We start from the raw sequence: 51,697 nt of genomic DNA on the forward strand, positions 1-51,697 counted from the left end.
TTGCTTATGCCCTAAAGGCCTCAAAGGCTTATGCAATTTCTGGTCATGCACATACTCTCCATGAGCATTTCAAAGAACACAACAAACATGGTGATGAGGTTCCACCCTTAGAATCCTTCTGACTGCATTCAATTGTCCGTCTGGACATTATGAATGACTTGTTATGTCCTTAGGGTTAAAGCAAGCTCCAATCATTTTCCAACAAAGAATAGATGATATCTTGAAACCATTCTTTAAAATTTGTATTGTTTATGTTGATGACATCTTGGTTTTCTCTGAAACAAGTCAACAACATACAAAACAATTAATACAGGTTAAAATGTTGGGATTGTACTCAACAAAAAAAAAACCGAAATGTTTTGTACTAAGATTGACTTCTTAGGATTAAACATTTCCTTTGGAGAAATAATTCTCCAAAACCATATTTTAGAAAAAATATCTTCATTTCCAAATGATCTCGGAGATATAAAACAACTTCGAAGGTTTTTAGGATGCCTTACATATGTTGAACAATTTATTGAAAATTTAGCAGAGATTAGAAAATGTTTTGCAACAAAAGTTAAAAAAGATTGTTAAATGGGAATGGAGTCCTATGATAGTACAAGAGTCATTAGGATCAAACGAATGTTAACTAAACTTCCAACTTTAACATTACCTGATCTAGATGCCGCCCTAATTTTTGAAACAAATGCTTCAGATCATACTTGGGCAATTGTACTAAAATGTAAAGACAATGATTTTGAAAAAGTATGTAAATACACTCCTGGAACATTCAAATTAGCAGAAATAAATTATCATTCTTATGAAAAAGAAAATTTAGCTGTAAAAAATGGTATCAATTTTTATTTATTTATCTTGCACCTAAGGAATTTTTAGTTTGTACCGATTGCAAAACCTTTGTAGGTTTTATGAAAAGAAACCTCGAAGATTCACTTTGCCACAAGAGTTTATTTTGCTAGCAACAATGGTTTTTTCAATTCTCTTTTATTGTTGAACATATTAAAGGAGAAAATAATTATTTGCTTGATACTTTGACGCGAGAATTTGCTTGTGCTATAGACAGGAAAAAAAGAAAATGGATCCACTCAGCAACTGCCTGAACGATCTCGTAGCAGCAATAACAACTCTCATGGCATTGCTCTCTACACTCCAACCTCTTAGTTATTTCCGAATGAGGAGAAATCAATGAGAATTGCACCCGCTTAAGGTTTAATGATGAGGACTTACAACTCAAAGTTAAGCAATTAACTAACGAGCTTCAAGAACTCCACAAACGGTGTGTTACGCCAAGTTCTTTCGGGTCTTCTACCGGATCTCCTCAGCAAGAGAAGGAAGCCAGAACATTTGCACTTGTTCAGACGGTTGACTGTACTACTCATTTGAGTAAAGGTCAAACTAGGATTTCTACCTGTCATGCTCAGCATGAAAAGGAAATCAAAACTCAGTCTACTCAGAAGACAGAGGAATTAGGGATTTCTATCTATCGATCTCGAGCTTTAAAAGGAGGTAGTGATAACAAATCCTTTACAAAAGGAAACGGATGTGCCAACGAAAGATAAATCTTTCAAAGCATGGTTAGTTACCCCTTTTGAGTTCATTAGGTTGAAAAGCTTGGGTAAACTAGAAAGCCAAGTCCAGAGTGAGTTTGACTTTCTTAAAAAAATACGACCACTCATACTCACTGACATTATGTCAGAAGAACTATCGCTAAGACCTCAACAGTCTGCCAGTGAAAGTTCCAAAGAAACAGTCAATCACCAGACTCAGTTCCGGAGTTGGAATGAAAAAATCGGTGTAGGGATTCACACTCCCTTTATGACTATTGATTCTAGTGAAGGCTGGAACAAGATAGTCATTTATCCAGAAATGGATTCAAAATACATCCGGATGTTGTTTGACTACGGATTAATTGGTCAAATTCTCCTACATGTAACGGATTTAACCCCACTGGAGAAATTACCAAGAGAAATTATTGAGGCTTGCTAGGATTTTACTTAGTAATAAAAAGCAAGACGATACGACTTAAATTCGTATATGCAATTGCTGAAATAACTGGGCCCGATAAACTGTTACCAAGCATGTCAGTAATAACCATCGAACCCTGACGGAGAAACTACCTCAATTCAACCCTAAAGTAAAGCCCAAGGCAAAGGTATGCCCATAAGCTATGTGGATGGATCGACGCGTCATCGACATTCGAAATATAGTACAATATATGCAAAAGCTAATACTTCTTCGTCTACAAAGCATCAGTACCAATGACACTAGTGTCTCAGAGCTTCAAGGAGACTTCGACTCCCGTTCAAAAGGCCCTTGAAGGAGTCGAACGCAAATTTCAGCTTGGAAATTTCCCAGGCAGTAAAAGCACCAAGGAGAGATTCTGCAAGATAGCTCAAGAAGCCTTGAGCAGTTGCCACTCCTGCAAATAGTCAAAAAGAAGATTTTCGTAGAAGACATGTTGATGCAATGAACATGTTTGCAAATGGCGTTAGTTAACGTGAAAAATCAGCGTCAGCAAAGTGATCGGAAGAAAGATTCTTCAACGTCAACAATTGTGACGTCAGAGAATGAAAAGATCAAATTACCCTTACTTTTGGCGCCGAAAGCCAATAATGCAAGGGTAAAAAAGGAATTGAAGAAAAGGTTAAAAATACCTTCTACCTTTTACTCGGGACCATTCCTTTTAAGAGTACAATCAGAAAGTTTTCTAAAACCAAAACTATAAATTTGATGCTTTGACTTAGAATAGATCATCAAATTGAAAACCGAAGAAGAAGGCGATATCTTACCATCGCATGGTATGTGCCTCTTAAGCCTCTATGGCTTAGTAAAACAGGGAACAGACCGATGACCGATTAGTAACCTTAGAGAGTAATGTAGTAATTTTTGTATGTATTGTTGTATTTATATTTTCTTTTAGTATATATGAAAAGTGGTATTTATGAATAGTGTGTATGAACAATGTTATCATGTTTGAATAATAATTTGTGAACAGTAATTGTTTGAATTGTATATTTTAAATAGTGCTATATGCATAATAGTTTGGATGTTAGGAACTTAATAGTGTCGGTTACGCTCTGAGGTAGAAAGCGAAACAGAGCTATGCTCTACCTTGCTGAAAAGCTATGGAGCCGCATTGATTAACACGTACAGTTTATGAACCTCTGAAAACCCCGAGGTTGCTAAATACAATTTATCCAACATAGTGTTAAGCCGACAAGTATAGGGTCAAAGCCCGAATACTATTAGGTGATAGCAGAAGACGTGTTGGGCATATATAGGTAAAAGTGAGAATAGGAACGTAATATTATTGATAATATGATTTCGAAAGAAATCAACCGCATCTAAGAGGTCTCTGAACTTGTACATTTGTATCATATAGTCTCCACACACTAAACATATTTTCTCAGTGGAGAAACAAAATCAACAATATGAATAAACAACTAGGAGAACAAAAGATAAGATTAAGGATAGGGGTGTGATAGAACAGGAGGATTTTAGTTTTTGGTTGATGATTTGGCATGATAGATGTTCCTTATCTAACTAATAAAAGAGCATGTTTATTTTGGGTTAACTTGTACCAATTCCTTTGTTCTTCCACTCATTAATTCTCTCACTAAATATCGATTAAAAAAACCCTCAAATCTCCACTACTAGAATATCAACATTCATAAGTGGCTAGTCATTTTAAAATAGATCCAAACTCAATTTTTACAATTGATCGATTTTTACCTACACCCAAAACCGTCAAACCTCGATAAATAAAGTTTACTTACTTTGATTTTCAGTTCAATAAATCAATATTATTTTTCGTTACATTAATGACATTCTCATGCCCCTAGTTGTTGTGGGGGCAGAGTGTTTGTGCGTTAAAAAAATAGTGATGAAGCTTGGTGAGTATAATTAGATTAATAAATTAAAAGCATGCAATAAGTATTAACGAAGGTGTTTGACTTGTATAATTAAAGTAAGTGTTTGACTTCACGCTTTAGATTCCAATCAAGACCGGTCATTATCGTGATTGAATCGATGGTTCGGATTTCCCGTGGACTGTATCAGTGTCCTTTTGCTACTCAAATTGCGAATGATTACAGGGACAAAATTACTTATTTAACCCCTTTAAATTAAGCAAGTAAGGGCAAAAGTGGCATGGAGAAAATTTCCAACTTGCGTGCAACGCGGGTGCTTCAACCACGTCGGCACCCTCTTATCTTCTCCTTCCTGAAATCAGTCCTCCGAAACTTGTATCTGTATATAAAGAGAGAGTCATCTCCATAGAGAAGAAAGAAACGGCGCTTCCTGAATCTTCGTACGGAAGAGACGAGCTTTAGTTTAGTTTGGTTTGGTTTCTGTGGAAATGGGTTGCTTCCCTTGGAGGTCGTCTTCTTCCTTCGACTGGGTTCGAGTTGTCCACGTGAGCGGCTACATCCAGGACTTCGACTATCCTATCACCGTCCGGGAGGTAGTTGGCAACGCCAAGCCTCCGACTTACTTCCTCTGCTCCACTGCCCACCTTCTCTCCTTCGGAACTCAACCGCTCTGTCCCCATGCCGTCCTCGAGCGTGGCCGTATCTACTTCCTTATTCCCCACTCCATCTTCCATACCGACTCCTCCTCCCCTACCGACCTCGTTTCCCTCGCAACTCGCCTCACCGCCATTGCCAAGCGCTGCGGCCGCTACTCCTCCGCCAAATCCAAGCGAATTCAACCAGTAGCAGCGTCGGGAAGTACCAGTTTCGGGTTTCGGAACCGCGGCCGGACGTCGTGCAGTGTCCGCTCCTGGAAGCCCATATTGGAGACGATCGAGGAGAAGTCGTTTGAACGACGGGAGGGGTCGGCTGTTTGATCATCGTCGTCCATCAAGCCGTTTGGCATTGTTTGTAACGTCTCGCTATTGCCTGCACATAATGATTTCCCCGATTTATACTCAATTGAAAGAGATGTTTTGCACATGAAGTCATGAATTAGGTGAAAGTTGATTTTTTTTTCTTAAAATTGTATTTAAGGAGAATATTATAAAAAAGAAAGGGGATGGCCCTAAGATTGTCAACCTTATAAGAAGAGGGTTACAAGATTGCCACCAATATGTTGCAATAACCCGAAGTTGATTTCGTATCATCAAGAGAACCAACACAATCTACATCTACAAAACCTTCAATGTTAATAAGTTCGTGACATTTACAAAAAGTCTTATCACAAATATTTCTTTAGATATCACAATATTCTTCCAATGCTTGCTAATGAGAGAGTTGAGGTTGTTGTATAAACTAACTAATGACACTTACTACAAAAGATATATCAGGTCGGTCTTCCAATTGGGTGCTAAAATTTTCCCATGTTTACCTCATTATCTGACTCAACACAATTTCTCGCTTAGGTCCATATGGGGGTCAAAGACGCATTGCAATCCCTCTTTGTCACTATTTGTAAGCATTATATCATTAACATAAATTGTCATAAGGATCAAACCATAAATGATCGACTTCAGAGCTCTTGAGACAAAGATTAAATGATTTACTTCAGAGCTCCTAAACCAAAAACCAATAATTACCTTCTCCCTCTCAACCACAAATCCCAATGGTTGTGTGATATAAGCTTCCTCGTGTAGATCACCATTTACAAAAAAACATTAGAATACATATTGAATTAGGTAGAGCCATTGCTGAGAAATCTTCTTAATAGTCAATGTATAGGTAGAGCCATCGGTGAGAAATCTTCTTAATAGTCAATGTCATAAGACCGACTATAGCCTATAGTCAATGTCATAAGACCGACTATAGCCTTTTGCAAATTACCTTAATTTGAGATGAGTAGTGCTTCGATTAAGTTTAGCTATGTTTGTGAACACCCAACAACATCTCGTGGGTTACTTACCAATCGACAATATAGTATGCTCCCATGTGTAATTGTCATACATTGTAGGTATCCCGGGTCCTATAAGGCCTTCTGATAACTTTTGGGAATAAATACTGAGGTTAGGTTGTCGAAAATAAACAACTCGAAGATAATAAATGAATAGGTTTTTAAATTGCAATGGATCTATCATTATGAAGAAGACCAAAAACAACTAGAAGTGGAGTATTAACCGCAAAAATCAACCAACAAGAGAGGTGATTGGTCCTCTAAATATAGGGATATTTTTAATTTGAAGCGAATTTAATATAGTGTTGATATAAGTTTAATTATTTATTTAATTTTTGGTTATCATATTAATCCAAAAATATTTAAAATAAAAAAAATTGAATGTAACACTTCAGCTAAAATCCGATACGTATCGGGTATATGGGCCACTATGGCTACAAACCTACGACTAGTGTTTGCATTGTAAGTCAGTCCGCCGACTCTGCTCAATAAAGCAAAAAGAAAACCAGGTTCAGTCACTGGCAAAAGTCTATTCCAACTCAACTCAACCCAACCCGGTTTCATACTCGGATAGAGAGCATTTTACATTGCTTTCGCGGAGATTAAATTGAACAGGATAACGGCAAAGGGAAGACTAGTGGTGGCGGTTCCCGGACCAGTGGCGCTAGGTCCTTTTTTCTTCGCCACTCTCTTGTGAGCCAAGTCTCGTTGCGCCTCACAGGTAATCTTTCCACAACCTTTTCGTGTTTTCTGTTTTCTTCTTTTATGTTTATGAAAGTTTCTTTTTCCTCAGCAATTTGCTTTTTCTTTTTACAAATGCGCAGTCTAGTCCGTAATTTTTTTTCGGGTATTTCAGTTCTGGGGCTTTCTGTTTCTGTTGGGAGCTTATCTTATTTGTGTTTTCCGGAACACTTCAGTTGCTAGGTTTATCAGTTTATTTTTCGAAATACGCTATGTCGTTAAGAACTTAGTTATGAGATTCAGTTTTTCTCTTCTCAGTTCTATTTTATCAACTGTAGTAATTTCCGGTTGATGGTGAATATATTTTGCTTAAAATATGTCCTCACGTTTTTTTGTCAGAAACACGTACACTATGTTGATTTTACTTCTCGATATTTGTTTTTGGAAAATATTATGGGTTTTTTTCTTGTTTCTGATGTTGCTGCTGTTCTACCTAAATACTTTAGAACGCGAAGACCTTGAATTTTAAAGTCTTTTTTTTTTTATAAAAATTACAAAGTTAGTTTGAATGCTCTCTTAGTTATTGGAAAAATATGGAAATTGGATTGTTTTCATGTATTTTGGTTACTTATAAATTGGAATAACTGAAACTTATTATATATTTAAGATGGCAACTGAACCTCATCTATCTCTATTGCAATTGGTATTTTCATTATAACCAGAAATCATTCGGAGAGGAGTCACTTGGACAACTCAAGAGTTACGAGGCAACTATGGCATCCTGGTGCCTCTCAGTCTCAACTCCTGTTTCATCACACTTGGGGGATCTCTATTCTGGCGGTTCTAACAGAAGGACGGCTGGAGGGTTCTGTGCTCCTTTATTGAGCACCTCACCAATGCGTGTGGTCTGCATGGCTCCAGAAGAGGAGAAGATGACTCGCCGTTCTCCTCTTGATTTTCCTATCGTGAGTTCCTTATAATATCCCCTTCTCTTCCTAGTTTATCTTGGAGATTTCCTTATTGTGAAATGCAGGTTAGAAAAGATCTTAATGTTTTTCCATATTTATCCTGCTCTAGGATATTTAATGTACGCTCCACCTATCAATTGTTATTTAATCTGCCACCCTTGTTTTTCAGATGACAATACCTTTTGTATTAAGTGAGAGAACAACATGTTTAATTCCAACAGTTCAATGATTTCTATCTTTGCTTCTAATGATGATGTTACAAGGTGGGACCCACCATGATCACACGAGCTGGTGGGACCTACCATGATAGTGTGAGGTGGCATGATGAGTCATCACACGAGCTGACATCCTTATCACATGAATTGGAAGATTTGGCAATCTTCCTTGATTAATGTAATCGATTTATCTTCCTTTGATTTATGTGGATTTGGATAATCATGATTGATGTAATTAGGGATATTAGGGATCCTATCTTATCTCTAAATTTGTAATGAAAATATTATAAATAAGGGTCTTGGTTGAAGGGTTCAATCAAGCTCGCTACTTCTCAACTCGTGAAGAATCTCTCTCTAGCTTAAGCTCTTTTTCTCTCCTTTCTCTTCTCTCCTCTCTTCCTGAGCTCTCTCTCTCTCTCTCTTTGCTCTTTTTTCTCCCTCTCTCATCTTGCTCGAGGTTTCAATCATGGGGTCCTAAATTCAACATGGCATCACAGCATCAAATTTAGGATCCTCACGTCAAAAGAATGTTTTAGGAAGTTATGATCAAAGCTACTCATAGAAGGCTCTTTGTGAAGCAAGATTTAAGTTTGTGAAACAAATTTTTCATTTTTGTTATTATTACTTCATGCTCTTGGTTTTCAGATCTTTAGAAGATGGTTCAGAGATGATTTTATTGATGTCTTCATCTTATAAAATTATTGAGATTTATGCATCTCGAATTAGAAAAAGTTTACCATGGCAGTTTTGTCGGTTTGCAAGTTCTTAGCTGAACATCGGTTTATGTTGAGATTTTCTGCATAAAAGGTTATAATCTTGTGGGAACAAGATTTTCCTGATGAAGAAAATTGTTCTTGAGCCTATTATGAGTGGTTTTTTATCCATTGGATTTCAGAAATCTAATTACTTAGCTTCTATGTTAAACTTCTCCATTAACCGAGTTGTTTGAAGAACTCTACTCGGTTTTGTGATTTTTTGGAGAATTTTTTGACAGGTGGTTGATTGTTCTTGGAAAATCAAGCATCGAATATTATGTTTTACATAAAAGGAATCAAGCACAAAATAAGAAAGGAAGTCGCTAGTTGATGCCAATCCATTTGAAGAAAGATTGTTGTTTTTGAAAAACTTACAATATCTTCTTGATTAAGCCTAATTTTGTTTATTTTCGATCAATTATATCTTGCCTAATTCATGAGGAACTGAATATATACTGGTTTATCCCAAACTGGAGTCAAATAATTTTTTGGAATGATCTTGGAAAGATTTAATTTGGAATTGCTACCTTACCTTACTTGATCTCATGTTTATTGATTGATTTTTGCTATAATTTTTTCCCAGCAAGTTGATTGGCCTAAGAGGGTTCCCTCTTTGCCTAAAGACTTGATAAAGTCGGGTTCTCCTCCCATCTACTTGAGTTAGCCTTGGGTGGTCTTGAATATTCAAGCAGCTTGCTTAGGCTACTTCAAATTTGAGTACATTATTATCCTTGATTTGCCTCTTATGGCTGAAGAATACATGGGTAACAAAAATGATATTTTCAAGATTACTACCATACCTTCGCAATGGATATCAAATTTCTTGAGCTGGTACACATCGGTTTGACGGTTCCTTATAACAAGGGATTTACTTGGTCAGCTCACTAAACTTGGGCCACCCGTTGATGAAGAAAATATTGCTTATGCTAAGTGATTAAAAAATGACACTTAGGTAATTAGTTGGCTCGTTAACAACATAGAAGAACTTGTCTCCAACAATGTTATTCTTCTCGACATCGCCAAAAAAAATTGGGAGACATGTGCTAAGTTGTATTCTAGCTCTAACAACTTACACATGCCATATGATATTCTCCAAAGAATGTTCAAAGAATGGTTGGCTCGTTTTAGAATCTGTATTCAAGAATGGAAGCTAGCTCAGCCTACCTCCACCAATGTCTCTGTCTAAGACAAGCATAAGGAAGCCTTAACCACTGTCATTTGCCTAGCAAACATTAAGCCATATCTCGAAGTTGCTAAAAGTCAGTTTCTTAGCGCCTCTACTATTCCCACCTTTGATGATGTATGTGCCACATTACTCCACATGCCAGACTCTTCTTCTTCTTTTCCTACTGAAGTGTTATCCGCTATGTATTCCAGGCATAGGGGAACATCAACCGACCATGGCCGAGGCTGTGGAAGAAATTATAGAGGAGGACGAGGAAAAGGTGGAAGGAATGGTTTTGTTAGAACAAACGGCAAGGAATGCACCATTGTGGGAAATATGGCCACACTATAGAGCAGTGTTTTAAAATCCATGGCATACCAGAATGGGTTAAGGCTAATCAAACCTTAGTAAGTGATACAAAGGAGGACCAGTCTACCCCATCAACAGAAAAGACAATCCTTATCGATGATGAGTATGACTTATTCCAGAAAATGAAAACACTGATGGTCTCTCCTCTAAGTTCCTCCTCAACTGTTGTTGCCACCACCGCTTTAGGTATGCTCTCTGCCACTTCCTCATCTTGGATAATCGACTTAGGGACCTCCGAGCATCTCACAGATAACAAAAATTTACTCCACTTAGTTTCTCCTTGTCTCTCGAATAAACTTGTTACCATAGTTGATGACTCCCAAAGTAAAGTTCTCGGGAAAGGATCCACCTCTATTACACCATCACTTTTGCTCACAGATTTTCTTTTTGTTCCTTACCTTTCCCTTGAATCTTTTATTTGTTAGTCAAATAACACAACATTTTAATTGCTCAATTACCTTCTCACCCACTTCTTGTGTGTTTCAAGATCTTATAATGAAGCAGGCGATTGGTGGAGGCCGTGAATAATGGGGGCTCTACTACCTGGACGTGTCTCAAATAAATGCCTGCTCAACCAAGGAAACTAAGACAAGTTTATGGCATAATCGGTTAGGACATCCATCTGCACAATTTCTTCATCTTCTTTTCCCTACCTTTAAGGATAGGTCAAATTTAAATTGTGAAGTTTGTCAACTGAGCAAACACCAAAGGACCACATACTCACCTCATCTAGAACTTAAAAGTGTTGTTCCTTTTTCCATCGATCCACACAGATGTATGGGGACCGTTGACCGTCTCAAACATTTCCCGAGTCAAGTACTTTATTACCTTTATTGATGATTTTACTCGTACCACATGGCTATTTCTTTTTAAAGAGCAATATGAAATACCATCCATATTTAAATCCTTTCATGCTATGGTTGTCACTCAATTTTGTCAGAAAATCAAAGTATTTCGGTTCGATAATGCCTAAGAATATACTTCCAGAGATCTTGACTATTTTTGTCAAGAAAATGGCATTATCCATCAAACATCTTATGCCTATACCACCCAACATAATGGTTTAGTAGAACGGAAGAACTGTCACCTTCTTGAGGTAGCTCACAGCTTATTGTATGTCATTAAAGTACGGAAGAACTGTCACCTTCTTGAGGTAGCTCACAGCTTATTGTATGTCATTAAAGTCCCATACTTTTATTGGCCGCATGTTATCTTTACTGCATGCTTTCTTATAAATAGGCCACCCTCTTTCGTTCTCGGTCATAAATCCCCATATTCCTTATTATTTCCACATGTTGATCCCTTTTCGCATCCTTTGAAAGTCTTCGATTGTACATGCTTTATTCATATTACCTCCCCACAACATAGTAAACTTGATCCAAAATTTTTCAAGTGTATCTTCTTAGGATACTCTCGCACGCAGAAGGGTTATATTTGCTACAATCCCACTCTCCAAAGGCTACTTGTGTCCAGGGATGTAACTTTTTTTTGAAGATTCTTCATACTACTCTAACAATGCTCCTCCAGCTCTCTCTTCTGTAGCAGCCTCTCCTCGATCGGTTGTGTCCTGTGCTACGGAAAGTTTTCGACACCCTGAAGCATTGGCTGACACCACTCCTATGGACTTTGTGGATCCCATCGAGGTAAGTCAATCTTCTCATGTTCCCTTTGGACCACAATATGATACTTGACCCATAGCCTTACCAAAAGAACCCAGAACTTGCACTACGCCCTCTACTTCTCACCCTATATCCAATTTTGTGTCTCACCATCATTTATCCTCTTCATGTTGTCATTTTTTTGCATCCATCTCCTCCATCTCAATCCCACAGTCCTATCAGGAGGCTCTAAAACATCCAGTGTGGAAGGCAGCAATGGACGAAGAAATGTAGGCACTTTATGAGAATCAAACATGGGCTCAAGTTCCTCTTCCATCAAATAAAAATGTTGTCGGTTGTAAGTAGTTTTATACTGTTAAACAAAATTCGGATGAGTCAGTTGCTTGCCTTAAGGCCCACCTCTTTGCTAAAGTCTATACACAGTGTTATGGGATCGATTATGTGAAAACATTCTCTCCGGTGGCCAAAATGAACTTGGTACGTATTTTATTATATTTTACTGCTAATTCTTCCTGGCCGGTCTATCAGCTTGATGTGAAAAATGTTTTTCTCAATAGGGATATAAAGGAAGAAATTTATATGCAACAATCACCTGGATTTGTGGTTGAGGGGGGTCGGTATGTCGATTGAAGAAATCCCTTTATGGTCTAAAACAGTCCCCTCGTGCATGGTTTGATAAATTTAGCCAAACACTCATACGGGCCGGATTTCACAGATGTTTTGTAGATTACTTAGTATTTCTTAAAGACACGCCTAAAGGCAAAGTGATTTTGGTCGTATATGTTGATGATATTGTCTTAACTGGTAGTGATCCTAAGGGCATTCTGGAAACCAAGGAAAAGATACGTGAAGAATTCAATATTAAAGATCTTGGACTGCTTAAATACTTTATTGGTATTGAAGTACTACCGTCCAAACATGGGATCATACTATCTCAAGGGAAGAATGTCTTTAATCTATTGGAGGAGACATGAATGATGGGGTATAGACCAGCAGAAACCCCTATGGATTCCAATACAAAATTATTTGCAGGCACTGGAGAAGATGTGGATATCGGAAAATATCAAAGACTTGTGGGAAAACTCATTTATCTTTGTGTAACAAGGCTAAATATATCATATGCAGTAAATGTGGTGAGTCAATACATGCACATACTACAATTTACTCACTAGCAAGCACTAGAAAGAATATTGCGATATTTGAAAGGAGCTCCAGGAAGATGGCTTCTCTATAAGAACCATGGTCACTTCAACATAGAAGGGTTCTTAGATGCAGACTGGGCCGGATCCCTGGATGACAGAAAATCTACTTTGGGATATTGTACAATGGTTGGAGGGAACTTGGTTACATGGAGAAGCAAGAAGCAAAATATAATTGTAAGGTCTAGTGCAAAAGCAAAATATAGGGTCATGGCACACACAATTAGTGAGTTTCTATGGATCAGATCCTTTCTCATTGAACTAGGATTCTATAAAGAAGCCCCTATGGATCTACATTGCGATAATCAGGTGGCAATACATATCACCTCAAATCCAGTCTTTCATGAGAGAACAAAGCATATTGAAGTAGACTGCCATTTCATACGAGAGAAATTCCAAGCCGGCATATTATCTTTCAAACATATCTCCTCGCAAGGGCAAGTTGCAAACATTCTCACCAAACCAATCACTCATAAGATCTTGCCACCATTTGCAGCAAGCTGGGCATTTACAATATTTTCTCACCCCCAACTTGAGGAAGAGTGTTACAAAGGTAGGACCCACCATGATCACACGAGCTGGTGGGACACACCTTGATCACGTGAGGTGGCATAATGAGTCATCACACTAGCTAGCATCCTTATCACATGAGTTGGAAGATTTAGCAATCTTCCTTGATTTTTTTTTTAGAGGGGCGTGGTGTGATTCGAACTCACAACCTGACGCACCTGATGTAAAGAGAATACCACTAGACCTAACGGCCTTAGGTAGCAATTTTCCTTGATTAATGTAATCTATTTATCTTCCCTTGATTTATGTAGATTTGGATAATCATGATTGATATAATTAGGGATATTAGGGATCCTATCTTATCTCTAAATATATAATGAAAATAGTATAGATAGGAGTCTTAGTTGAAGGGTTTAATCAAGCTCGCCACTTATCAACTCGTGAAGAATCTTTTTCTAACCTAAACTCTTTTTCTCTCCTTTCTCTTCTCCCCTCTCTACCCCGAGCTCTCTCTCTCTCTTTGCTTTTTTTTTCTCCCTTTCTCATCTTGCTCGAAGTTTCAATCATGGGGTCCTAAATTCAACAGATGAAAATGCTTATCAACTCCCAAAATAAATAAATAAATAAATGCTTTCGTTATCTTTGATGAAACCAAACTCAGCATATGTACACTATCTGTTCTCCTCAAACTGTTTCCATCAATATGTTGGTTTCAACAAACTTCTGCTGAAAGTTTGAAAGTGTCTATACTCTAGTTGGACAAAAACAGTATGTTTGGCTTAATAGTAAAATTTGAATAAAACATGTAACTATTGTTCCTCTGTTGGTCTTGTTTCTGGTTTTGATTATGTCTACAATGGGATGGCATTTAATTAAAATAAGAGAAAGTGCAAGGAGGATTATGTAGAAATGTGAAGAGGAGAGAAATATAAGTCGGAAAGACTGAGAAGCACAATGGACAATCGAAGGAATATATCTTCTGTGGCACATTGAAGTCTGTGGGTGCCTCTTTTGGATAGGTTTAGGTTGATATACAAAAAGAGATTCATCATCCACAGAAGAGCGGCGCCATCTGCTTGGCAGCAAGACTTTGACTGGACCCTAAGTCAAACCAAATAAAAACCTTCTCATTGTGGATAGTGTTATTTTGACTAAAGACAAATGGAAAAAAAAAGGTTCTGAGATATTTTTCAAAAAAAAAAAAAAAAGAGAAATGTTTTGAGTCATTACGATTCTCAGATTGGCTGAGAAAATCATTAAAAATGGAAGAATTAAAATTTAATTTTCAAAAACTGGGGTTTCCGGTATTGCTCTCTCTCTCTCTCTCTCTGGATTTCTAGCGAAAGTCAGATGTAAACGGTCATTTTCGTTGTTCCCATCCCTATGAATACGTCTTGTAGCCCACTCTGAGGACCAGAACAAATCTGAAGTCTTTGAAAACCCACCTAATCATCTTCTACTTTATGTTTCAAAGCAAGCAACCAGCCTTGGAAATGATGGAGATAATACGTAAAAGATATGAAATGTATCTTCTTCTTCATACTTCAACTTAGTTTTCTTCTGTTATTGATTTCTGGTGGAAGTAATAGCCAGTATATCTTTTGATAGATTGAAGCACATTTCTTGTTTCAAGCGAGAGGAATATTAAGGAGCCTTTTATTTGCATTTTGCTTGTAGGGCACTGTACTTGTTATTAAAATCATTTCCAGTAAAAAATGATTTTTGAAGCATATTCTATTTAGATCTAAAATTACATCTGTAAGGTATTGGCCTGAAAAACTTTAGCGTCCAGATTTGGAAGTGGTTGTTGTTGAGTCTGCCTTTTTGTTTTTTTTGACAAATATATGTTGCTGTTCATATTGGGCCGGCAAGACACTTTGTATATTGTTAATTCTCTTTTTTCATACTATTAGTGATTCAAAGAATGACTTCAGCAACTTTACTGCATCTAATGTTTAAGCTTGTGTAATTGGTGAATTTCTTTGCTCTCTAATATTTTCTTCTTTCTCTTTTATTGTTACTACTATTATAATTTATAGGTCTATCAGGATAAGTAGTTGCATGTGTCTGGTGGTCATAAAAACATTGACCCATATCAGTTAAAAATGACAACTAAATAAAATATATGATCGAATACAGGAGTCAATTCTCAGAGATGGTTTATTTCAGTTGTCTTAGCTTTTAAGCTACAAGTGGCCCCATCTCTTTGAAATGGAGCATTAAGTGGTCCCTCATTTTTTTTAACGCAGAATTAAATCCTTCACTTTTACGAAGTAGCATATAGAACCACCTATACCAGTTTTTCTAAAGGTTATTGTGTAGTATAGTTCTTGTCTATGTTTGTATATTTTCATTTCTCATGGTTTGAGGAACAATAACTGAGCTGATTTAGCCTACTGGTGTGAGTTCATATATGACAATCTAGGATTTTCACTGCAAAGAATAATGTCAGACATTGGCCGATTCACATAAGGTGATAAACTCCACTTTCCCTTTCCTGTAATGTCTTGGGTCTTTTTTTGTCCAGCAAAGTTTGTGCTTCTTTAGCTTGACTCTGAAACCGTGTTTTTAAAATAAATCCCATCTCTTGTTCATAGTGCACGGTCTTCGCAATTCCACACTGACAGTGTAAACACTAAAGAATCTTGCCTCCTTATGTGAAGAAAAGTTTTCTGAAGAAGAGACATATCTTTGCAATTCCACCCTGACAGAGTCAACACTAAAGAATCTTGCCTCCTTATGTGAAGAAAAGTTGTCTGAAGAAGAGACGTTACTGTGGAATGTTACAAGATAAAAGATAAAAGAATGTTGAATGTGTTGCTAGATAAAGGAACGATGAATGGTATTGCAAGGTAAGGAATTGATGATATGATGAGAATGTTTGCATTTTCTTACGAGCTCCCTTTGCCTTCTAGAATGAATGGCTCCTACCCATAAATCTCAGATGATCTAAATAGTTGTTTCTGGTATTTTCCTTAATTATGTGTTTTAACGCTATCTCTCTTTTGGATTTCATTCTCACAACACACAATGCATACTCTTTTTTGTTTCTAAAATGGAACATCTCTTGTTTTTGTACATGACAGGAGTGGGAAAGACCCAAGCCCGGCAGGAGACCTGACATATTCCCTCAATTCAGTCCAATGAAAACACCATTACCCCCTCCTTTGCCAGCAGATCCCCCTGAAGAAGACGAGGAAGAGGAAGAAAAAAAAGAGGAGGAAGAGGAGGATCCTGAGAAGGAAGAGAACCCAGATAATCCAGAGCAGCAGTGATCTTTAAGGGTCTCTATCTGTCACATGAATCCCTCGTTAGCCACCATTAGCATGTGGCGAGGGGGGGTTGCATTTTTATACTGCCAGGGAAGCACCACCTGCTTTGGTATGGCTATTCTTTAGGGTGTTTGGTAAGATAAGTGGGAGGGTATCGTCGTTTTATGAGGGCAGGGCCAACCATCTTATCACCCGCGACTGAAGTGCAGTCTTGTGAAAGAAAAGTGTTCAGTTTTTGTAGGTTTAGCGTAGCTGAGAGTTGTAGAAACACATGTCAAGAGAAGATTTGAGTATATCAATGTAAAATTTGAAGTTCGAATTGCTTTATTATGATCTTTTCCTTCAGTACTAAAAACAATCTTGGTTGCATCCATTTTTTTTAAAAGTTACATTATTCATTTGTATGATCCTCTGCATTGGTGTTGAATAGAAAGTGTAATGGAGGATATTTGAGAAGCTCTACAAATTCCCGTGATTGTTTCAGTCACGCAGATCTCTATTGGCGTGTGCAAAGTTCAAATTTCAAGGAATTCCATTGACTCGATAAGGCTACTGGTATATACTTGATGTTGGTTCCTTGCCTACGGCCCTACAGAGCAATCAAGGGTGTAACAATATCCTTCAAAATGTCATTTCCTATGAAACAATAAAGGAAAGGCTTCGTATCATATTTGCTTGGTGTTCCACCTTCAACCGACAACAACAAACAATGAATTGTCAAAATTGAAAGAATAAAGAATCATTCATGACTAAGAATCTGAAACGCATTTGCAACTACTAAAATAGATCCTAACAACCACACATCCGTTCCAACTCCAACTCGCCCTCTATTTATTTTGTATAATTACCTAAAATAAAAAATAAAACATAAAGCTGTGTTCAAGTGTCACACATACTCTACACCCAGGAAAAGATTCCCTGCAACAGGTATTGATGGGCGAATGGATGAGCTTGATGAGCATTATACCTTGCCACCATCATAAGGAAGCTTAATGGTGAATTTTATCACAATAAACACCAGAAAAGAACAGGCTACTAACAATCTGGTTAAAAATCTTCTAGTCAGAAACAGGTGTTTCTGTCTTCATGGTACTGTGTCGTGTGGGTCGTGGCAAATGAAACTGCTTTCTCTCTTCAGTATCACTTCATTGTACCTGAACTGATGAAACAATTCTTGTCCATCTCGACATGTCTGTGTGCCCGAACAGTCTTTCTGGCATGAATAGATGACAATGTAACAAATATATGGGCAGCTCTATCTATATTCATCTGCAAAACATCAATCTAGTAGTATCGAGCTTTGTCTCAGAAACTTCCGTTGATGAATGCAAATGTCATCGGCAAACTTCATAATCAACTAAATCTGCCTACTCATAGGAAGTCCCAGTCCCCTCCCTGCTAAATTGCCCCTTATATTCTCATTTGCAAATATTCATATCGTCTACTTCCGGCAGTATGATCTACAGTGCAAACCACAACTGGCAGAAAATTCATGAACTTTGTGTCATGACACACAACCAGGAGTCCCCAGCTCTCACCCTCATAACCCACTTCATTCCTGCAAAATCATCCCATCTCTTAGAAATGGCACGGATTCTTATGATATCATATAGTTCCTTGGGTGCAGATGCCCCCGATTCCAAAAGCTGTCTTTACTCGATATCAATCTTTGGAATATAACCATGAAGCTTCATGTCCTCATACAAAAGACCTATAACTTCAGAAATTTCTCTTGATCCATTCTGTAGATCATCTCCAGCACGAAATTCATGAACTTGATGGTCCATTTCAATCCAGCTACAACCAGGCGTTTTCGTCACTCCCCTCGCTCTCATCAAGCCCCTCATCCTTGCCGAATCATCCCATCTCTTTGAACTTGCATATAACTTTGATGATATCACATAGTTTCCAGAATTTGAAGGCTCAAGCTCCAAAAGCTTGTTCATAACACGTTCACCAACTTCAACATTTTTATGATTTCGACAGGCACAAAGTAATGCACCAAATGTGACTGCATCGGGCTTTTCTGGCATTGTCTCAATGAATTCATAAGCCTCATTCAAGTATCCTGCTCGAGCCAGAAGATCAACCATACACGAGTAGTGTTCCATTTTAGGAACTATTCCAAAAGTGGACACCATGGCATTGAACCAACGATGGCCCTCTTCGACCAATCCAACATGCACACAAGCAGAAAGTACTCCTACAAATGTGACATCATTTGGAGAGATGAGATGGTTCTCCTCTATCAATCGTGTAAACAGAGATATGGCCTCATAGGCTCGCCCATGAACAGCCAAGGCCATGATCATAGCATTCCAACAAACAACATTCCTTGTTGGCATTTCTTCGAAAAGTGATAAGGCTCGTTCAAGATTTCCACACTTGGCGTACATATCAATTAGGGCAGTTCCAACATATATGTCATATCGAAGGCCTTTTTGTGATGCAAACTCATCTACCCATATGCCTAAATCAAGTGCTGCCAGGGCTGCACATGCTGAGAGGACCCCCACCATTGTAATCTTGTCTGGTGTAGCACCTTCCTCTTTCATTAGATGAAACAACTTCACTGCTTCTTCTGACATGCCATTCTGCGCATACCTGCTCATTGATAGAGGAGCAAGTGATTAACTGAAGTTCAATAAAGGAAAAAAAGAAGTGTTCAAAAACAGTGTAGATAAAAAATTTGGGGAACTATATGGCAGATATCATAAGGTTAGACAGACCAATGCAAAATAAGCTATTCTACTCAGGCATTGATTCCGTTGCTTTACTGTTCCTACCCACCCAACCATTAACCATGTTCGTTTTGACCACAAATTGGACATTTAGAACCAACAAAGCATTTACAATATTTTCCCACATTAACATCAATATGGCCAAGCATATCTTGTAATGGCAAGGTAATGAACTCCCAAAACATTATTGACATCATTACAGTAGCTTACCCAGTGATCATGGCATTCCAGGTGATTACTTCTCTCTTTGACATTCTATCAAAAACCCGCCTTGCTGACTCCAAATCACCACATTTTCCATACATATTCAACAAAGAGGACCCGATGTATGAATTCATCTTCATCCCATTTTCCTCCATGAACCGTTCTATCCATTTCCCCAGCTCTAAATCCCCCAGATCCCCACATGAACCTAAAACGCTCACTAGCGTCATCTCATTTGGCTCAAAACCGGCCATCCTCATCTTACGAAATGACCCCACAGACTCCCTCGCGAGTCCCAGTCTCGAATATCCCGAAATTAAGGAATTCCACGAGACTACATCTCTCTCACCAATTTCATCAAACACACTCTTTGCAAAATCCATTTGATCACACTTGGCATAGAAAGTAATCAATGAATGACAAACGTGCAAATCTGTGTCCAACCCAGTTTTAAAGATGGACGAATGCGCAACTTTACCGCAAGTCGTTGAATTTGTATTCCCGCACGCTATGAGAAGAAAAGGATACGTAAAATTGTTGGGCCGTATGCTCGAGAACTTCATTTGGTAATACAGTTCAATGGCAGCATCAAACTGCTGCCAGGTGTTGGTCAGGGCCCTAATCATGATATTGTAGGAAAAATCACCATGACGAGGTATATGGGTGAATAGAAGAGCGGCGTAAGGGAGGTTTTGGAGCTCGACGAGTTTGCAGAGAAGATGGTTGTGTATCTGAACGGAAAAGGTAATCATCTGTGAGTGGATTTGTTTGAAACTTTGGAGGGAAGAACATCCTTTCAGAAGGGTAAGCAGCTTGTTCGCGAGGTTGGTGTAAATGACGGGACATGAATAGGATCCTAAGGATGAGTAGGGACGATAATGAACAGAAGACAAAACCTTGCATTTTTTGAGAGGTCTTCTTTTGAGCATTGTTGCGTCCTCGCCTCGAACGCATTCGAAGAGAGATGGCGCGGAACCACGTACCAGTTTTGTTGGACATTTGAATTTGAAATTACATCTCAATTGAATAGACGAGAAATTTTTTTTCCCCGCAGGCTAATCAGATATCCCAAATTGATGCGAAGCCTCTAACTCCGAACAATACTATTAAATTGGATAAAATAATCATAAAAAAAACTTTTACCTGACTGAAACTTTTAAGAAAAAAGACCCTTGCATTGTTAAAACTTTCTTTTGGGATGGATCAAGGATGAGGAGGCTCATTCCCATCTTATCAGCCTCTAACTTACAGAAGATCATATTTCCCTGTTAAATCCTAAATAACCAAATGATTTTTTATATTAGATCAGCCCTAGTATCAGATAAAAACTGTTTAGTATCTAATTTATAATAACCATTTCTTCTACATTTCCCTTGAAAATCGATACTGATTGATTAAAGAGATGAATGAAATGATGTAATACCAAACAATGATAAAACAACAAATATTTGGATAAGCCATTAAGATTTAACTTTATAAAGAAGATTAAGATTTATGGAAAATTTATACGTGAGAATTATGACCAAAAGGTTGTAAGAAAATTTTCTAAAAGAATTGATTGGCTACATTAAATATATTTACATAGTGACCAGTGGGTCGTAGAGAGGCATCAAATGCAGCGATGGAAAGGACTACGTGGTTTCATAAGAAAATGGCATCAGCCTCCTGGTCTTCCAAAACGATGGAGGCAAGAGCCAGTCTATAAGCACTAGATCTCAGATTTCTAACTAGTACGAAAATCTCTGGCCTCCCATTTTCCTGCATCTCACCCCACTGCTCTTGCCTCAGCCGCGCAAGCAAGGTTGCTTCACATAAAGCTAATGCCACGGGCTTGGTGCTGGACAAAATCACAGAAGAGTTGATAAAAACCGGGTTATAACTGATCATTACCAGAGTTCAGAAAAATAATAAAATGGGTAAATGTAAAGGTGTCTAAAGTGAAAATTCTAACCTGCCCCGTACAAATCCAGAGGTGACAAACCCAATAGGCCACCTATTCGATTGCCTGGCCACAGGGTCTTCAGGTATCTGCAACTCCCACTTACCAGAAGGCTTTTGCATGAAATATGTTCTTACTGAAGACGGAGGAATTTGAAGTACTTTCTCCTCGTCCCACCTGCATTTTCATAGTTTGGAGCATACTGAATTAAATGGACAGCAAGTAGTAAAGAAATTAGTTTGGAATAAGAGGTAGGAATTTCAGGCAGGAAAAATGTTATTGAGAAAAGAAGATAAGCATTGATCTCTTCCTAAGATCTTTTCATCACAGCAGCAAACTAACGAGAAGTTAAAATGCCTTTCCATAATACAGACAATATGATAGCTTCCCAGATGATATCAAGCAAAGCACTAACCGGGATGTTGATTGCGATAAATCAGTGAGAACTGGAGCACAAACAACAGCGCCATCTTCAAAAACACCTTTCTTGTAGGCATGAAGAAGAATTCTCAGGAAGCACAGTTTCCTATCTGTTGGGAGTTCTCTAGTCTCTATCGGCACCGGGCTAATTCTGCCTTTATTCAAGAAGACTGAGCAAATACTTCGTTCATTGGGTATGTGAGGGAATAGTACTAAATGATTCCCACAAATTTCATTCAGAAAACTGATCAATTCTGTGGATCTCCTTGCCACAAATCCTTGAAAAGAGACTCCAACATCTTCCTGCTCCAATAAGCTACCATTAGCTGTCTCAGAGTTACATGTTAGTTCACCTTGTATTCGAGGCCATTCAAGTGCAGCTAGCTTGATACAATGCCATGGAGGTGGTATGGGAACTCTTAAAGGTCTCACAGCAAGGGGACAGAGTTCAGCCTTTTGATCATGGGCTGCTGCTTGAGCAGCCATTAAATCCAAATATGCCCTGGAATCTGGAAAATCATAAGGAAAAGAAGGAATTCCAGCCTGCAGATACCAGTAGGGTACAACACTGTCATGATATTTGAAAAAACACAGAAAACAGCTACAACAACAACACACAATGTCCAATGAAAAGGTTCACCAGAATGCACTTACACTACTTGCAATCCAGTGCCTCTCCCTCTGGCCAATTGCATGGGCTCCTTTGGTAATGAGTGGAATCCAAAAAGCCTTTACCCAACTTACAGGCAAAATGATAGACCATCTGCAACGTATTAAGGGACAAGGTAGATCCTGTTAGTCACCAAAGTAATGACAAAAGTTGTATTTACACTGCATCCACACAGAAATAAAAAAATTCTTAACATACCGCGAGAGAGAGCTCCCCTCGATATTACTTTTCAAAAGCAATATGGGGCAAGATTGAGCAGAATGTTTTTCACATTCAGTTGTCGATTTCCCTGTCGTAGCATCATCGAGGTGAAAAAAAGCTAAACGCTTTTTATGCTTTTCCTGACAAAGGAGACTCTCTTCCAATGGAAGATTAACTTGACCATGAAGAGTCCACAAATCCTTGCTATCAGAGAGCTGAACTGGATCTATGTCAGGTTTTAACCACAGTGATTTAAAGGATTCTGCCCTAATACTCGAGGGTCCTGAGGTTGGAGTAGCATGTTCCATTAAATTGTCCTCCTCTAAATCACGAGGATCTTGGACAGCGAGGGATAGAATTGAATTGGAGAGAAATTCAGCAGAATGCAATAGGAAAAATGTGCTTTTAAGGGGACCTGTTATCTCATTTTTAATAACTGAACATCTCTTCAATCCAAGGTCAGCAGAAGCACTTGATACCCTGTCAATGAAAAATTTTAAAACCTCATGAGAAAAGGAAAGATAGAAGTTGCAAATATGCATCTTATTTTGATAATAAGTCAGAAACACTGAACTCACTCTGAAAGTGGGTGTAATATCTTTAGAAGAATTTCAGATGCCTTTGATCCCATAACTTCTAATTTTGCAAGCTCTCCACCACGTGAAAAGCAACTGACTGACACATTTTCCTCATTCATCTGAACATGAAGTAAAATTTGCCAATTAATATCAGAGTCATCTGCGACGTTCCTGCTCATGTCTCTAAAAATTGCTGTAGATCAATCCTAAATGAACTCACAACACCAAATGAATCATTTTCTTTCTTTGTTTTAGTGTTGATTACACATATAGAGAAATAACACCTTCAGCACTAGTCAGTCTTGATCCCAAGATCTCAAACTACCAAATCTCCTATGTGACAATTGAGTCATAGGTCTAATCTACCATAAGATCATCAACAGAACACATATATTTGAGAATCTAGCAACCATTCGGACAATTGCATCATCCTCAAGAAGTTTCAAAACAATTAGAAGTACTTTGGTCTCACTTATCGACTCCAAAGGGCATTTTCATAGTTACGGTAAACTACATACAAGAGTGTACATTGATTTCTCTCTCCTAGACTATACTTCCATCTCTCTCCACTGCATTTTTTCTTGTCCTCTTTTTCCTTTGTTCCCTGCCTCTGTCATTGCATTCTTTTCCACTCTTTTCCTATTTCAACATTTAATCATATGGTATCAAAGCTCTAAAAGCTAATTAGGGATTCTTTCCAGTCCCAATTTACTCTTACTATTGGGTTCAAAATAACTAACAGAGTGAATCATTTTTTTTTCAATCCCGGTCTTCACCTCTATGATCTCTCTGAAACCTTTTTATATTTAATGGCTCAATGATCAACAGCTGCACCGATAGACAAGTTGATATGGTTCCTAGGTCGCAAGGGAATTTCATCTTTGTTGAGATAGGTTTCTAAGTTTTATTTGTTAAATCTGGACCGAAGGGGGAAACCATAGGTGCCTGTCCCCAATCTGGAAGACTCTCCTCCCTATGCTTCCTCTATTCAAAAGCGCCACATCCTTTTTTGCCGGCAATGGTCAGAAACTTCTTCTCTTCTGGCGTGATATCTGGTGTGGAAGTCGCCCCTTCAAGGATGCTTTCAGCTCTCTATTCGCAATCTCACTGCATCAGGATGCCCTTGTGGCTGAAGTATGGAGCAACCCATCCTGGAACTACCATTTTAGACATGGCCTGAGTGAAGAGGGGACTAGAGCGCTCTGCACTCTCTTATCTAACAACTGTGATAAGAGCGCATATTCCTGATAAGATGATTTGGAAAAAAAATGCAAGTAGTCTCTTCTCGGTTGCATCTGCCTATTCTCACATCAGAGGATGGACTCCCAACACATCTGAGCCTGACGCTCCTGCTGCTTGGAGACTATACTCAATCAAATTCTTCATCTGGACTGCCATCCGGGAACAAATTCTTACTACCGACAATCTTCATAGGTGTGGCCACACCAATCCTGACATCACATGTCCTCTTTGCAGCACTTGTAACGAGTCTGTTCAGCATGTGCTCCTCCACTGCAGCTGCTCTTGGAGGGTCTGGATGGCCATGTTTCAGCGGTCTCTCCATCTTAGCCTATAGTGTGACCTCATTGGGACCATACGCCTTGTCATGGGGACCCCCTTTCCAAAGCTTGGTAAATTGCTCCTATCCGCTTGCCTTGCGCACGTGCCCTGGAGCATTTGGCTAGAGTGTAATAACCGGAGATTCAACCACAAATTCAGCAGCGTTGAAAGCACAGGTTACATTCCAGAAAGGACTTCTCCAGCCTCGTTGGCATGCTCCTTTAGATGAATTGGCGCATTCTTGCGCTCATGTTAGGCCCTTCCAAACCTCCAACAATTTTGACGGCAGTGCCATTAGCTGCCCGGGGCCTACTGGCTTCAGGGGCATCTTTTGGAACTCTTCGAGAGATGTTATCCTTTCCTACTCGGGTCCTTTGGGTGTTGTTGACTCAAACACTATTGACGTCTTCACCCTCCTTCAAGGCCTGATCTCTTTCAAGGATCGTCTCTCTGGCCATCGGCTCATTGAAGGGAACTCTAGAGCCGTCATAGGATGGTGTTATGGATCAGCATCTCTTCCCTGGCATCACTAGCCTGTTTTGCTTTCCATTTCCAATCTTGTCTCTGTAATTTCATTTCCCTTAATGTAAATATTTTTTCTCTCTAATAAAACTCAGCACCATTTCAAGAAAAAAAAAGTTTTAATTGTTCAAATGGCAGGTAGTTTCTATGTCTGATCTCCGTTGGACATGAGATCGATTGATTAAGATCCTCTTTCTTTATTTTTACATAAAATCTTTCTGATGGCCATCTTATGGCTTGGTTTATTTCATTGACACCACCATTAGTGTATTCTAATCTCATACTTGAAATCCCCCTTATGAAGTTGGGTCCAAGGTTCCCAACTAATAAACCCAAGAATTTTCTACTTACTAATCTATGTGAGACTTATTCTTTAACACTCCTCATGTGTAAGCCCTCATTTGTGACTTTACACAAGGACAATTTGGGTGGAGGCCCATGTATGAGCACATGCTGTGATATCATATGAAGTTGGGTCCAAGGCCCATCACAAAATTACTAGCCAAGTTAGAAAGTCTATTTCTGAACTAATAAACTCAAGATCTTTGTACTCACTAATCTATGTGGGACTTAATTCTTTAACACCCTTCATTTGCAACTTCTACCAATTTAGAAAGATTCCTTTTGGTACACCTAAAGAGATGTCCAGTACTACTAGTTTTGTTGTCTCCTCAAAAATTAATTTGGAAACTTGTTGAATTATATCTATGAGTATTTTGGTCCTTTACTTCACTCGTTGTATTCCACAAGACCATGGAAGTGTCATATTTCATGTAGTGTGTATAAGTTTCAATTTTCAGCTTTTCTGTTAGGTAATTAAGGAGATATAAGGAGTTAAGTGTAGAGGGATATTTCTGTCCATGTACATTATTATCCACTTAAGTGATATTTAACAGAGACAAGGACAATTTCTGACATCTTAATAAGTGTTGGAAACTGCCACACTCTTCATCCCTCCCTTTTCTCTCTCATTTTCTCTTTCTTTGTTCTCAATTTTCCACTTTTACATGGTATCAAAGCGTTAGCATCCGGTTGCAAAAAGTTTCCAGCAAGGTTCTCTCTACTTTCTAAGCCTGCAACTTCTCCTGGAAAAGGGATTTTCTAATTTCTTTACTGATTAAAGTTTAACATTAGATCTTTTCTTTTCTTCTATACCATACCCTTAGGTTTGATGGCTTGTGCTGCCAATTGATCAAATTTATGAAGATTTCGTGCCTCTAGAGGGTTGTTTGTTTGGCCTTCGCACTTGTGAATTTTGCATTCAATAACTGCTGTTGAGTAAATTGAGTAGTGGGTTAGATTTGAACTTCAGGTGCCCTAATTCTATCCTGTGTGGACATCACCTTATCTAGGCATGCAAATTACTGTGTGATCATGAGTTGGGTTTGTGGACTTATTCCAAGTCGATTTGTGTGTGGATTGGTTATTTTTTGTGGTAAGTCATGGCTGAGTCAAGTGAAGTTATTAATCCAGTAAAGAATTTATGGAAATTCTAAAGTCAAGGATACTATTCAAATCACTACAAAACAAATTGAATGGACAGATTTATCTGAGCTGGTCCAAATTGGTCTGAATGTATCTTTAAGCCAAAAGAAAAGTCAAGTATCTTAAGGATTACCCTCCTACACCCATGACTAATGACTAGGAGGCAGAAAATAACCAAGTCAAGACAAGCTTGTAAACAACATGGGATCCAGGTTACAAAGTCAAGTTATGAACTGTGAGACGGCAAAGGAGATTTGGATTTCGCTAGAGTCTCTACGATCAGAAAATTAATCTGTCAAAGATTATGAACTCTACGCGAGGTTTTTGAGTTTGAAAAGAGGGGATAGAATTGTGACTGATTATTTTAGTTAATTCCAATGTATACTACATGAGATTAGTGTATATCATCCTTTTACTACAGATGAGAAGGAGCTTCGAAGCATTTTGGCAGATTCATGTGGCCAAGTTTATTGATGGGTTAGGTCTCAAATTTTATACAATTCAAGCCCAATAACTCGTTGCTAACAATGTGTCCACATTGTGGTGGGGACACCAATGTGCCACCAGTCACATGGGTCTACACTCGAAGACATCGGGCCCCATTAGGACCCACCACTCCCATATTTTTTTTAATTTATTTATTTTATTTTTGTTTTTAATTCTCCTAATTTTACAAGATTTCTCAGTTAGTGATTTATCTCTTTTTTTTTTAATTTTTAATTTCAGTTTTGTTTCCTTATTAAGAGAATGTAATCGGATTAGTGAGACAGATTATTGATGAATTAAACTTATCCTCCATTCTCCCCTTCCCGATCATTCTCTTCTTCCTCTCTACTCTTCTCTTTCTTCTTCTTCTCAATTCCTCTTCTCTTTCTTTGATTCCCCTATTTTCCTCCCCAAATTCACCGTCAGGATCGTTAAGATCACGCCGTTCCGCATCACATTGAAAAAGGCTTTTAACAAAATTGTTCAAGCCGAAACAGTTATGGTTCTATATGGCAGCATGGATAATAGGGGGGCAGAGGCTGCTGCCCTCAATATTCAGTCCTCACCGGGTCATTTAAAGGCACCCCGTGGACATGGAAGGGTTAGTATAGGACGCAGTCGAGATAGTTCTAATCATGGTAGAGGTTGTGGTTGTGGTTATGGTAGAAGTGATAAGAGACGTGTCTATTGTGGGCACAATAATCACTTCTTAGATAAGTGCTAGGACATGTTTGGAAAACCTACTTGGGCCAATTCTAGTGATCCAGAAGGTGATGAAACTTCAACAAGCCTTATATTAGGGTATTATTCCTGGTGCTCCAGATGAACTTCAGCAATTGGCACAGAGGATGGCACATTTGACCTCTTCCACCACACATCCACAACCACCATGGCTAGTTCAGGTATGTCTACCTCCCACACATAATTTCAAAGTATCTTCGCACATGTCAAGTATGTCTTCTATATTTACTTCTCTTAGTTGGCCATCTCTTGTTAAGTATTGTTACCCTTGTCGATGGTTCTTCCTTACCTATTTGTGGAGAGGGGAAAGTTCAGTTACTTCATCCTTAATTGTACAATCTGTTTTGCTTGTTCCTAAATTCACTGTTGATAATTATTTGAAGTGGGCAACAAATCTTGAGGTGTTAATGTTAAGTTGGGTCCAAGGCTCATCCCAAAATGACAAACTAACTTAGGAAACCTCTTTACAACTAATAAACTCAAGATCTTTGTACTCACTAATCTATGTAGGACTATTCCTTAACACTCCCCCTCACGTGTAGACCCTCTTTTGTGGCTCTACAAGTGGATAATTTAGGAGAAGGCAGTTTAGGTGTAGGCCCTCTTTTTTGTGACTCTACAAGTGGATAGTTTTAGGTGTAGGCCATCTTTTGTGGCTGTACAAGTAGATAGTTTAGGTGCAGGCCCACATATGAGTACCCGCTCTGATACCATGTTAAGTTGGGCCCAAGGCCCATCCCAAAATGACTAGCCAACTTAAGAAACCTCTTTACCAACTAATAAACTCAAGATTTTTGTACTCCCTAATCTATGTGGGACTATTCCTTAACAGTTAACAATTATTTACCACTTCAGGCAAATCCTATAAAGAACATTCTATTGCACAGAGGTTTGACAAAAAAATAAAACCAAGCATAGTTTGGAATCTAAAATAGTGACAGCCCATAATCTAAAATATATCTTCTTGTTGGCAATATCTTTCCCATTTGATTTTGATTTTGGTTATGCTCTTTGTATTGCATTTGTTATCAACATGTTTTCTCCTCCTCTGATGTAATTTATCCTTTCATAGAGCTTCCGTAAAGAAACCTCTTTTTCTCATTACTATCAAAAAATTTATTAAAAAAGTACCGGTTCCTAATAGAAAATGATCCAAGAGCATGCTCAAATTATTAACTAGATATTTGAAAATGACATAAGAAATGCATGACACTAAATAAGTGCAAAAATATCAAATACTAAAAAGATTAGAAGGGCTCACCACTAAATACTAGCAAGGTTCAGCCAAAAAAAAAAAAAAAAATCAGTGAAAGCATGCTTCCATGCTGATTTATAAAGTTAGTAGAGACAAATGCAAGTTCATCAACAAAGCAAGTAAGAAGATTCTTTTTATTTTCAAGGATCAAGCATTTGACTCAATGACGACATGGAGAGTTTCTCAATGCACAGGCTGGGCTTTAATTCCTATGCTGTCTAGGTATCCTCGTGTGTGCATGTCTTAGCAATATTTACCATACATAAATTGTAGATAAAACAGAAACAAGATATTGCAAGGCTATACCAGCTTTTCACAAGCATATCTCAGAGCATTAAACCCTTCATGAAAAGCAGCTGCATGTAACCACACCCACAGTTGGCGAACTGAATTACATCGAGTAGGGACTATGCCAACTTCACTATCAGTTGTTTCCTGATATGATGGCCGCCACATGTAAATAACTGGAGCAATTAAATGAGAATGAGGTGCTCCAACATGATGAAGCTGCCAAAGAAGATGATGTTATCAATCCATCTATGCACTTGATCCTTTACACAGAATTACAAGTTTCATGACCTTAACAAAAGATATAACTTACCATGGCATTTCCATAACAAACCCCACGGAGTACTGCTTGGCTATACTCTTCAGAAAGCGGAAATGGAACTAGAACCATTCTTAAAATTGACAAAAGTGAATCCTGAAAGTAAATGTATTAATTAGACTCCAGATAGATCATCAGATTATATAATACTATGATGAAAACACCCATTTGGTCACGACAGAGAACTCAAGAACAAGTTTACTTCATAGGAGGAAGTACATCAACATCCAGGAGGGTGAAAGAAAGAAAAGCCCAAAAGAGAAAAAGAAAAGAAGTCTATTTACATGCACCTAAATAAATTCATTTTTTGGACCACTAACCCTGGTGAGACTCAAATGCAAGGCCTCAAAATAGGAACCCTCACATGTGGTCATTGAGCCAAAGGCCCAATCAGCCACATATCACAAAATAGCCTCCAAAATACAACATCTTCGTCCCTCCCCCCGCCCACACCCCCCCTTAAAAAAAAAAAAAAAAAAAAAACAGTTACAGTGACTTATTGCTGATATTCTTGTCATTAAATAAGACCAGGATGTGAAAAAAGATGCAATCGCCCTGCCAAAAGCTGTCATGCATCTTATAAGGACTCATGAGCCTAAAATAAAACAGTACACCCATAGATTTGAGATGGGATTCTGTAACTAGTACCCATAATAAAGCAGGAAGGCTATAACGTAGGACAGTCTAATGTATGATGAAAGATCAAATACTAAAATAGCTGACTAATAAGTCCATGAATAGATGAGAAATATAGCTCTTCTCTGAGATATGTCTACCTTCTGTTTCCTAGTTTAACTAACAAAAATAGACAGCAAAAATGTGCTTGTAATTTACATGATTTTTGGCAGACAGGTATGGAAAATAAGTTACTTTAACATAATAATGATAATAACAGCAATAAAATGATAGTGATAGAAAAAATAATAAGGTTAAGGAGCATAAATAATATTTAGAAGTGCAAATGAAGGGAGATGCCTGCCTCTAGACCTTCCAGCTGAACAGCGCAACTGTAGCTTTCATCATGTATGACAGCTCCAGATTTGAGCCACTTCAGGACAGCCCTAGAACCTCTTCCGCTGTATCACAAGTTAAAAAGTTATGACAGAGAAATGCTTGTTAGAATTTTCAGGGGTATGCATGTCTCTTTAGGGGGACCATAACACAACAATTAGGCAGTTAATCATGTTGCAAATTTTGACCCTACAAAGTGCAGAATTTTGGTAAGATCAAGGAAAACGTAACTTTTTGTAATTGTTTAGAACAATTAACAAGCATGACAGCTCAAAGGAGAAAACGAAATCAAATTCCAATCCTTCAGCAGGCTTTAGTGGAAGCTCATGCCACAGAACAGATGGATATAGAGAATATTGTGAACAAAGTGCCCTTGTGCTTCCTCACTGAAAAAAACTTAATCATAAACAATCTTCTTACCTCCCATGTAACCCCATAGGTAGATAAAAACTCCATTGCTTTACCATCTTAAACCGCTTAGTATGCCATAGATGAGTTCTTAACCTCTTGGTGCCATCCAAGGAAGTAGAGAATCCTGTTTCAGCATTCCTCATAAATTCCCTTTTCCTGCGATTTCGACGAGAGACCTGCCTCTCATGATTGTTTAAAATGGAAGATTTGCATCTTTCTACTTGTCCAGATTTCTGTTTTTTCTTTGCATTCTTTCTTGAAATGCGATCATCATACCCTGTAGTTCTTCTTCTCTTGTTTTTATGTGATTGGAAGTCATTGTGTACACGATCTGCAATGATTGAGTAAAGTGCTTTGAGCTCTGAAGCCCTGGATTCTGTGAATTTCTGCACATCTAGGACTCGAGGAGGAGGAGGAACCGAAGCAGTAGAGTTTTTACAGCTTTCCACAACCATCATAGAACGGAAAGAAAAAATACCAATCTTAAATAATGCAGATGAACTCTGGAAATGAAGAAGAAGAAGGAATTATTACAACAACATTGAGCAGTTCATTAATCTTCAAAAAAGGGTTGACTCAGAAAAGTTAGCAACATAGATCAGGTTCAAGTCAACAAAAGATGCCAAAACCAACATAAATCTCTAATTGACACATAAACGTAAAGGCAAACACCGTCAAAAAAGAGTTATGCCAAAAAGTGTATTTTGTTTTGTCTGTTGTTTGCATTTTATCAACCAACAAGGAACTTGCAAAGGCCGAGTAAATAGCTTGTGCATATAGAGAGAAGAGTCACAAGAAAGAAATTGTGAGAGAACAGAAAAGTTACAAAAGTAACTAGCAAGGGTAGGGCATGGGATCAGGTTAAGCGGGAACCCGACCTGACCTAACCTGAAAAACCGGGTTCAGGTTTCCTTCCTCACCCCACGGGGCTGGGAAAAAAAACCATACGGTTCAGGGCAGGGACAGGTCTTTCAAACCCTACCCAACCCCAATCCTAACCCTAACCCAACTTAATTAACTTAGATAACCTCTTTCAAAATTATAATTATAATATTTACAAGTAAAAAGAGGGAAATTTTAAATTTTTGGGAGATTTTTTATTGTTCTTTCTTTATACAGTATAATAACTTTTCATGTAGATTAATTTCATTATAATTTTTATAACATTAAATGAATGGCAGATTGGGCCATGCATCAAAACAGGAATGGGTCGGGGATACGGGGACGAGGCAGGGACTGGGATGTGGGACAGCGATGTGGTTGAGGTCAGGGTTGCGAGAATAACTGGTTTTTCTGGGTTTTTCAGGATCAAGATTTTTTCAGGGTTGGGTTCAGACTTTCAGAGAAAAACAGAATAGAAACAGGGAATAGTGCTCCTCTTGATTACTCTGTCCCTATTTGTATCTTCCTTTTTCCTTTTTATCACGACATGTGTGGGACTAATTGTTTCTTTATATTCATTCTCTCCAGTCTCCACTACAAGGGCTTCTTTGAAGTTGCCTGCTTGAATGCCTTCCGTTAGTCAAAGTAGGCTTTCCATCTGTGGTTTGTTAAATCTGAATTCCACGAAAGTGAATGCTATTAAAAAAAGGATCTGAACTACTTTGAATCATGTTTGTCATTCTACCTACACCACTTCCTACCGAAAATTATGAGATTATTATTACTACATTAAGCAACTGATTTTATATTTGTAGAACATTAAGAATGATAGAACCTTTTAGGTCGATGGCAATAAGAGTTCTACAAACAGGCAGCCATTTATAAGTACGATAAATCCCACTGATTTTTATTTTTTGTGTGAAATAAATAGAGGATTCTGAGTAGCACACTATCACATTAGACGACCATTATCACACTGCCGCACTTGCCCATGACATACTTTCAAGTTCTAACCCATAATACGAGAGAAAAAAAGAAGTTCTTCTACGAGCTTCATGATCTATCATCACCCAGGTCATCTCATTCTGGAAAATCCAGTGACAGACTCAATCTTCCAGGTCCGCGGCCAAGGGCCATGAGAACCACAAAGAAAGAAAACATAATCTGATACTTTCTTATTTAGTAAATCGATTTAATGTGAATATGATGAGAGAAAACGAGAATCTTATGCCAGAGGAAAGACGAGAAAAAAAGAGCGGGAGAGAGCAAATTGGGAGACGAACCATACCAGCAACGTAGCAATGCAAGGCAGACGTCTGTCCAAATCACAGCACGTACCCGACTAGCTTAAACCTACAGAGAGAAATTTTATGCAAGGATACAAGGGGAAAAGAGAGAAGAGACACAGGCTAGCAGGACAGCGGGACAGCGGGACAGCGGGAGGATAGAGGGAAAGACAACAAGGTCGAACTTTGATGTTCGAGTTTGAAGAAGTCGGCTAGCTTAGTGCATATCGCATAGGACGGAAGTTTCTCTCTCATCGTCAGGTTTAGTGCACTTGGAAAATTTGGTGGAATGTGAATTTCGTAATTCTTCGCCCAATATCTTTAGGCTTGTTAGTGCACAAGAAAATTTAATGGAATTTACTTTCCCTAGAAAAGTGTGTAAAAACATTAATCAATCTGGAAAATCTTTTGATATAACTTCACCTATTTGTTGACAAAACAATGTGGGGAGTTTTAAGTCTTGATGTTGGTTATTTTGTATGTAAATTCTGAGTCTTTTATGGAATTGGGTTATGTTCCGTTATTAGATTTTCGTTTATAATTTCCCTTATGAAATATTTTCGTTATTACAACTAATGAAAACACCTTCCAGAGTAAACTTCTGGGTAGAGCATACACCTTCATCTTCCCGATTCTTCCTATATGTCAAAAGAGAAGGGATCAAACACATTGATCCTTTGACCAAAGATGCTTGAAATAAGAGACATGTTGAAACAAAGAACTCACACATATTCGTAGACAACTCGATTCATGGCTTAATTCGAACCTTCAAACTTGATTGATCTTCGCAGTCTCCGGCAGTCAGAATCACCTCAAGAACTTAAGCTTCAGTAGAACAACTTTGAAGTCATAAACGTCTAGGGTCTCCTTCCAATCGATTTCAGTTAGCAAATTGAGAAGTCTCGTTGGAGAGAATTGAGGGGTAGGAGGTGACCGTTTTAAAAGGAAATCCCTCTCGTCTAAGTGTGTTGCGATAGAGAAAGACTCAACATTTTGCTCAAAGCTTGGAGCAGAAGTAGCAACACCATCGGAAACGAAGAGCCATTGTTGATCCTGCAGGTGAAGGAGGTCTTCCAGACTGACAATCTTAGTCATAAACGTGTTGCAGTTGAGAAGCAGCGTCAATAGCAGCATGGGAGCAGCTTCTCCTACCAAATCCGACGTTGGGGATTAGTTCCTCAACACCCCTCTTTTGCGCAAGTTAAACAAAGGGCTCAAAGCAGAGTAACTCAACATTGGTATCTCTCCGGCAACTATTGACCTTGTCGAGGCTCGATTTGGGTCCTTATAGAAGGCTCTGATCAATGATGCAAATACCATAGGCAGAGTTTGTTCACCACCTCACAAAGGACATGGATCTTTTCCGTTGTGACTGCAATCCCATTGTCGTGAAGGACCAAAATAGAGTAGGTGCAAGTCATCTCATTGACCAACATCATTGCAAGCAGATTTTGTTCTACATTCCGACGTGAAGTTATAAAAAAAGGGGAGAGAAGGGTAAATGAAAAATTATATTTTGGAAGATTTGACAACAAAAATGATGCAAGTCTTAACTCGAACTCATTGCCTCAAGCTTGGACACTTATGCCTTATGGTTAGGGGTGGCATCGAGCCGAGCCGAGCTCAAACTTGCCTTTGTTCGAGCCGAGCCCAAACCTGCCTATCTTCGAGCCGAACTTGATTTAAATATTTCAAACTCGAGCTTGAGTCGAGCCTAATCTCGAGCCTAAAATTGTTATCGAGCTCGAACCCAATAATTTTAACCGAGTTCGAGCCAAGTTTGAGCTGAGCTCGCTCGAACTTCAACATTCATTTAAAACTTTTCAAAAATTACATATCTCGAGTTCAAGTTCCATCATACATTTAAAAATTTTTCAAAAAATACATGTCAAATAAATTGTATATAAAATTATACATACATTTGACATAAATTTGGGCATATATTGTACATAAATTTGGGCATGACCTCTACATAAAATTGGGTGTGACCTCTACCTAAAATTGGGCATAAGGGTGGCATCGAATCCAGCTGAGTATGAACCTTCCTATGTTCATACTGACCTAACCTCGAGCCTAAAATTATAATCGAGCTCGATCCTAATAATTTTAACCGAATTCAAGCTCAAGTTCTAGCCGAGTTCGAGGTTAACCTATATTTAATACTCTACATAAAATATATGTAAAATAAATTATCTATAAAATTATGCATACATTTTTAAAAAAAAGAATGATAGAGGGATGTTCGGGATTGAATCTCAATAATGGATTAGAACCCACCAATTTTAATCTGTTTTACCCCAAATGTTGTCTAGCTTATTTTGTAATTTTTGAATCTAGCCATAAATTTACTATGGCCTCCTTAGTGCCCTTGAGTGAAAATTTATATTCTAGGAAAAACTAGAAAAATATTTTTCCTATGATACATATTTCCAAAAAAATCTTTAAATAAAATCTATTACTATTAGAGTCTTACTAAAAAATTACAAGAAATATTTTAAAATTTTTAGGAAAGTTAAATGGACCTCTTATTGTCTCTTCTAAGAAAATAAATAAAAATTAATAATCAATCTAATATATTACTATACTTATCGATAAATTTTTAATCAAATACAATGTCAAACACAAAATTGTTACGAAAATTGCCTCATACTAAAAATATTATAGCATCAACTGTCAAATACTTATTCAATTTTTTTCCATATAGTTTTCTAACCCATCTTGGCAAAAAAATCTTACTTAGAAAATTATATGATTTTTTATAAGAATTTCTAATTAGAAAAATGTTTCCAAAAATATGAGGCACTAATAGTCCCTATATTTATACTAAAAAAGTTTTTTCAACATTTATTGAAAAAACCACTAATAGTCTCTATAAACATATTTATACTAAAATGTGTTTTCAATTTCTTCAAGAGCCATGAGGAATGGACAAAAAAATTTATTTTATTTTTTACTTGTTTATGATCTTTCACACGTGCTAATCGTATTCGCACTGGTTTATGATCTCACACATGCTAATCGTATTCGCACTGGTTTATGATCTCACACATGTGACCTTCACACATGCAAAATCGTCTTCACGCGGGGGGGGTTCCGCCGAGACGACGCGGAGCGAAGGCAAGGTGCCAGTGATGACCTGTCGTCGGCGACGAAAACAGAGGCAAAAAAATTGGAGGAAGAGGAAGAAATTGGAGGGAAGGGGATGTAGCGGTCGGCGAGGAGTTGTCGACGACGACAGAGGCGGCCAAAGCGGTGGACGGGAGGGGCTCAGAGTCCCCCCCCCCCCCCCCCCCCTCTCCCCCGCTCCCACAATTCACGAGCCTGTTAATGAGCCGGCTCGCGAGCTTTCGAGCCTAACCTTGATTCGCTCAAGCTCGGCTAGTTAACTCAAACGAGTCGTTTTGAGATCCTTGTTTACCGAATCGAACCGAGCCGGCACCGGCTCATTTCGAAGCCACCCCTAATTATGGTCCCAAATTGTTGAGATCTATATCTTTGACAAAGACAAATTAGGGTATATAAATGGAAATTTTCTATACCCTCAACTGACAGACCCAGGTTTTAAAAAATGGAGGACTAAAAATACAATTGTGAAAGGGTGACTAATCAACTCAATGGATCCGAACTTAAACAACAATTTTATTCGTTTTCCAACTATAGAAATGGTATGAGAATCTATCGCTATAAATTTTTATGATAGAATTGACATTTCCCATATTGTGATTTAAAAAGATAGGTTAGTAAAATGAAACAAGCTAGGGGGTCCATTAAAAAATATTATAATAATCTTCTAGGTCGTTAGATTCTAGGGTTTAATCCATGGGAAGCTTAGGTTAAGGAAGAAGAAGAGTAAAGAAGACAGATGGAAGAAAGGGAGAAGGAAATGAGAGGCTAGAAGAGAATAGGGAATGAGTTGAAAGAGGAAGATGATTAGAGTTTGGAGTGAGTTCGTGATTGAGCCTCCTCCCCCTCACCTTATGCTACTCAATCTCATAATTACATAGAATACTCTTTATTCTTCATCAATACTCCCCCTCAAACTGGTGAGAAAACATCAAATATTCCCAGTTTGGAGCATGTATCTGTGAGTGGTTTTGTAGCAATGACCTTTGTTAGGATATTAGCTAATTGACTTTTGGAAGGTACATATTGCATGGATATAATTAACTCTTGTGTACTTATTTATATAAGTTTTTTCTCAAATGAAATGATAGTCTATCTCATTATCCTTAGTCCTTTCGTGGAATACTAAATTGGTTGCAATAGGGATAATTGTTTGACTATCACACTGAAGTTGCATGCACTTGATTGTTCTGAACCCGAGTTCAGTCATCAAGGCTCTTAGCCATTATAATTCACTCACCACAAGTGCCATAACACGATATTTAGGTTCAACACTTGATTGGGCCACAACATTTTGTTTTTTATTCTTCAAGTGACTAAATTACCCCCAACCACTATACAATAATCAAAAGTGGATTTTCAATTATTAGGGGAACCTGCCCAGTCTGCATCAGTAAAACCTTCAATATCAGTGTGCCTATGACATTTATATAGTAATCTTATACCTAGATTATTCTTTAAGTACATAAGATTTATTTCCACTGCTACCCAATGAGACTGTTGTCGTTGATCCATACGCTTGCTGATAACACTATCTGAATAGGATATTTCCAATCTTATGACTGTGAGATACATCATTTTTCCAACTAACTGTTGCAATTGAATGGAGCCTAAATTAAGGTACCCAAATCGAGGAAGAAGAAGACTCTATCCATAGTACAAAAATACAAAAAAGGTCTCATGCTCACTTCTAGATGGTACAAAAAAGGTTCAACATGTTAACTGTAAATCGTATTATTAGTAGTGAAGTGAGCTCACATATGAGTTGATATTTGAAATGTTATCCTAGTAGAAAAGTGACATTACAAAAACAAAAAACCATGAATTTTCAACCAGTGGGGTTTAATAATGATTATAGTTTATGTGGCCTTCCTTTTATGGATTTTTAGGCAAATATGATTGAGCTAAAATGAGAATGTTTGTTGTTTATTGGATTCTTATGCATGAGCATCCATTTATGATAGTAGAAGAGGAGAGATTTAATTCTGTAATAAAAATGGTAAATGTGAATTATAAAAAATATCTCGTAAGACTATTAAAAAGGACTTTGTCAAGGTGTGTGAGCGGAGAAAAAGAAATTTAAAATTTTATTGAAAGAGATTAATAAGATTAGTCTTACCACATATCTTTGAAAGTCTCAAAATCAAAAAATCGAATACATGATTATTATTGGGCATTTTATTGATAGTACCTAGAAGCTACAAAAACGAGTTTTGAGTTTTGTGCATGTTCCACCTCTTTGTCGTGGTGTTGACATAGCATATGCTATTTACAAGTGTTTGAAAATTTGGAAAATCGAAAACAAAGTATTTGGTATATCCGTTGATTATGCCATATATAATGATGTTTGGTTGAGAGTTTTGAAATATGGTTTTTTAAAAATTAAGAAATTGGTTTGTGGTGAAAAATTATTTCATGTAAGTTGTTATGCTTACATTATAAACTTATTAGTCCAATATGGTCTTATTGAAATTAAATATATCATTGAAAAAGTGTCTGAGAGTGTCAAATTCATTAATCAGTTTGAGGCTAGACTTCACATTTTTTTTTTTGAAATTGTGCAACAACTATAACTAAGTGAAAAAAAGTTAGTTATCAATTGTCCAACTCGTTAAAACTTTACTTATGTATGTTATCTTCTGCATTAAAATTCAAATATGCATTTTTTAGATTTCAAGATAGATAGCCAACTTATGATTGTTTGCCAAGTCTTAATAAATGAAAACTACAAGTTTTTAATACAATCACTAATATTATTTATGGGAGAGGCTTTCCTATTTCTAATTTGTACCTCAATGAAGTATATAAGGTAAAAAAAGTTTTGAATTTTCATTATATGAATGAAAATATTTTTATTAGGATGATGGTTGGTAAAATGAAAGAGAAATTTAAGAAGTATTGGGTTGAATGCAATTTGTCGATGGTTGTTGCATTAATTTTGGATCCAATGGTCAAATTAAGATTAATTGAAATATGTTTTCCAAATATACATTCTAAAGTGGAAGCTAAAATGAATATCAAGTGAGTATCGTGGACCTTATTTGAGATTTTTTATGAATATGTACCCATGTATAATGTGAAAATTAGTAATGAAGGGATTGTTTCAAGTATAACTTGTACGGGTGTTTCCACAAGTTGTAGGTCACATTTTTCATCAAGTTTAAGTTGGACAAAGTTAATGACTTATGTGAAATAAGTAGAAGTAGTTAATTCACCAAAGTCGAAATTGGAAAATTATTTTGAAGAATAGGTGTATATTTGTGAGGAAACTTCACAATATGATTTTGATGTTTTAAAATGGTGGAAAATAAATAATTTCAAATTTTGGGTATTATCTAAGATGGATGTAAACATCCTTGCAATTCACATATCTACAGTTGCCTCAGAGTCTACCTTTAGTGCTGGTGGTAGAGTAATAGACCCATATCGTTCTTCTTTGACCCTAAATGCAATTTAAGCTTTGATTTGTGGCAGTGACTGGGTACAGGCTTTTCGCAGTGTAAAAAATAATAATCAAAAGGTGAATTATTTTTGAATAATTATTTATTATGATAAAATTTAGTGGTTTTTTAATTAATTAATTTAATTTTTGTTCGATGATTGCAGCTTGAGAATAAGCTTGTGGATACAATGCTACCAGTTACTTGATTTTTTATCTTTTCCTCATCTTGATAATTTTAATTTTTTTTACTACATCAAGTCATTAGTAGTCAAAGAGTATTTTTTGTCAGACAATATTAAACTTTATTCTTTTGTTTTTGTCATAGGTGAAGATTTTGCTCATGGAAACGGGGACTTAGCATATTATTTTTTAGCATAAAGAGAAAGAGTTGGAGTTTATAGATTTATACTAGATTTATAGTATTATTGAACAAAGTTTTATGCATAATTTTAAGAGTGCTTATGAACAATTTTAAATAAAGTTTACGTACGATATTATGCAAAGGCACAATTTATGTAGATTTTATGCATAATTTTATGTACAACTTACTTGACATGTATTTTATGCAAAATTTTAAATATAGTTTGAAGCTCGGACCCAACTCGAACTCAACTTAAACTCAGTTAAATTTTTTGGATTTGAACTCAATGCCAATTTTAAATGTGAAGTTGATCACGAGTTTGAAGTATTCGATGTCCAACCTAACTGGAATATATATAAGTTTGAGTTTAACTCAATTCCATACCTCCCCTACCCACCATGATGTTAAGTGTAGCAAAAGGGATGGAATCATCACAAAAAGTGAAGTAGGATACACCCACCCTTTATTTTCCTCGGCAGGAGAGACTTTCTATTTGTTTTATCCAAAAGCTAGTGGTTGAGTCTCCATTGCTAATTTTAATCCCTGAAGAGTTCAGATCAAGGCAAGGGGGTCTTTTTCTCCGTAAGCTTGCCTAAACTTGGAAACCTCTAAAGCTAAAGCCCCAATTTCCGTATAAAGTCTGATAAATCATCAATCTATCAAAGTGATTGGGTCTGATTGTATCCGAGTAAGGTTTCGTCTCCAAGGACGTATCCACACCGGGTCATACGGGGAAATTTCTGACCCGAGTAATCAACTCATTCCCAGGTGTATCAGACCCAGTGGAAGGACCGGGTTCGGGTCACATAATCACATAGCTGTCGTTACTTCTCTTTAATGGAATAATAATAATAATCTTATATTTAATAAATAGAGAATTATAACATACGTAGGAGTCATTCTCCCTAAAGAGAGGGGTAGATATGTAATATTGTACGAGTCGACGTCCACGTGGTGTCCTGTATTTCTTGTCAGACTTATTCCCTCTGCACCAGCACGCACCGTGCCATTCCCGCCTAAACTTCTTGTATTTCGTGCTCTGAATCTAACGAGAGAGAGAGAGAGAGAGAGAGAGAATTTAATAGAGAAGGTTTTCTTCTTTTGTATATTTCTAGAAAATGGAAAATCGTCGAATCCTCGTCCCCTTTTATGGCGTTTTGGATTTATTCTCGTGCACTGTTTTCGTTTTCTGTCCATCTCCCAGCGTCGGTTGGGTTTGGCGAGTCTTCGAAATCTTTCTAAGTGATTTTCTTGGATTTCTAGAGTCGGTGCCGTCCAGATGTCTTTATATTACATTCGGAGAGGGAGTCATTAAGTACTTCCTTCTGTACGCTGGATTTAAGTGCAGGGGATCCATTTTCATGGTGTGGGAAGATGACAAAAGGAGTGAGCTCTTTCTCTCGAGACTGATTTGGGGGTTTTGAGGTTTTGAGAAATTTTTGTTTCTTAATGATTTATTGCACGGAGAAAGAGAAGGGCTTTTATTTGTCTGCTTTTGTGGAAAGAACTAACTTTTGAGGAAACGAGCTTTCTTGAAGAGCTTTGGATACTTTAGGGTTCTGGACATTTTGGGTTTCTTTAATTATTGTTGTAAGGCTTGTCTGAACTGGTTTCCTTGGCAGTTTGTCGAATTTATCTGTCTTTTTTTAATTTTTTTTCTTTTTTTTGAGGGATAGGTGATTTCGCTCCTTTTTTATTAATTTCGTGAGAGCTTTTTGCTTTTCTTTGGTGAGGGCTGAGTATCATGCCAGCATTCTTGAAATGGTTGGAGTAGGAAGCAATGTACGTACATTTTAGTTTTTCGCTGCTCTCGAAGTAAAGCTTTTAGCAGACGAAGGCTGCTTTTGTGGGACGTTGGTTTACCTGGTTATTAAGCTGTTACGCCAATTTCCTGGCTATCCTAAGTTGTAAAGGTTTATATTTTTAAACATAGGCGCCGTGAGTGTAGCTGAAAGTGTTTTCGAGGACATATGGTTTCAATTTTTTAAAGGAGATCTTTGTAGATTGAGCAGGACCAAGGATCATTTGTTAGGTTCTAAAGAGTCATGATTATCTCGTCTGAATGCTTGTCACTCGGCTGATAGGGAGTTTTGTCTAAATTCATTTGCTTTCTTCTACCTGGATTGTCTTCTCTATGGAAGAAACATATTCTTGAGTTTAGCTTCCTACATCCGATCATCTCACTGCTCACTGTTCCTTGACTGATCTTGAGGAAATATACTTGTAGATTGGAGACTGCTTGAACCTTGCAAGTTATCTGGCCTTTTTTGAACTGAAGAATAAATTGTTGAGAACTGGTAGTAGTTCCTTGAAATACATTGAGCAAAACGGCATCTCTGGAATAAAAAAGCTTATGCGCTCAGAGAAGGCTTATTAGATGGATTTCCTGAAATTCAAAAGGTTTAGGAAACCTCATGTACTGAATGCTGAAAAGGATCCGGAAAATAGTCCTAATCCGGTCAAATCGGAGGAATCGGTAAATGTTAATGGAGATGTCGTACCCAAGGAAGCTAATACTCCAGATTCTACCGGAGAGATGGAGGAAGATGATGATGATTTCATTACCAATGAAGTGAAGAGGCGGCTGAAAGAGTTGAGGAGGAATAGTTTCATGGTTTTGATACCAGAGGAGTCATATCCGGAGGAAGATTCGAGCTCAAGTGAATTTAGGGAATCAGAAACGGAGGAAGGCCACCCTTGGTCTGGTTTTAACACATTTTATAACAAGTTTTGTGAACAAATGCTTTTCTTTGACAAGATGATTGCTCAGAAGTTTCAAGAAGCAGGTAAACTTGTAATTGAGTGTTTTCTTCTTCCATATAGTTAAGTTTCTGTTCCTAAACATTGTGCCTTAGACTACTTCCCTTCTATGATGTAACTGAAAACTTCTTACGTGAAGTGTTTACAGGCCACGACTTCTTTGCATACGAAGAAATATAAGCTATAATCTTATAAAAATAACTCGTGTGTGCTTGATCTATGATGCCTAATCTTTTTGGCTTGGTAACTCTGTATCTCTTTTCACTGTGTGGTCCAAGAGCTGATTGCAGTTTCAGGATTGCTCATGGCAAGCTGATTGGCTTTTCTCCCTTTTGGTCTGGTTGTATGCCATTGTTTTGTTTGTTTGTCTTGATATGTTTGGAAGGATAGGCAGATAATGCACATGTTTGGCAAAAAGTTCACCATCTGGCTGGTATCAAAATACATGAAAGTTTTAATTTATTTCCCATGATTACTGCATTGTGGCCCCCCAAAGTCGATCATAAATAGATAATATGTCTGGGTGGTATTCAAAGAAAAGTAACTCTGGATCTCTGATGTTAAAAATAAAAATAAGTGAACCTCGTTTCACTGTTCATGCTTGGCTGTCTCAGTGGAGTGGGTTTTTGCTTGTGGAGCTCAAAATTGAGGCTTAGTTGAGTTTCAAGTCTTGCTTGGATGTCTGAAGTTTGCATACTTGTTTCACTAATAAAAATGTAAAAAAGGGGAAAAGCAGAGATATTATGTCTTGTAAATTCCAAGTGCAGTTTATTTCCCATTGCATTGATCACCGAAGCAAAAGCTTCCTTTATTCTGCATTATCTCTATTGGAGTTATCTGTACTATGATTACATTTTATTAATTTGTATCTTGCTGACAATTTGTGGCCTCATGCTTGTCATAAAATCTTGTGGAAGGTACTGTAGTTTGAGAAGTTATACTTGGTACACAAGACAAACCAGTAACTTTGCTTGGCTAACTAGCTGCAAATGACCCTTTGGTCGGTTCACTGACCAAGTTCCTTCAAAAAAATTAGGAATATGAGCCTAATAAAAATTTATTCACTGTGTCCAAGGTCGACTTGCAGGTGAATTGGTTGTAGCAGGGTTAACTCTTCTACCCACAGGTTTCCTAGTAGTTTTGTTTATGAAATCATTTGTGCAAAAACCTTTTAATCTTCAGGTGATGTGCTTTGCATGATCTGTGCTTTTAGAATCTCTTAACAAAATGCTTGTTTTATGTACTGGAGTCTGCTGAGCATGAGAGCATCGATTGTGTGCATCTAGATTATTTTTTTCATTAAATGTAGTCTCTTCAGAAGACAGCTTGTAGTTACTTTAATTTTAGTTTCATTGTTCACACATTTTTTATTAGCTTAGTTTGGTTGTTAATTTTTTGTAGTCTCTCAAGTACCTCTGAATCCGTCACCTAGATCTGCATCTAAAAAGCTTGCTTCTACACTTCGCAACCTCTCGTTTAAGAGGCGAGAAGAGCTGCAAGATGATGGAGATCAGTTACAGCAGCCAGAGGAACCACAATATGATCCATATCAAGATCTGGAAATTGCATATGTGGCTCAGGTTTGCCTAGCTTGGGAGGCACTGCAGTGCCAATATCTGTATTTGAGCCACATTATCTCTTCCCAGCCGGAAAGTTCATCCTGTTATGGACATGCAGCTCAGCAGTTTCAGCAATTTCAAGTCCTGTTGCAGAGGTTTATTGAAAATGAGCCGTTTGAACAGGGTAACCGGGTGGAAAATTATGCAAAGACTAAAATTTTACTGCCCAAGTTGCTTCAAGTTCCTTCCTTTCAAGGTATGCTTTAGATGTGCTAGATCTAGTCTTATTCAGATCCAGTCTTATTCTCTCTGAATGCTTTCTAGGTCTGAATGATGACGAATTTAAACAATGTTTGTCACTTAATTAATTCTATTGAGTGGTGAGAGGAAAGTCGTGAAAACATACCCTTGTATTGAAGCCTGGCTTCATAGTGATCTTTCATGTTGTAATATAGTTGGTTAGGTAGTCGCACAGGTTTGTGTATGTATCTGAGGATTTTATGAATACATTTTGGTCTTTATATTGTTTTTTACAAACATTGCCTTGAAAAATAGCATATTTGCGTGTGACCCTCTGGAGCTATTTAAAGTGCTAAACATTCTCCTAGGAAATCAAGAAATTATGTTCCAACTTAGTTAAGCTAGGAGTTTCAGTTGTAATATCTTTTTGGGTTGTTGTGAGGAAGAATTGGGGCCATGGTTGTAGGAGTTATTGAGATATCTTATGTCTCAGTGGACTTGTCTTGGAAGTCAGGGAGTTTCTGTTGGACCTGAAACAACTTAGCCCCAAAATAGTCTAATAGTTTGCCCTAACTTTGAGACTCACATCTGATACTTTACTATTTGAATTTTTGTGCATTTTAGATAATTAGACTAACTTTGTGAATCTTACATGATTCTATGAGAACTTTCTAGCCTTACTTCTTCACTAAATGATTGCCTATACTACAAATTACAAGATTATAAATACATCATTCAAACTGATAAAAGGTTGTTTTCCTAGTGATTCAAACCGCCTATGCTCTTGCAATTTATCACCAAAGAGATAAATCTATTGTTGAAATTTAGGAAATTTTGAAAATTGTCAATCTAATGAACCCACACAATATATTCCATGTAATGCAAATTGTTGAGCAGATAGTCTTGAAGTCATCAAAGTCAGATCATTTAGTGTCATCTTTAATTAAATATTAAAAAATTTGGATTGAGGAAAGAAATTGATTGCGGGTTTGCTTCTTAAGAATTCCCTAGTATATGTTTTTTAAATATGTCTCTAATATAATCGATAATTTTAAGATAAATAAATTCAGTGATTCAATTTTTAGAGTTTTATTATTTTTGACTCCTTTTTAATGATGTTTCACCTAAAATCTGAGACATTCATTTTATCTAAGCCAAAACATATTATTTGGCTGTGTTGACTTAGATTTCTGGGACCCCTCTTTGGTACCTGAGACCTATTTGTGCAAACATAGCTGTAACTTCAAGTGGTGTCTAAGAATTAAGAATTTTAATTTTCAATAAAATAAAAAGATCTTTCTTACAGAGCTATATGTAATATTTTACTATATCCTGCTCTCTGGTTACTAAAAGGCTTTTAATAGTATGTTCAATAATAACACCATGTTAAACACCAGTCATTTCTGGGTTTTTTATGCAGCTTAGAAACTAGAATTGGACAGTGACTGAATTCAGCAAACAAATATAATAAGACAGAAAAGAAGAAAATAAAAACCTGAGCCCAGACAAAAATGCTCTTATGTTTTGTTAATTTCAATTTTAGAAACCAAGTTGCAGCAGTACTCTTGAATCACTTCCATGAAGTGAGTTCCCAATTGAAACTCAGCTATAGATTTGCTAACTCGAGTAACTTACTAATATACAACTTTCCTAAGACTAATTAACTAACTAAAGTTCATCTTGGACTTTTCTATACCACATATAGAGAAAAAGCCAGCAACTAACGGAACTTACTAACAAAGAGCTAAGTGAAATATTAAAGCAGAATCTACAGAAAAAAACTTCCTAGTATAGGCTCTATGACCTTCCTTCAAAAAACTATTGCTGTTTTGAAAGAGGAACTTTCCCATTGTTTTGACTTTCAAGTGCCGACTTTCTGAAAATAACAGCACTAATAGTAGGATTTGATAGAGGAGCTTTACCATTGTTTTGACTTTCCAAGTGCTGACTTTCCAAAAATAACTGTTCTAAAAGAAGTTTTTTGGAGGTGCTTGCTTCCCTTTCATTCAGTAAGGTTTTCCATACAATTCGCCTATTATATGCTTCACATCACTTTTTTTCACATCACTTTTTTATGGACAATAAGATGAAATTTGGATTCAAATCTTGCTTTGTTGATCTGTAGATTAAGTAATACTCATGGCAGGTATTAAAACTGTTTATAGACCTTACATGTGCACACAATGCACTCAACCCTTAAAAAACTAATCACCTTCAAAGTGTGAGTGGTGCTCCTCTTGGACAAGATATGATCCATGAACCCTGTCACTCTGAGCAATGAAGTTTTTCTTTTGTGAGATGCAACTAGGGTTTGAATTGTCCCTGGTGTTTTCTGTTCTCTTTTTTTATGTTCCTGTTGCCGTGGTGCCATAATTATGTTATATTGGTCAAACCTTTGGTCGTTAAATACAATATGGATGGTTCCCGGGATGTTTAAATGTTATTTGTACTTATTTATTGCTTATAGTAATGCACTACTTTAGCTGTTCTGTGAAATCCTCTTCTGAGTTATCAGATGTTTTTGAAGGAAGGGAACTATTTCCTTAGCGGTGGATGTTTCTATCTTCTACTGTAACTAAGTTCATCATTGATTCAGGTCCACACTTTAAGGAAAATGAAGAAGAAGATTCAGATGTGCCGGTTCCTGTTAGTGAATTCTGTCGAATAATTGAGAGTGCAATATTGACCTTTCATGTTTTTTTGAAGATAGACAAGAAGAAACAAAGTAATGTTCTGCATTTGTTTGGGACCAGTCCAGTGGCTAGTCCTCTTCAGCTTATTCAGTCATCTTTTGATAAGGTATGCTGCATTTACAATGTTAATTAAACAAGGTTTTGTATCATTAGTGCTTTTTTGATGTGTCAATTAAAAGGCTAGTTAGGTAGATTCAATCTTATGTTCCTACATGCGTAAATTTGCTTTGGTATTATATAATGCATGGGCGCACATGAGATAAGCCAGCGTTAAAATATTTTACCTAGTGATGATTCTTGCAATCTACTGCAGAAGGAGGTTAAACTGAAAGATCTGTGCAGAAAGAAGAAAGGTTGGAAGAAGAAGTCCTGGCCTGCCAATGCGGATGAAGTTGAACTGCTATTTGGCCTGATTGATATCAAAATTGTTTCCAGGGTTCTGAGGATGGTTAAGATTAGTAAAGAGCAGTTGCTATGGTGTGAAGAGAAGATGAGCAAAATTAACGTTGTTGAGAGCAAACTGCGAAGAGATGGGTCTCCTATTCTATTCCCTAGCTGATGGAAATTAAAAATCATCAGCCATTAAGGTATGCAGTTCCTTGGCTGATTAATGTGGTTATTAGCATTTGTTTATATGGGACCATGAAGATGGGTAGGTAAGCCAATGTATGTGGATAACTGGGGGAAATTTTGTGGATCTCTACCATCTGTTTCCCTCTTGATTGTCATAGTAGACTTCATATCATTTTATTGTGTGGAAAGTGAGTGCTTTATTTCTAATGATGATCCTCTTGTTAATATCATTTTGTTGTGTGGAAAGTGATTTCTTTATTTCTAATGATGATCCTCTTGGTTTCAAGCCTTTTGACCCAGTAATCAACATTCAGAAAAGAAAAAAATGGAAAAAAGGGGACGGTAAAGAAAGTGAATTTGATATGGAAACTAATGTTTCTTGCCTGCTTTAAATAATTCTATTAGGTCAATATGAAAGCCAAGTTGCTATTGCATTCTTAACCCGGGGTTTGGTTAGTGACGTGTGCCTGCCAGTGGGCTCCTTTGCAGACTGGGGAGAGCAGGATAGTAGTCTCTGGCTGTTAGGATTATAGCATTTAGAAGCCCAAGAAAGGTGATTTAAAAAATCAGGTGGTCCATTTAAATAGAAAGAGAAAAGTGCATATGATCTGCTGAATTCGATCACTGGTGGGTGGAAAATGTAGCATTTCAGTGTCAAAATGTTGCTAGTTTAGGTTTTTTGTTGGCTGTTCACGGATGTTATTAGCCTAGAAGCAGCAATTGCTGCGTTTAATGTTGTATTTTGTTTAAAGCCCTTTTACCTGTTCGTGGTGGAATCTGCTGTGTCATAATCGGTCTGTCTAAATAGTATTAAAATGGTTGGCAGCAACTTCAATTATCCATCCGCAGCGACTTTTCTGTGATCAGTAATCATGCTTGCATATGGTTAATTTAATTATGAATTGACTTAATAGTCTGAATCATCCTTCTTTCGGTCGACCTGTTATTATGTTTGGCCTAGACAAGTACACGTGAGATACACATGTTTACACTTACTGTTTTTTTTATCGACAATTGCGCGCATGTGGTATCTCTTGCCATCTTGGTATTGTTTTCTTAATTGTGCATCAAATTCAGATCTCTTTGGTTAGAAATTATTTTTTTGATGAGAAATTGATAGGGGTCAGCCACCCAGCCCTGGTTAACTCGTTAACTCGTAAGCATAGGGACTAATCAGATTGTTCCACTTGTGAATAATTTGAATTCAAAACATTGGGTTCTTTTTAAGGTGGTCGGCCATTATGATTTTACGACTGGAGGGAGGCTATGATGGTTATTAATAGGTGGTTTGAAGGTCATTTTTGAAGGATTTTGGTTACCCGAGGCATCTGAAGGAGCTTTTAAGGGAAGCAGATTCCTCTTTTTCCAGAGGACCGACTTCCTTTTGCTTTTTTACAATTCTCTTTTGAAATTGTCACCTTGCTCTGTCACTCCTAAAGGAAAAGCCTTAAAAGTTCAGTCCGTCTCATCTTCAAAAGCTAGTCCCATTATTGTCATTTGGAATGTCTAACCGTGAAGAAACCTCAGTTTGGAGATTTATAAGGTTAAAATATTATTTATATATTTTTGTTCGTTGGAGTGTAAGGATTTACTCTTTTAATTTCATCATATTTAATTTATTTATATTTTTCTTATCTCATATTTTAATGTTGATTTTCGTTTATTTTTATTATTTTTAATTCTAAAAACAATGTTACTTTGAAACTTAGGTCATTTTGGAAATTCGCCAAAAAATATTTCAGGTTACAAATGTAGCAATCACATGACTATGAGATATTACTATATTTGATGACTCGTGGGTTGACTCGAGTTTGAGAGCCGTAGGTCGGTTCGGAGAATTGGATTCTTTACCTGTTTTTATAGTCCGATTTTAAATCTCAATCACAAAACCATGTTTTTGAAACGAAAATAAAAAAAAGAAAAAACATTATTATTAAAAATGAAATAATTTATTAAATCAGTATTTTTAGTCATGTGAAGAAACAATGATTGGTAAGTGCAAGAGGCGTGACAATTGTGAGATACTCATCTTGCATGATATCAATATCATTTGGACGAATATGTTCGGCCCTAGTCACATGATTCGCAGTCTTGAATCATGATTTCCCCTGCCGAGAAGGGGCCAGCGATGGACGGCCTGGATTCTTTCTTCCCGACGAGATACGCTATCCACGGGCCTCTCCTAGATCACGAGCTTTGGACCTCCACAGAGCGACAAGAACATAACGAGACAAGGGAGGGGCAATATAGTAGTTTAGTTCAATTTGAAAGGCATTTACTCAACGTTGTGGTATTCCTCTTTTTGTGTTTATTCTTCCCTTTAATTTTTTTCCTTCTTTTTTCTTCCTCTATCCGAACGAAGCTCTGTTCACTCTCAGTTTACCGTTGCTTGCTCTCAACGTTCTTCTTCCATCGCTCGCTGGTTCGCAAAATCAGGTCTCTTTCGATTTTATTCCTTCTCGAATTCGGAATTATTCTTGATTTTTCGACTTGAGGGTTTTCATCGTCATTGTCTTATCTATCTGGGTCTTTGCGAACTTTTTTCTGCTTTTTTTAGTTTCTTCTTTTGCTTTTGAGACATTGCGCCTGTAGGTGCTTCTTTTTGTCTGTGATGGATTGCTAATGTGTAGGGCTGTTAAAAGTCTTTTTTTAATGGATGGGTGTTTTAGATTGCTTTTGCAATTTAATGTTCTTGCGATCATCTCTACTCTGTTTGCGGAAATTTTTGGAGGTGGCTTGGTTATGGCGATAATTTTTTCAGTCAAATTATATGTACTTTTCATGTATTTCTCTTAACTTTCTTCATGTAAACGTACTGTAGATTTTTTTTCTTCTCTGTTTTGTTCTGTCATTTGGCGAGATGTAATCGCAAAGATTTTCGGTCGTTTGCTTGACTAAACAACCTTGCGAAAATTCATCTGCCTTTTGAGTCTCACACTCTTGATTTTTGCGTTTTCCATTTTGCAATTTGTAGCTAGTTTTTGGCTAAGCAAATGAATGTTCCCGTTGCTTTTGATTTGTTGATCAGAGTTTTGTGTCTCTCTCGCGGTGAAGTATTGCGCTCAGCGGAGCTCAAGGCACTGGGAAAAATCTTCCTACTGATGCTTTCCGAGTCTTGGTGTATTTGTTCCCTTTTAACATTATTTAGCAATGCCTTGTGTTTTAATTAAAATTGCAATCTTCGTTTTTATTTTTTATTTTTTATTTTTTATTTTTCTTTCTTGGATTCTTCCTCGGAGTTATTTTTCATTTTGGTTCTGAGGAATTGTATCTTTTTCTCATTTTGATCCCTTATCGCAGTAACTCCTCTAATCCTTCTTAACGGTTCCCTT

The 51,697-nt window shown here is 37.3% G+C and overlaps 7 protein-coding genes across 7 annotated transcripts in view; 4 read left to right on the plus strand and 3 right to left on the minus strand.

The window, feature by feature from the left end:
* The first annotated feature begins 4,357 nt into the window (after positions 1-4,357).
* Positions 4,358-4,846, plus strand: LOC137940937 (uncharacterized). The gene has a single exon (XM_068786056.1). The coding sequence runs from the start codon at positions 4,358-4,360 to the stop codon at positions 4,844-4,846; it is 489 nt and encodes a 162-aa protein (XP_068642157.1).
* Positions 4,847-6,465: 1,619 nt separating this feature from the next.
* Positions 6,466-16,988, plus strand: LOC137941787 (uncharacterized). Its single transcript, XM_068787367.1, has 3 exons — positions 6,466-6,583; positions 7,266-7,508; positions 16,430-16,988. Exons 2-3 carry the CDS (start codon positions 7,317-7,319, stop codon positions 16,616-16,618), a joined length of 381 nt encoding a protein of 126 aa, XP_068643468.1. The 5' UTR covers positions 6,466-6,583; positions 7,266-7,316; the 3' UTR covers positions 16,619-16,988.
* Positions 16,989-17,357: 369 nt separating this feature from the next.
* On the minus strand, positions 17,358-20,495 carry LOC137941778 (pentatricopeptide repeat-containing protein At2g34400). The gene is made up of 2 exons (XM_068787355.1): positions 19,567-20,495; positions 17,358-19,219 (listed from the first exon to the last, which is right to left on the minus strand). The coding sequence occupies exons 1-2, from the start codon at positions 20,487-20,489 to the stop codon at positions 18,268-18,270; spliced, it is 1,875 nt and encodes a 624-aa protein (XP_068643456.1). The 5' UTR covers positions 20,490-20,495; the 3' UTR covers positions 17,358-18,267.
* A 581-nt stretch (positions 20,496-21,076) lies between these two features.
* On the minus strand, positions 21,077-30,134 carry LOC137941252 (ribonucleases P/MRP protein subunit POP1-like). The gene is made up of 8 exons (XM_068786576.1): positions 30,019-30,134; positions 29,724-29,924; positions 23,369-23,487; positions 22,788-23,270; positions 22,574-22,682; positions 21,915-22,462; positions 21,512-21,676; positions 21,077-21,397 (listed from the first exon to the last, which is right to left on the minus strand). The coding sequence occupies exons 1-8, from the start codon at positions 30,094-30,096 to the stop codon at positions 21,202-21,204; spliced, it is 1,899 nt and encodes a 632-aa protein (XP_068642677.1). The 5' UTR covers positions 30,097-30,134; the 3' UTR covers positions 21,077-21,201.
* Positions 30,135-30,973: 839 nt separating this feature from the next.
* LOC137940938 (ribonucleases P/MRP protein subunit POP1-like) lies at positions 30,974-33,787 on the minus strand. Its single transcript, XM_068786057.1, has 3 exons — positions 33,617-33,787; positions 31,456-31,949; positions 30,974-31,100 (listed from the first exon to the last, which is right to left on the minus strand). The coding sequence occupies exons 2-3, from the start codon at positions 31,902-31,904 to the stop codon at positions 30,974-30,976; spliced, it is 576 nt and encodes a 191-aa protein (XP_068642158.1). The 5' UTR covers positions 31,905-31,949; positions 33,617-33,787.
* A 7,869-nt stretch (positions 33,788-41,656) lies between these two features.
* Positions 41,657-48,611, plus strand: LOC137942066 (uncharacterized). The gene is made up of 5 exons (XM_068787740.1): positions 41,657-41,926; positions 42,768-43,326; positions 44,702-45,115; positions 47,696-47,898; positions 48,106-48,611. Exons 2-5 carry the CDS (start codon positions 42,918-42,920, stop codon positions 48,349-48,351), a joined length of 1,272 nt encoding a protein of 423 aa, XP_068643841.1. The 5' UTR covers positions 41,657-41,926; positions 42,768-42,917; the 3' UTR covers positions 48,352-48,611.
* Positions 48,612-50,719: 2,108 nt separating this feature from the next.
* LOC137941955 (protein ALTERED PHOSPHATE STARVATION RESPONSE 1-like) overlaps positions 50,720-51,697 on the plus strand; it is a 4,292-nt gene continuing 3,314 nt past the window's right edge. Inside the window, exon 1 of the mRNA XM_068787588.1 lies at positions 50,720-50,801. The gene's annotated coding sequence lies outside the window, so the exon portion shown is untranslated. The remainder of the gene's footprint in view (positions 50,802-51,697) is intronic.

The sequence above is a fragment of the Aristolochia californica genome, unplaced genomic scaffold (genome assembly GCF_029961685.1).
Source record: "Aristolochia californica isolate CCGP_79_NKW_82.1479 unplaced genomic scaffold, dmAriCali1.0.hap1 SCAF_9, whole genome shotgun sequence".
In the NCBI taxonomy this organism is placed as follows: Eukaryota; Viridiplantae; Streptophyta; class Magnoliopsida; order Piperales; family Aristolochiaceae; genus Aristolochia; species Aristolochia californica.

Bases quoted from the DNA above. Each gene is read 5' to 3' on its own strand.
- LOC137941252 (XM_068786576.1), bottom strand. From the start codon at position 30,096: ATGGTTCTAGTTCCATTTCCGCTTTCTGAAGAGTATAGCCAAGCAGTA. The intron at 29,925-30,018 runs GTAAGTTATATC...CTTCTTTGGCAG, and splicing joins TTTGTTATGGAAATGCCATG to CTTCATCATGTTGGAGCACC. The intron at 21,398-21,511 runs GTTAGAATTTTC...GATTTTGTCCAG, and splicing joins TCTGGATTTGTACGGGGCAG to CACCAAGCCCGTGGCATTAG.
- LOC137942066 (XM_068787740.1), top strand. From the start codon at position 42,918: ATGGATTTCCTGAAATTCAAAAGGTTTAGGAAACCTCATGTACTGAAT. The intron at 45,116-47,695 runs GTATGCTTTAGA...TCATTGATTCAG, and splicing joins TCAAGTTCCTTCCTTTCAAG to GTCCACACTTTAAGGAAAAT. The intron at 47,899-48,105 runs GTATGCTGCATT...AATCTACTGCAG, and splicing joins TTCAGTCATCTTTTGATAAG to AAGGAGGTTAAACTGAAAGA.
- LOC137940938 (XM_068786057.1), bottom strand. From the start codon at position 31,904: ATGATGGTTGTGGAAAGCTGTAAAAACTCTACTGCTTCGGTTCCTCCT. The intron at 31,101-31,455 runs GTAAGAAGATTG...CTTGTGATACAG, and splicing joins CCTATGGGGTTACATGGGAG to CGGAAGAGGTTCTAGGGCTG.
- LOC137941778 (XM_068787355.1), bottom strand. From the start codon at position 20,489: ATGCTCAAAAGAAGACCTCTCAAAAAATGCAAGGTTTTGTCTTCTGTT. The intron at 19,220-19,566 runs GTAAGCTACTGT...ATCAATGAGCAG, and splicing joins TGGAATGCCATGATCACTGG to GTATGCGCAGAATGGCATGT.
- LOC137941787 (XM_068787367.1), top strand. From the start codon at position 7,317: ATGGCATCCTGGTGCCTCTCAGTCTCAACTCCTGTTTCATCACACTTG. The intron at 7,509-16,429 runs GTGAGTTCCTTA...TGTACATGACAG, and splicing joins CTCCTCTTGATTTTCCTATC to GAGTGGGAAAGACCCAAGCC.
- LOC137940937 (XM_068786056.1), top strand. From the start codon at position 4,358: ATGGGTTGCTTCCCTTGGAGGTCGTCTTCTTCCTTCGACTGGGTTCGA.